Genomic DNA, 72,089 nt, shown 5'->3' on the forward strand with positions numbered 1-72,089 from the left:
TTCGGTCGCCGTAAATTTGCCCACGTCTCTGACCTGCGAAAAAAGCTCGGGTGGTTGTCCCCGCGTCATATGGCTGATTACCAAACCCTTGTTATCGCCCACAAAGCCATACAGTGCGGCGAACCCGAGGAATTGGCAACCATGTTCGTCACAAACAGCGCTGTCCGGGAGAGACACTCCAGGCAAGACCACCTCTTTCACCTTCCGCGACCACGGCTGGAAACGGGTAGGCGGCGGTTCGGCTATCGAGCCGCAGTTCTACTCAACAGTCTCCCAACTCAGCTGTCGCAGCTGTCTCCCGCCCCCTTTGCCCGATCTGTTAAAGCCGCGATAGTGGACGAGGCATCAACTGATCGTCGCTGACCAATGTATTGGTGGGTGGGTGAGTTGTACCTGTACATACCTGGGGTACTACGAAAGTGTCTCTGCCTCCGTGCTTTGACGTGAGTGAATGTGTGAATGCTGTGAATGTTTAGATTAGTAGCCGCGGATACGGATTCTGAGCAGTAATCGCCACGCACGTTCAGAATGTGGAATCGCTCATGATTGTTCAATACAATACAATACAATACAATACAATATCGAAAACTCAAAACAGCTTACCATTTTTCTAGACATTAAATAACTTCTGTGATATGAGATAGGGTTACTGGTGTAAGTTCTTAATCACGGAGCGAGCGAAGCGAGCGTAGTCTTTCCTTAGATTAACGGAAATTTCTGAGTATGAGCGGCCGGCCGTGCGGACGCTTTTGCGAGGCTTATACCTCAGCAACCACTTGACCGATTTACACGCGGTAATTTTTGTAGGGTAGTTTCATTCCTTCTACCAAGTATTGGACTATTCCCGATGCATGTGAGTGACCCCTTATGCACGTGCCACGTGCAAAAAGAAGAGGTGTCAGTTTTGTAATTGTTGCAATCAGACATGTGCTTGGATCCGGAAAAATGGATCTGAGATCCGATTCCATGGATCCCGATCCGAGATTAATTCAGATCATAGATCCAACCCCTCAATTTTGTCGAGAGATCTACTGGGATCATAGATCTGAACCTTCAATTTTGTCGCTAGATCCACTCGGATCATAGATCTGGCTCCCCAATTTTGTCGTGAGATCCATTGGGATCATAGCTCATAGGTGCTCAAAATGTTAACAACTTTCTTTCATAAGAAGTTATGAATACCAAAGTATGGTTAGAAACAAACAATCTTATACAAAGGCCATATTAGTAAAGGCATCCAGTTACATTATACAGAATACAAAATAAAGGAGGCTCATGACGGTCACAACTTGAGAGAATTGAGTGACATGAAGATTGTTCACATACCAACAGAAAAGTTTGCATTAACAATTAACATAGAGGTAAGTCAAAGTAATTGCTAATGAACAATACATTAGGTACTAGGTACCTACCACATCACAATTCATGTTAGAATCTACATAACGATATTGATAAGACAATCTTGCATTAGACAACCCATGAGGCTTTCCAGTTTCCAGCTAACACAATTGATTGATAAACAATAAAAGTTGATACTGACACATGTGACTTGGTTAGGTAAAGGTATTTTAATCTATTGAAAGAAATATTTGATAAAATAAACAGATATAAACAAAAGTATAAAAATATTCAACAGCCTGCGGAAGTGATGGGAAGCGAAATGTCAATTGTAATGGCCATGGATATTTACCGTAAAATGATTATTCAGTATCTAAATAGAATTCGTGACGTCATTTCAAATAACAAATGAGCTAAGCGTTCTACCTTCGAGTATAATGTAAATAAATAAATAAAAAATCAAACTGGAAATTCAAAAGTCTGGAGTTTTTTCAAAAGAATGTTCATTTTTCTCTGCCTCACATAATTTTACGATACGATTGTTTGTGAATATCATCTTTGTAGCGTTGAATTTAATGACGTAAACGTAAGCTGAAACGGTATTACATGACCCTGAGCCGGGTGTGCGCCTTGTATCTTTATTTTATTCACTTTCCAAAAAAATCACAATATCTTACGTCATTAGTTGGAAGGGCCTATTACGGGGAATCTTTTGGAATCATTACGGTTTTAGTCAAATTAAGATTTTTCATTGGTCAAACGATAATGACGTAACAAAACAATATTACCAAAACGTGACCTGTGAATTTCGTTTGTCTTTTTTTGGGAGGCTCTCTCATAACGAAAGCACAGCATGGCACCATACGTGGCACGATGCCAAAAGTAGGTAATCTGAAGAAGTTGATGCCATTTTTGAACTTGTAATTTTATTAGGAAAGTATTAGAGGTTGGTTACTATTCTTACTAAATCGAAATTGTGTTCCACATACTAATAGCTCATACGAACATTCTGGGTTGGGGTTTCATACCTGGGAGAAGTGGATTGCTGGATTATTTTTAACAAAACTGACCTATTTGGCTTCCAGGTTTGATTTCCTAACATCTGTCCATAGCAATAGGCGGCGGAACAGGGGGGTGGCACCAGGGTACAGTGCTCCCCATAGACTTTGGCATTTTAACATTAGCCCTACTGGCGTTGCATGGAAAGAATGGGACCAAAATGAAAATCTGCAGTGCCCCGCTGCCACTGCATCTGTCTGTACTGTTTGTTCATTGAATTAAAGTGGCTGTAGCTTGTTGATGAGATTGTCATCAGTGCTGTCATGAAAAAGTTACAATTGGTCACAAAAAGTAGCAATGTGCATGTTCTTGGTTTATTTTAAATGTAGTACAAATGTTTTTGATTTAAATTCAAATTTAATGATGATACCTAATGATTACAACTGGTCTTAACCATGTCCACAAGTGACAATTCTCAATTGTATTGCACTGTAAGGTGTACAATTATGTAGGATAAGGGTTTCATTGGCTACATGTTGTCGTGAGATCCATACAGATCATAGGTCCTCCACAAATTTTTGCCCGCTGGATCCACAGAGATCATAGATCCGACCCCTAAATTTTGTCGAGAGATCCATTCGGATCATAGATCCAACCCCTGAATTTGGTCGAGAGATCCACTCGGATCATAGATCCAACCCCTCTATTTTGTCGAGAGATCCACTGAGATCATAGATCCAGCTCTCGGATCCATGCACATGTCTGGTTGCAATATCTCGGTAACTACTTGGCCGATTGCGCTGAAAGTTGGCATGTAGGTAGGCACCCACTAGGCACTGCATATCCATGTGCCAGAGTTGGGGTGCTGCTGCACGTGCGCACGTGCAGGGGTCGTTTCCAGATCTCGAGAACGGCTGGACCGATGGCGCTCAAATTTGGTACATGGTTAGGGACCAGTTAGTAGGGTGCCGTGCACAAGTCAGTTGGGACCCATCCTGCACGTGCGCACGTGCAGAGTGCCGCTTCCAGATCTCGAGAACGGCTGGGCCGATTATGCTCAAATTTGGCAACATCGCTAGAGACCGGTTAGTAAGGTGCCGTGCACAAGTCAGTTGGAGGTACCCCCTCGAAATTTCGCAGGTGCAAGGCCCACCCTCTCGCTCGCTCCGTTAGTCGCCCCAAAAGGCGTTATACTTGTTCGATATTTGACCGAAAAACGATGCTTGGGAACGTTTGGTGTTACTTTGGCCAGACAGATAGCTGTCCCGAGAGATGCCCATTCTAATTCTTCTTTACCTGTTTACCCTCACCCCTCTACCTATTTCTCTCCCTCTCTCTCCCCTCTTCCTCTCTCTCTCTCTCTCTCTCTCTCTTTCCCTCTCTCTCTCTCTCTCTCTCTCTCTCTCTCTCTCTCTCTCTCTCTCTCTCTCTCTTGTTTTCTTTTCCTCTCTTCCCGTCCTTAACCCTTTACCACAGTCTTTCTTTTTGAGCCCCCTCTTTCTCCTCTCCCTCCATCTCTCTTTCTCTCTATCTCTCTCTCCCTCACTCAATCCCCTCCCAATATTCTCAACTGCCGCAGCGTTGTAGGTCTCGCTACCAGACAGGTCCAGCGCTCCCCACTCCGCAACCCTCAGCCCACACGGCCCAACCGCCCAAACACCCTCCGGCGGATGACCTCTGACCTCGGCGACCTGACCCCAGCCGACCGATCGCGTCCCTCGCCACGCCTCCGCCCCGCTTCCCCCAATACGGCGGCGTAGTCTTCGTAACGTGTGTAACAGTCACGTGACATTATTTACCTCGGTGGTTTGTTCGGCTGTCAAGAGGTGGCACTAGTGGTCTATGGATCAGAGGCAACGCTACTATGGACGTCAAGCCCCTTGAGACCCCACTTTTTTGCGATAATTTTTAAATGCGTGAACTCTGGTTGACGATATTCTGGCAATGTGTGTTTCAGAACCTGCCGAAACTTTTGTTACTGAGGTATTTTGACGCCAAACGATTATGAAAGGTACGTACTTCTCATTCACTCGTAATGCTAACGTCAATTCAGGCCCGGGCAGAGGATTGCGTTCGGCCACACTCGAGCCCCGCCACCAGCGCCATCTGCTCTTAATGTCATCTACTAGCGCCCGCTACCGCTACCAGCTACCGCCCACCATCAAGCCTGAATGGAGCGCGAGACGCGAGTGACCGGACGCCGGGCAAGGAGCGCCGGAGGGGTAGGGCGGAGCTTAGCGCTGACGTCATTACGTGGCTCCGCCCCATGAGCGCGTAGCCTCTACCCAAACAGCAGGTTCGTTCCGTGAAATTTAACATTACGAGTGAATGAGAAGTACCTTTCATAATCGTTTGGCGTCAAAATACCTAAGTAATTAAAGTTTCGGCAGGTTCTGAAACACACATTGCCAGAATATCGTCAACGAGAGCTAACGCATTTAAAAATTATCGCAAAAAAGTGGGGTCTCAAGGGGTTTGACGTCCATCGTAGGTTCTGCGACTTCTTGGGGCAAAGTTATGAGTGAAAAAGAGTTTTTTTTTTACCCCCACCCAAAAATGCTTTGAACATACTGAAACAAGGTAGGTATTCGAGAATCAGACGCCCCAACGGACCATTTGATGTATCTCGTGTCACTGAGATTGGATCGGTCTTCAAACAGGTGACCGAAAACGAGGTGATTAGTAGCCAGTGCTGGTGACCGTACACGGTGCTGTCTGATGGACAGCACCGTGTCAGATGGACAGTAGTCCGAGCACACAGTGCCCTCAGGGACCGGAGTTGTCTCCCGTGTCCTGCTGTCTTCGTACCGTCGCGGCCGACGACCTTGCCGGTCGATATGGCTCGGCCGGCCGGCGGCCCGCTCCCCCCCCCCGCCCTCGGCTCGCGGCCTGGTCGATGGGCAGTGGCGCGGCGCGCCGCGGCCGCACCCGGACCGCTGCACCGGTCGCCGTCGCCGAGCTGACGCTATCGACCCAACCGACCGAAGACGATGGCAATGGCGGAGCAGGTTTCCTAGATGATGATGACGATGACTGTGATGATGGGATGTAGGTTTCGGTGGCGGCTCACCTGTCGAGCACCAGCTCCTCCAAGTGGGCCAGGTCGCAGGCGATGTACTCGAGAGCGGCATCGGTGACCCGTGTGCACCAGCTCAGGTCCAGGCTGCGCAGACCTGCCGGCCGTACGGGCAGACCCCAGCCACGTCAAATAACTAGACCCCAGCTGCGTCAAATAACTACTAGGGTGAAGTCGTATAAGAGTACGCACTTAGTGGATTTCTTGCTCTCATTTGTTTAATATTTGAAAGAAAGAAATCGCAAATAGGGAATAGGTATTAAAGTTCATTGAATTAGCCATCATCTCATGGGGCAACGATCCTTCAGCGTAAATGGAAGTGGTCTAAAACTGACATTCTCTGAACCGCTGCAGTTGCGTACTCTTACCATATGGGGTGTGTAAGAGTACGCACGCCACGCGGGTGGAGTACGCAAGCATATGAACACACACCTATGCAGCTTGTACTGTCCAAATGCTTAACTTCAAACTCAGAAGGCATTTAAGTTAATTCTAGTATCCAAAAAGAAAAACATAAAATAAATCTTTCAAGTCTATAAATCAGGAAATAATCATGTCGTGTATTTCAAAAAAAAAAAAAATGCACAATCAAAAGGGAGAATAACTCGTATTTGGAAGAATTTCGGGTACGCATCTGCATCACAGTGCTCCATTGATGATATACCTACAAAACAAACGTCATTGAGCAATAGAGATTAATAATTTTATATTTCTGTATATTCGATTTAATGTATAATTCTGCGTACTCTTATATATCGAATCTGTGAATCTGCGAATCTGTGATCATTTTTAGCGAAGTTATTTACCAAAAACCGAACCTGTGCCTTGCGCCACTTGACCTGACCTCAAAAGTCATCGTCTGACCCTGGTCCTTAAAATCGGAGACCAATCGCTGAATTTCGTAACGACGCACACGATCGTTTCTTTCGTGAGGCTCTAGCAATTAGGGGCGAATCGGCGAAGGGAGTTGTTCCCTCACTTCCAACCCCCCAACGCCCCCTCGGTATTCAGAAAACCTGAAGGTCCGGTGACGGTTAAAACGTTGCTCCTGAACGAGGAAGAAATGTAAAAGTCAAAGCTCTATAGACGTCCTGTAAAAGTGGCCATAATAAATAAATTGGTTAGAGATAAGATGCTTTTTAAACGACTTCCTCATATAAAATCGGGCGCTGGGACCAATCTTATAAACGCTTTAGAATGGACAGGGCGTCACTGGCTAAAGTTTGGGTGCAGAAAACGGCTATTAAATGCAAAATGGTTTTCATGCATTTCAGTCAATTGTGTATTGACGGTCTCAATGGCCGAGCTAAAAAAGTTCGGTAGCGTTTTGCATCTTTTACGCCCTAACCCGCGCCCCGTAGGGCTACCGGCAGACCCTACCACCCGTAGGGGGGGGGGGCGTTTCGCCCCCCCCCTAAGATCTCGGAAATTTACCGGCCGATTTTCAAAATTCAAACGGCGTTCGATAGCCCCACCGGGGAACTACCTTGTGACCAGATTTCATTGACCTAGGTCAAACCGATGACGTCACAGGTTAGGTCAAAGGTCAGATTTTCACCGTTCACAGGCATTTCAAGAAATGTGTTGCGAATTCGAGTAAATTGGTAAGTTATTGAAAACCATCGATGGCACATTGTTCTTCAAACACATACTTCGCTATCTGAGGTCACTGATACCAGGTCAGGTCACAGAGGTCAGGGCATAAGGGTCACAACATGAAAGTGTCGTGTGATACATGTTTTATGGCCCATTTTACATGACAAATGCGATTATGTGGGTCAGGCAGCCTTTGGGGTCAGTTTAGATTATGTTCCGGTGAAGGTCAGGTCAAGGTCAGGTCAAGATCAGATCAAATTAGGTCAAATTTCAAAGTTGATATTTTTGCATAAAATGGGTATCCATTCGATGCAGCTCGTCACGGGGAGTCCAATGGTGGCCTTTGTTTTGCCCTACGTAGTCTAGAATTGCCAATAATTGAGTTTGAAAATTTGACGTCATCAATTTTGAACAGTTTTTTCGCTATAACTTCGCCAAAAAAGGAGATATCGATCTAAAATTTGGTATGTAGATAGAAGACGGTAGGTACTATCACATATATTCTGGTTTTGTTGAAACTAAAAAACGTTTTGGATTGTTTGACTAATATATCCAAAATTGCATTTTTGATTTTTTGGAAACTCAAAAATTTCAAAAATCCGAGATAGCAGTTGTGTAGCCCTGTCAATTCCACCTTTTATGTGATTATTTTTCTGTATCTTCAAAGCTGTAGGCCTGACAGCTCTTCTCGCGAAGGTCTTTTTTCGGTCGAAAATGGCAGAACATGACGTCATTCTGACGTCATTTGTGGCCAACCTATCATAGCCTCTGGAAAATTGTTTGGTCACAATGTGTTAAATTGATGCCCGGAGGGGTCCTGAAAGTTTGGTGGCGATATCTGCAGCCGTTTAGGAGATATCGACGGAAAAGGACAGGGGGGCCGTTTCGGCCCCCTACGGGGCGCGGGCTAAGAAACTACACCATCTATTAAAGTGGGCGGGCTTATTTGAATAGGAGGGCGCATTATGCACCAATCGTGTGCTTTCGTTTGTTTTGGACTGTATTTTACCACATCCACTGCTGGTATCACTATTAATATTATCTAATGCCGTGAATACGACATCATTCTATTTATAAGATTGGGCCAATGGAGTCGCGCCCCGCGAGCTCGGTTTTCCGCTCGGCCGCTACGGGCCGAGGAAGTCGGTCTTCGCCTGAGGGCAGGACGGAGGTCAGCGAGGGAGCGCGGGGTCAGCCAGGTATCGCCCAGTGCCGAGCGGATGCCGCTCCCTCCCCTCTCTTCCCCTCTTCTCCCCTCCCCACCTCGGTATAGATGGGGAGGGACCGAACTGCCAATGACATGCGAGCGGTCAAGGCCGCTCGCGCGCCAGCGACCCTGGCGGCAGGGTGCCGCAACTGGGATTCAGCCAAGTTACCGATTCGCCTCCTGTGGGAGACCCAAACCAGGGGACATACTTTTTAGATATACTGTACAAGTTTGGCATGTACTGTAGGTAGGCACCCACTAGGCAATGCATTTGCATGTGCCACAATTGGGGTGCTGCTGCACGTGCAGGGGTCGATTTCAGATCTCGAGAACGGGTGGACCGATTGCGCTCAAATTTGGTGCGCGGTTAGAGGCCGGTTAGTTGGGACTTGCGTGCCATGCAAAAGTCAGTTGGGACCCATTTTGCAGGTACGCACGTGCAGGGTGCCGCTTCCAGATCTCGAGAGCGGCTTGGCCGATTGTGCTCAAATTTGGCACATCGCTAGAGACCGGTTAGTAGGGTGCCGTGCACAAGTCAGTTGGAGGTACCCCCTAGCAATTTCGCACGTGCAAGGCCCACCCTCTCGCTTGCTCCGTTAGTCGCCCCAAAAGGCGTTATACTGGTAATAATATTTATAATTACATGGCTCGTATGGTAACTGGGTGTGTATTGTGTAATAATGTTGACTGTTACCGCAATTTTCACAATTAATTTCCCTCTGCAGGATGACTTATTTTTGTTAATGATACCATGACAACGGGCAACAGTATTCTGCGGGCGCTTTAAAAAAGGCTTAGGTAGAATTAAAAAAAAAACACGTTATGGGTTTCACTTAATTCGGTTGGTGGACTTCATTGCTGAAGGTTCATACGTATATCTGCAGCTAGGACAGAGTTGCTCCGTATTCATTTATTTGAACCACGTGAATTAGATGAGCTCCTCTTTTCACGCAGAACTGATGGTACGAAACAGGTGATAAAATCGTCTGGAGACATATTCCAGGAATTTTTAACAATTAAAGACCGAAAACTGGAATATCTGCAGTACAGTAATTTTGTTCTCGACGACACTGTAAAGGAGTTTTTCCTTACTGTCAAGCGCAAAAATAGGGTTGGCTACAAAACGAAAAGTCTCCACTCACTGAAGTACGGAATCAGTTTATCACCAATGAACTAGGAAGAGACATCAGTGAGGGAGGTGTTTTCCTTCGAGTACTGAGGCTTTCAAGGTTACTATGCACCTCCCCATCCCGTCCGTCAAAGAAGGCTGGGCGAGGATCAGTTGAGCACAAGAAGCCGACGAGCCGAGGTGACAGAGAAAAGCCGGCTATCAGACCTTCTACGCCTACAACTTCAGCTTCAACATCACCCACGAGTAGCTCTAGCTGTGGAACATGGAATGTGTTATGTCATGCAATACCTTCATCCAATGAGATTCAAACAAATTGTGTATTATTATGCTGACACGTTTTGTCGTATAGTTAAAAGATGATAAATAAAGTTAGCGCGAATAGGTAACCACGAGCCGGGGTGGGCCGTGTAATAAAATGAATACTGTATGGGGTAGCGGGCAATAAGCAAACACCATTGCCCTCTGTGACGTCTCTGTAGCCCTCAGGTGAAGAGTAAGCATTATTGCCATCAGCGACGCCTCGGGCAATAAAGCATTGATCGGTCTTCATTCACCCGAGGGCTACAGTGACGTCACATCGGGAAGTATTTTTTCGATTGCCCGTTACTCCAAACAGTATTCAGTATACGCATTTACGCTATTTCAAACTTACCTTTCAGGTTTTCCGCTATGACTTCGATGCCCTCATCGGTGATTTTAGAGCAGCCTGACAGGCTGAGTACACTGAGGTTCGGTAGACTATGAACTGAAACACAGACCCGAGCACATGGTCAGACCATTCTGAACTGAAACACAGACCCGAGCACATGGTCAGACCATTCTGAACTGAAACACAGACCCGAGCACATGGTCAGACCATTCTGAACTGAAACACAGACTCGAGCACATGGTCAGACCATTCTGAACTGAAACACAGACCCGAGCACATGGTCAGACCATTCTGAACTGAAACACAGACTCGAGCACATGTTCAGACCATTCTGAACTGAAACACAGACTCGAGCACATGGTGAGACCATTCTTAACTGAAACACAGACCCGAGCACATGGTCAGACCATTCTGAACTGAAACACAGACCCGAGCACATGGTGAGACCATTCTGAACTGAAACACAGACCCGAGCACATGGTGAGACCATTCTGAGCTGAAACACAGACCCGAGCACATGTTCAGACCATTCTGAACTGAAACACAGACTCGAGCACATGGTGAGACCATTCTTAACTGAAACACAGACCCGAGCACATGGTCAGACCATTCTGAACTGAAACACAGACCCGAGCACATGGTGAGACCATTCTGAACTGAAACACAGACCCGAGCACATGGTGAGACCATTCTGAGCTGAAACACAGACCCGAGCCGGCGGTTAGACTCGGTTTCTTCTCGACCCTGGACGATGGATCGGTGAACCCGGACGCAGTGCGCAGTGCGTATGTACCTAATTACTGAGCTGCTAAATGAACCCGCGCCCTGCGCGGGGGTGTTTGAACCCCCCCCCCCCCGCGTGGTTTTTCGCGAACATCCACCGCCGCCTCTGGCACAGCTCAGCATCCATCTTGTATGCACAATTATTGCACATGCTATGAAAATTTCAGACCAAGGTCACTCAAGGTCAGGTCGCTAAGTCATACAAAGTCATCTCACCTTATAAAAAAGTTTCAATGTCTGCCATAGCCACACCGAGTGCCCGAGCACTTTGAACTTTTCAGCGATTGATAAGAACAACATTATGTACAAAATGTATGTCTCGGAATTTTGATATCGGTGACCTACAGTCGGGTCACTTTTGCGACCTCTCCATTATAAGTCAATGAGAGAAAATTGAAAAGCGCCTCTTTTGGACGAACGTCATTCTTAACACTCGGGTAAAAATGACACAATGAACTGGAAAATGGCATCAATGACCCCTTTCTTGTCCCTCAGGTCACGAATGGTAGCCAACAGTTTTTCGCTAATAACTTTTCATAGATGTATGCTAGAGCGGTGAAAACATCTAAGATATGTTCAATTCGACGATACGGATCGACTGATATGCCATATGATCTTTTTCCGGTCAGGTCATGACCTTGACCTGAGTTCCAATTTTCAAGTTGATATTTCAAGATCAAATTTTATTTCATTCGATGCGTCTTGACGAGAGGAAGACGATGCCTGAGTAAAAATAAGCTCGTGCAACGTTTGAGTCAGACGTTATTGCTGAAAATACTATTCCAAAAAATCGTTACCCCCTGCAGGCAAAACCATTGACCAGGTCAAAGCTGAGAGAAATTATCAGAAACAGCGCTAATAGGGCTATGAAATGCGCTTTTCCGGGGTGCTGTAATTGTATTGGTTTCCGGGTAATGCGCCGGTTTGTTAGACATTGTCGAAATTCCACCTGAAAACCGGCGACATTTGGCATTCAATGACCTCTCGTGACCTGGCATTTGACCTGACCAAAGAAGTGATAGAAATGATTTCGTCATTATTTTTGACGCTCTTTCGAATGTCGCCTTCGTAGCGTAGCGCTATGTGGCCAGGAACCGAATTAGAGGGGAAATCAAATGCTCCCCCACCAGCAGGGCGTGGAAATCCAGGAGCCCCAGTGCACCGTGTTTTAACTCGGGCCAAAAACTGGCCAGGACGCGAAACATCAACTAACTATTTTTAAACGTTTTCATTTGGCCACTATCGTGTTCAAAAATGATCAGAGCATCTTCAGCGACGGAAACTTGTAGTCTCTTTACTTTTGAAAACGTTGAAAATGTACAACAAAGTCAAACAACTCTCACAAGCTTAACTTCGGCGCACTTTAAATGATCGTTAGTCTCCAACGTTTCGTTTGAGTCCAAAAACACGTCTGTATCTTCTGTAGTTTCTTAGTTACGACCCCTGGCCAGTTCTGGCCCCGAGTTAAAGGGACCCTCCCACCTTCAAAAAAGTTAATGAATTGGCATGAAAGTGATGTCCCTTGGTTCAGAAAGAGCGAAAACGAATATCTACCAAATTTCACCGAAAAATATTCACTGGTTTTCAAGATATTAGGCTTTTACTTTTGTTTACTTTTTGGGATCTCCCCTGTTACTAGCGACTTTATTTGGAAGCAATAATTTGGCAGCCTTAAAGTGCGGCAGACGTTGCGCGCAAAGCAGCGTATACCACCACGTGTTAACGATGGTTTTAGTCTAAGATTTAAAAATCGTTAGATCTCCGCTGACGTCACAAATTCTAAGGGGGCATTCCAATGCATTAGCCCCTTAGAATCCGAAAACTGCAAGTTTGAAATTCCATATCTTCGAATTAAAGCATTTTTCGATGTTGTGAGTGCCCAAACCGGTATTTGCAGGCCATGGCCACCAATTTGGCTATCTCAACTTAAAACTAATGTTAAGGTGGGAGTGTCCCTTTAAGATGTAGGCAGTGGAGCATGGGTCAAGCTTGATCCGCAATTCACTCCACAAGGCCTCTTCTAAGGATTTTCACTGGAGCGGAAAGGAGGGGGCAGAGGCTAAAGGGGCGAAACATAAGGTACCTCAAATCCTGTTTACTCATCGGATTTAGGCCACTTATTTTTCGTCACAGTTCCCAAATGACGATTTTTTATCGAAAAGTAAGGTAAATAAGTAGAGGTTGGTACTATTGGCGCCGAACACTGGCTTTGAGGCCCTAATTTTTCGCGATCACTTCTGAATGCGTGGACAAATTTCAATCATGTTCATGAACTAGCCGTTTCAAAACCTGCCAAAACTTTTACTTCAAGTAGAGTTTCTTGTCGCTCTAATATTTGTGGCACAGTGCCATTGACTCGTAATGTTAACCTTTTTCATCCTGGATAGCGGCTAATTCATGCGTCATGACATTAGGTCATCCGCCTACCAGGAGCGGCGGTGACCCTGCCCATCAGCGACCTCTGTACAAACGACACTCCTGCCATCTGTAATGGTCTATGAATTTCGCTGATGCTTCACAGTGTATGAATTTTCTATAAGACACGGTCACGGAATATATAAATAGTAAATTTTTGGCAACAGTTATAGGACCATCAACCCATAAACCTACTATTCGCAAATGCTTCGAACAAACGCTTCTTTTTTTCTCTCTCCTTCATTTATTTCAACATCTAGGAAGTAATACACACATAATAAGTAAGCGCACATTAGGCATGGAGCTGGCACGGTTCTTTTACTTTATACGCATCAGGAGCGCAAGCACAACATAAGTGCCGTGTGTGTCCTTTCAAAGCTGCCTAGGCGACGCAATTTTTTTAACGGGCCGCGAGCCCCCGCCCGCACCCCCGGAAAAACATCTTTCCCGGGGGTGCCCCCTAACCACCGCCCGGGCGAGTGGAGCGCCGACCCGACCCGACAGGCCGGCGCTCCGCCCGCCCGGGCGCCCACCGGTCCCTTTCAAGTGGGACCGGTACCCAGGTTGCCCGGATGGGTCATAGGGGCGGGGGCCCAATGCTCGACAAGCTTAGGGCTCCGCCACAGGCCGGCGTTCAAACACAGTAACGTTCAACAGTCTTCCGTTCAAACACAACAAACAGTAACCTAAGTGAGCAAGGAGCAACCAAACAAACAAGTTTTCAAACAGAGAACATAACCTACACTGTTAAAGAAACGGAATGATTGCATTTATGTATGTGTGGGCATTTCTGTTTGTACTGGGTTGTGTTTGTGACTGTGTGCGTATATGCATGTGTCGGTGTGCTTGTGCAATGTGTATGTATCAGTTTAGGTGCTTGTGCTTGTGCGTGTGCGTGTGGGGGTGCGTGTGCGTGTGTGTGTGTGTGTGTGCGTATGCTGATGTGTGCACCGATTGTTTATGTGTCCATATTACATGAAATCATGATCTGAGAAGCTTGTACCAAAAATGCAGCCAAAAAACTTCACGAAAAGTTAATTCAGCTTGCCTAAAACGCAATTATTTTAGATGAACTCGGTTGACCTTGACCCTGACCTTGACATCTGTACATCGTCGAACGACATGTTCCATGATAGGTGGGGGGAAGTAAGACTGGCAAAAAAGGACGAAATCAAGGTGTCAAAAGCTCACATGGCCGATAGCCAACGCAAGATGTTGAAAATTGGTAATTTGGGTCATGGCATGACCTGAAATACAAGGTCATATCTTCGAAACAAAAAACCACAGAAACTTGAAATTTCCAGTGGACATCAAGAAAGGATAGAGAAGCAGCTATACGAAAAATCAGGCTTTTAACTCTAAAAATTTTGAGTGCAGAGCAGAAAAACTACCTGGGGTGGCAACCTTTCTCCCCCCCCCCCCCCATGTGCGGGCGAGGGTTATAGAAAGAACACCTTTCTAGTTTTTTGCATGTCGATTCGCAATTGCCAGAAATTTATTTTGAAAAACTAATAACACCACAGAATTGGTCGTAACGACCGCTAAAGGCAATTAAAAAAAAGATGACGAAATTTTCTTAAAAAAAAATCTTTGAAATTTTCAAACCCCGTTAGGCTTGTTCCCCACCCCTTGTGGTTTTTCCTGAATAGCAAGAAAACAGCCGTGCGCAGCGCCACCAAATGTTCAATACCTTCCCGGGCATCAATTTGACACCTTCACACAAAATGTCAAGTCTTAGGTCACCTTAAGTCAGAAGTTATTGAGGTCAAACTGAGGTCATGTTCGAGCGAAAATGAATAACAAACATGAACTCTTGAAACGCTCACAAAAGGTACAGTTACCAAGCCATTTCAAAGTTTTTATGCATGGTCATGTAGAGAAAATAAGGCGCTACAAAACTGATATCTCGGATTTTCAAAATTTTTGAATGTTGCCCCCCCCCCCCCCCAAATTATTAAAGTTGACTTTTTTAGAAAACAAAAAATCCCAAAGTATTTCTAATTTCGAAAACATCGGAATAAATGTGATAGTCCCTGCACTCTTCTATCTACATAACAAATTTTAGATCCATACCTCCTTTTCTAGCCAAGTTATAGCGAACAGACTGTTCAAAATTGATGACGTAAAATTTCTGAACTCACTTTAGCAATTCTAGACCACGTAGCGCAACACAAAGACATCCATTTAACTCCTCGTGACGAGCTGCATCGAATCGATACCCATTGTATGTCACAATATCAACTTTGAAATTTGACCTAATTTTACCTGACCTTGACCTGACCTTCACCCGAACATAATTTAACTGGCCCCAAAGCCTGCCTGACCCACATAATCGCATTTAGCATATAAAATGGACCATAAAACATGCATCACATGATATTTTCATATTGTAACCCTCTGTGACTTGACCAGTCACATGATCAGGTCACCTGATCAGTGACCTAAAATAGCAAAATATGTGTTTGACAAACAATTCCCCATCGATAATTTTCAATGAAATGCATTTTACTTGATTTCAAAACGCATTTCTTTAAACGCCTGTAAACGGTGAATATTCGACATTTGATCTGACCTGTGACGTCATTAGTTTGACCTCGGTCAATGAAATTGGGTCACATGGCACTAGGCAGTTCCCTGTTGGGACAATCCAACACAGTTTGCTGCTTGTCGCTATGTTGCGTGATTCTCGAGATCTTGGGGGAGGCAAATTTCCCCCCCCCCCCCCAACAGGGCACGTTGCTCGGCAGACCCCGACGGGACGCGGGTTAATCTTTCATTCATCGAAAAATTAGTGCTGTTTACTGTTTGTCGCTTGCTTAACCCGCGCCCCATTGGGGGGGGGGGCTATTTATAGCCCCCCCCTCCCGTTTTTCTCCAATAGCTTCCAAACCGCTTGACGGATCGGCGCTAAACTTTCAGTACCTTCGGCTGCATCAATTTGACACCTTGTGTCAAAATTTGAACTTCGTAGCTACCATAGGTCGGCCGGAAATGACGTCAGAGTGACGTCATGTTCGTCCGATTTCGACGCAAAACATTGAACCACGGCAATCGCTCCCAAGAGCTCAGTTTTTAAGCTAGATCCAATTTCTTTGCATGAATGGACTCAGAATTGACTGCGCTATCAAACTGCTATCTCGGATTTTCAAAATTTTGAAAATTTCGAAAATTTTTTATAATAATATTCAAAATTTATACTTTTATATTTTTTTTCAAAAAGTTTTTGACTTTTCGAAAAAACCGGAATATATGTGACAGAATGCATGATTATGACTAACTCTAGCAAGTTTCAGCTAAATATCTTCAAAAATGGCCAAGTTATACGCATTATTGCAAAAAATTCACAATTATTAATTTTTCAAATCATTTTTTCAGTACGTATTTGACATCGTACACCAATATAAATGGCACCATCGTGTTCCTGAGCTCAAACTGCATCCAATAGACACCTTTTTTATTGAAAAATTTTAACTTCAAGATTTGACCTTTTTTGACCTGAAAGTGACCTGACCTGAGCTAAATTCGACTCAAAATGACCTCGAATGACACAGACGACATCAACTTCGAAGTCTATGACCCAAATGGACCATAAAACATGTGTCACGTGACCGACGCATGATATAATATTTCCGTGACCTGTGATGACCTGACCCTGACCTGAAAATCAAAGTACAAATTTGGTACCCTCAAGGTATCTAGAGCATCTGTTCACGAGTATGGAAACCAAAAATGAGCCTGATCTGACTTGTAAGACGGCGGCCAGAGCCCAAAATGTGAATAAGCCAAAATGCTAATAATTTTTACTTTGACCTGACCTGTGACGTCATCGGTGACCTCGAGGTCAATGAAATTAGGTTTCGGTCGACAGTTTTTCCGGGGCTATCAGACGCCGTTTGAATTTTGACGATCGGCCCAGTAGTTTCGGAGCTAGGAGGGGGGGCTATGAATAGCCCCCCCCCCAGTAGGGCGTGTTATACACAGACCCCAGTGGGGCGCGGGTTAACTCGTTCTTGAGTTATAGCCCTTCAAACTCATCCTTACAATCCGAAGTTAAAAAAGTGTTTTGCAATATAACTCAAAAAGTTTTCATCTGAGATGTCTGATATTTTGACAGGCATCTTTTGGGCCTATGATTACCCCTAGGACCGAATTTTATTCAAATCTGAGGGATGAGGGTGACGGGCCTGGTACGATCTATCGTGGAATGCCCCTGAGTGCAAACTGGTGTAATATTTTTGTTTTTTAATTGGGGCTTTAGGGCGCGCCGACTACTTAGGTCATTTTGCGCCCATAACGTCGTTTTAAGACTCGATATAAAAGAGCAAGGTAAGATAAGACAGCGCAAAAGTGTCGTCCTAGACAACTGACTAGATGTAAGGACTAGAAAGGACTAGTTGGATTGAGGTCAGGTCGAGTCAGGGGCGCGGGAGCTACTTTCAGACTGGGGGGCACACCATAATAGAGATAAACCTAGGGTACCCCAAATCTAGTTTTCTCACCGGTTTTAGGCCACTTATTTTCATTCCTTGGCTTTTTCAACAAAAAAGAAAACATTTGCAAATAAATGTGGTATTCCGTCTCAAAGCTGTGGGGGCACCGCCCCCACGGCCCCAGAGTTCGGGGGGGGGGGGCAAGCTGCCCTCACTTCCCCCCGGCTCCCGCGCCTATGGGTCGAGTAAATCACTTGGAAGTTGATCGAACTGATAAAGGAAACAAATATTGCCGGATAAAACCCAGAGTGACTCGTCACCCAGTAGGCGGCGTATAGTGGTACACGGAGCGATGCACCCGAGGTAGCGTGTCCGGTTCGGTTCAGCGAGAGGACAAGATAAAAGCACGTGAGAGACAGTGGGAGGCACGGTACACCTGCGACAGGTGGGCTGCTCTTCTCCGCGGAGGAGATGACCATGTGTGGCATACGTATGGCCGATGCGCAGCCTACATAGGACGACTTCGTTATGTCTGTTACTTTGCATGCATGACGACCAAGGCTCGAGAGCTGGCTTGCATGGGCGTCGAAACCGGGGGGATGGGGGGACGCGTCCCCCCAGTCGAGGAATCCGGGGGGGACGTCCCCCGTAAAAATATCCCCATGAATTATTTAAAGAGTGGCCTATGAAATTGGCCAATGAAAATTGGCCTATGGTCGTTTTGAAATGAAATAGCAGATATTCAAATTGAATCATACAAGATATCTTGGCTCGCTACGCGTCGCGTTGGCCATAAAATAATTAAGGAGAAAATTTGGGACCGATTGGTGTTCGTCCCGTGATGATCGGACGTCTAGAAGCTTCGATATTTGCGAAAAACTTGCTGAACTTGCAAAAGTACTTGGTACTTGCTTGGTACTTGCAAAAGTACTCGGTACTTGCCAAAGTACTTGGTACTTGCTTGGTATTTGCATAAGTACTTGGTACTTGCGTGGTATTTCAAAAGTACTTGGTACTTGTTTGGTACTTATAATAGTCTTGGTACTTGCTTGGTACTTGCAAAAGTAGGCGGTACTTGCAAAACTTGCCACTCTATTCCCCCCTTTGGGATAGCATCTTTTGGGCCTATGATTACCCCTAGGACCGAATTTTATTCAAATCTGAGGGATGAGGGTGACGGGCCTGGTACGATCTATCGTGGAATGCCCCTGAGTGCAAACTGGTGTAATATTTTTGTTTTTTAATTGGGGCTTTAGGGCGCGCCGACTACTTAGGTCATTTTGCGCCCATAACGTCGTTTTAAGACTCGATATAAAAGAGCAAGGTAAGATAAAACAGCGCAAAAGTGTCGTCCTAGACAACTGACTAGATGTAAGGACTAGAAAGGACTAGTTGGATTGAGGTCAGATCGAGTCAGGGGCGCGGGAACTACTTTCAGACTGGGGGGCACACCATAATAGAGATAAACCTAGGGTACCCCCAAATCTAGTTTTCTCACCGGTTTTAGGCCACTTATTTTCATTCCTTGGCTTTTTCAACAAAAAGGAAAACATTTGCAAAAAAAATGTGGTATTCCGTCTCAAAGCTGTGGGGGCACCGCCCCCACGGCCCCAGAGTTCGGGGGGGGGGGGCAAGCTGCCCTCACTTCCCCCCGGCTCCCGCGCCTATGGGTCGAGTAAATCACTTGGAAGTTGATCGAACTGATAAAGGAAACAAATATTGCCGGATAAAACCCAGGGTAACTCGTCACCCAGTAGGCGGCGTATAGTGGTACACGGAGCGATGCACCCGAGGTAGCGTGTCCGGTTCGGTTCAGCGAGAGGACAAGATAAAAGCACGTGAGAGACAGTGAGAGGCACGGTACACCTGCGACAGGTGGGCTGCTCTTCTCCGCGGAGGAGATGACCATGTGTGGCATACGTATGGCCGATGCGCAGCCTACATAGGACGACTTCGTTATGTCTGTTACTTTGCATGCATGACGACCAAGGCTCGAGAGTTGGCTTGCATGGGCAACCGTCAAGATCATGGGTATGCACAGTCTGCAAGCAAGATCAACCAACATCGTCTGGACAGATGTGCGCGATACCAAGAGATGACCGTCGATGATCGGTGGAAGATCGTCAAGAAATCAGGAGCATGTTTCAAGTATCTGGGTCGATTGAATGGTGTGAAACGTTTTTTTGAGCATGATTATGATTATAATGGAAATCAGATGGATTAGTAACCTTTTGCTCATAACTAATGTAAGCCAAAAACAAATCCAAAATATATTTTCGGTGCTGGACCTTCTTCAGTGGAATGACAAAAACACGAAAGAGTGACACATTTTAAATTTTTAAATCATGATAAGTAAGTACGCACTCGCAACGCTAATAAAGCTACTTCCGAGAAAACGCATCACATTCATATGAAACATCCAGATTTTTGAAGGCATCAAACATAAGACATTAGATACTGGAAAACTTTGGACAGCATAATATCAAATCGCTATGATATATGGTACATACATATGTATCACGTACAGATCTAAATGAGCGATATCAGTATGTAGCAGACACACGGTACCTAACAAGTAAAGATCATTCACATACGTTAGCATCAAACACTTCGTAAATGGTGTGTAGTGCATACAAAATACAGACACGTACTCTTCAATGGGCCTAATATAAAGAGTGGGCCCTGTGTGTGTGTTCAAGTGTAAATAAATATGTTCAAGTTCATGCCTGTTTGCGCAACTGAATGTGTTTGTGTGTGTGTGTGGGGGGGGGTGCAAGTGTATAGGTGGGTGTGGGTGTGGGTGTGTATGTGTGTGAAGGTGGCATTTACTATGTACTCATAGTTCAGAGTAGGGCACAGGTTTGATCAGCGTCCAAGATGATGTCATAATGTTGAGCGCCGGTTTGCGATTGCGAATTTCTAAGGATTCAGTGATCTTTAGCTCTGCCATGTCTTTGCAGACCTGGAGAATTGAAATGGAAAGGGCGCCTTCCGTCACTTGAACGTTTGGGTGCGCTCGGGTGAAATGCTCTCCAAATGGTGTGTTTTTAGTTTTGTTTTTTGCATCTCGGAGATGTTCGTTAAATCGAAGTCTCACACTACGCTTGCTTTCCCCGATGTAGAAAGTCTCTGTGTTACACAGTAGGCATGTTACCATGTACACAGCGTTCCTAGTGTGACATTTTCCCTTTACTCCTGACATACAGCATTGACACTTTTTGTTGCCTGATGGGCATGGTGGGCTCTCCAGGGCTGAGTTCGTCAACTTTTCAGCCAGGGTTGGGCCGCTTTTCCAAGCTTTGCGCACCGGGAGTTTTGAGCGCTTAACTATGCTGTTAATTTTGTTTGACAGACTGTCATCAACATAGGGGAGACTTATGTAGGTAGTGTCACTTTTGGCAGAGGGTTGTTGATTAGGGTGTGTCGATAGTCGCAGATTCGCGTTAGACAAAGATATAAATTGGCGCGAGCATGCCAAAACACTAGCCCTGCAGTTGGTTTTGCGTAAAAATGCGATTTGACGAGGCTCGGGCAGGTCGAAGTTACAGCGAAAAAGTCGCAGTCGACGGTGCTGCCACCTACATTGCCAATAACGGGCACTATCATATCGTGATAATTGGGGTAGTTTCAAATGAGAAATGACTTCTATTTTTGTTCAAACTGCTTAAGAAGAAATAAAACAATTCGGAAACATACATTTTTCCCAAGGTTTGCGTTCCATTTTTTCCTGTTGAGTTGTTAGGAAAGTGGTAAATTTCAAGGTTGACGGCTAAAAAACGAAACAGGAGGAACAGAGCAGGAATCACCAAGACGTGTGCCGCGCCGATGCTGTAGCCTGTAGATAAGGGGTGAGCAACAGAACCAGCATGCCTAATGATTTTAATAAGTGAAGGACTTTTTTCTCTAAATGAAAGACTATTAGCTCAGGCAAGCGTTCTAATATAGGTATCGACAGGGTTGCGGTAAAAGGTACAATCGATGGCACATTACAATTATTCTGAGTTGGGAAACAACGCTCGATACCTACCATCAACAACCTCACTATCTTCTATATGGGAGCTATATCATCTGATTCCAGCGCCCTGAAAACAAACAGGTTATCACCAAAAATCTCTGTATTAGCGCCTACCGACATATGCTGTGACGCTATCAATACCCGACATTTGTAAAAGGTGATTCGCCACACAGCCCGCCGGCGTCTGAGGGGTTGAATCAGTGAGCCAGATTGCCAGCGACTCACCGCTGAACTACCGGGCGTAACAAAACGGACGATGCGACATGACTCAGAGATCATCACAGACGCAACGACAAATGTAACCGAAGGCCATCTGAGCTCGTGCGGAACCCTCGTTCAGATACGTAATATCGCTATCTGCCATCTCGCGGTTCCCTTGTCAAGCCGAACTCATAGGCGGCGGAACGGGAAGGGCACCGCGGCACCGTGCCCCCTTTGATTTTGGCATTTTAACATTAGCCCTATGGGCGTTGCATGGAAAGAATGGGACCAAAAGTCGGCAGTGCCCCCCTTTTGAAGGTATTCCGCCACTACTGGCCGAACTGATGACACGCAGTGGCCAGTCAGTCACAGCTCAGCTTCCTGCGGAACAGGAAGACACATTCAGTGAGAGTCGGTGGTCATTGACTGTGTCAATATTATTGACACGGTGACTAAAGAACGGTTATAATGCGGTAATAATGTTGCCAGTAGCAGCACCACCAATCTTTTGAACTAAAATCACTTGACATCGGTGAAAATAAAATGAAACCTCCAGCTTTTTTCAAGCAATACGCGAAATAGAGGGGATTAGAAAAACCGAAAACCCAAATATTCACTAGATAACATCGATCTTAAATTTTGGCCAACATTTTTTATAGCATACATCAGAGGAGCTGTTGGCGGCTTACCGTCGCGTCTGTGATGATCTGAGTCATGTCGCATCGTCCGTTTTGTTACGCCCGGTAGTTCAGCGGTGAGTCGCTGGCAATCTGGCTCACTGATTCAACCCCTCAGACGCCGGCGGGCTGTGTGGCGAATCACCTTTGACAAATGTCGGGTATTGATAGCGTCATTCAGCATATGTCGGTAGGCGCTAATACAGAGATTTTTGGTGATAACCTGTTTGTTTTCAGGGCGCTGGAATCAGATGATATAGCTCCCATATAGAAGATAGTGAGGTTGTTGGTGGTAGGTATCAGAGTGTTGTTTCCCAACTCAGAATAGTTGTAATGTGCCATCGATTGTACCTTTTACCGCAACCCTGTCGATACCTATATTAGAACGCTTGCCTGAGCTAATAGTCTTTCATTTAGAGAAAAAAATCCTTCACTTATTAAAATCGTTAGGCATGCTGGTTCTGTTGCTCAACCCTTATCTACAGGCCAACTACAGGCTACAGCATCGGCGCGGCACACGTCTTGGTGATTCCTGCTCTGTTCTCCTGTTTCGTTTTTTAGCCGTCAACCTTGAAATTTACCACTTTCCTAACAACTCAACAGGAAAAAATGGAACGCGATACTTGGGAAAAATGTATGTTTCCGAATTGTTTTATTTCTTCTTAAGCAGTTTGAACAAAAATAGAAGTCATTTCTCATTTGAAACTACCCCAATTATCACGATATGATAGTGCCCGTTATTGGCAATGTAGGTGGCAGCACCGTCGACTGCGACTTTTTCGCTGTAACTTCGACCTGCCCGAGCCTCGTCAAATCGCATTTTTACGCAAAACCAACTGCAGGGCTAGTGTTTTGGCATGCTCCCGCCAATTTATATCTTTGTCTAACGCGAATCTGTGAGAAAAACCCCTCTGTCGACACACCCTATTGTTGATGTCCCTGATCTTCTTTTTTCCTACGGTTACGAGTTTTGACTGTGAATTTTGTCTTTCTTATCAGCTTAGTAGGATAACCGTTTGACATGAATAGGGCTTCGATTTTGTTCATTCCCCTTTCTTGAGCTGCGACGGAGCTTCCCAAGCGCTTAGCTCTCAGAAGTTGTGCGTATAGCACTGATCTTTTGGTTTGGAACGGGTGGGCTGAATCAAATGGGAGGATGATCGGAGCGGCCATGGGTTTGATGAATAGTTCTGTGGTGAGGGAGCCATTATCTTCCAAGCGGATCAAGGTGTCCAAAAATGGGATTTGACGAGTGTTTGAATGGTCGCTACGTTCTATGGAGAATTTCAAAGCGGGGTGGAAGCTGTTCAATTGCTCGAAAAACTTGTCTAGGGAGTCAGAACCGTAAGTCCAGATGCCAAAGATATCGTCAATGTATCTCAAATATAGGGTGGGTCGGAGATCAAAAGAAGAGAGCATCAAGGATTCCACTGCGTGCATGAAGATGATAGCTAATGGCGGAGCTATACGACTTCCCATGGCAATCCCGTTTGATTGTTTGTAGTAGTGTTGTCCAAATCTAACAAAATTGTTGGTAAGGCAGTGAGTGAGCAGGGATTCGATGGTCTCTAAATCTAGGCCTAGGAGGTCTATCTGGTTACGATGTTTGGCGAGAAGGTTGAGAACAGAGTCTATGGCTTCGCCGATAGGAATGTTCCCGTATAAGTTGGTGACGTCGACCGAGAAGAGAATGGCTCCTGGTGGCACCCCTTTAGGATAGGCACCTTTAAGTCGGTCTAGAAAGTCATATGTGTTTTTGAGGTGCGCGGGGACGAAGGCCAAAAGTTGGGAGATAATTCTTTCTAAGAACCACGTCAGCTTATCTAACGGGTCTCCACAGGCTGAGACAATAGGCCGAAGAGGAATATCAGGCTTATGACTTTTCGGCAGGCCATATAGCTCTGCCGTTCTACTCGAGGTCGGTTTGATAGCGCTAATGACTTTGTCTGGAATCTTGCCACCCAGATTCTGTGAGATGATCTTTTTAGTAGTGGCTTCAAGTCGCGGTGTCGGATTTTTAGGAACCTGTTCGTACTGAGATGTAATAGCATTTGCTTTGGCGATATATTCACCTTTTTTCATCAAAACAAAACCTTTACACTTATCTGATCGTTTGACTATCAAGTCTGGGTCATTCCGAATGTCTTTCAGTGCGTCTAGGTCAGCTCTAGTATGGTTTGCATGTTTGTTGGTCTGATGATTGGTGAAGCTTTTCATGATGTTTTGCTTGAGTGATCGTAGTGAGTGAGCGTCATGTTCTGGTGGGTGGTGTTCTGGTGTCTGGGTGAACATGACACCCAGATTCAATGACACCGACACCAGAATGGCACCCCCCGCAGACACACTGACAGAACAATCACTACGATCACTCAAGCAAAACATCATGAAAAGCTTCACCAATCATCAGACCAACAAACATGCAAACCATACTAGAGCTGACCTAGACGCACTGAAAGACATTCGGAATGACCCAGACTTGATAGTCAAACGATCAGATAAGTGTAAAGGTTTTGTTTTGATGAAAAAAGGTGAATATATCGCCAAAGCAAATGCTATTACATCTCAGTACGAACAGGTTCCTAAAAATCCGACACCGCGACTTGAAGCCACTACTAAAAAGATCATCTCACAGAATCTGGGTGGCAAGATTCCAGACAAAGTCATTAGCGCTATCAAACCGACCTCGAGTAGAACGGCAGAGCTATATGGCCTGCCGAAAAGTCATAAGCCTGATATTCCTCTTCGGCCTATTGTCTCAGCCTGTGGAGACCCGTTAGATAAGCTGACGTGGTTCTTAGAAAGAATTATCTCCCAACTTTTGGCCTTCGTCCCCGCGCACCTCAAAAACACATATGACTTTCTAGACCGACTTAAAGGTGCCTATCCTAAAGGGGTGCCACCAGGAGCCATTCTCTTCTCGGTCGACGTCACCAACTTATACGGGAACATTCCTATCGGCGAAGCCATAGACTCTGTTCTCAACCTTCTCGCCAAACATCGTAACCAGATAGACCTCCTAGGCCTAGATTTAGAGACCATCGAATCCCTGCTCACTCACTGCCTTACCAACAATTTTGTTAGATTTGGACAACACTACTACAAACAATCAAACGGGATTGCCATGGGAAGTCGTATAGCTCCGCCATTAGCTATCATCTTCATGCACGCAGTGGAATCCTTGATGCTCTCTTCTTTTGATCTCCGACCCACCCTATATTTGAGATACATTGACGATATCTTTGGCATCTGGACTTACGGTTCTGACTCCCTAGACAAGTTTTTCGAGCAATTGAACAGCTTCCACCCCGCTTTGAAATTCTCCATAGAACGTAGCGACCATTCAAACACTCGTCAAATCCCATTTTTGGACACCTTGATCCGCTTGGAAGATAATGGCTCCCTCACCACAGAACTATTCATCAAACCCATGGCCGCTCCGATCATCCTCCCATTTGATTCAGCCCACCCGTTCCAAACCAAAAGATCAGTGCTATACGCACAACTTCTGAGAGCTAAGCGCTTGGGAAGCTCCGTCGCAGCTCAAGAAAGGGGAATGAACAAAATCGAAGCCCTATTCATGTCAAACGGTTATCCTACTAAGCTGATAAGAAAGACAAAATTCACAGTCAAAACTCGTAACCGTAGGAAAAAAGAAGATCAGGGACATCAACAACCCTCTGCCAAAAGTGACACTACCTACATAAGTCTCCCCTATGTTGATGACAGTCTGTCAAACAAAATTAACAGCATAGTTAAGCGCTCAAAACTCCCGGTGCGCAAAGCTTGGAAAAGCGGCCCAACCCTGGCTGAAAAGTTGACGAACTCAGCCCTGGAGAGCCCACCATGCCCATCAGGCAACAAAAAGTGTCAATGCTGTATGTCAGGAGTAAAGGGAAAATGTCACACTAGGAACGCTGTGTACATGGTAACATGCCTACTGTGTAACACAGAGACTTTCTACATCGGGGAAAGCAAGCGTAGTGTGAGACTTCGATTTAACGAACATCTCCGAGATGCAAAAAACAAAACTAAAAACACACCATTTGGAGAGCATTTCACCCGAGCGCACCCAAACGTTCAAGTGACGGAAGGCGCCCTTTCCATTTCGATTCTCCAGGTCTGCAAAGACATGGCAGAGCTAAAGATCACTGAATCCTTAGAAATTCGCAATCGCAAACCGGCGCTCAACATTATGACATCATCTTGGACGCTGATCAAACCTGTGCCCTACTCTGAACTATGAGTACATAGTAAATGCCACCTTCACACACATACACACCCACACCCACACCCACCTATACACTTGCACCCCCCCCCCCCACACACACAAACACATTCAGTTGCGCAAACAGGCATGAACTTGAACATATTTATTTACACTTGAACACACACACAGGGCCCACTCTTTATGTTAGGCCCATTGAAGAGTACGTGTCTGTATTTTGTATGCACTACACACCATTTACGAAGTGTTTGATGCTAACGTATGTGAATGATCTTTACTTGTTAGGTACCGTGTGTCTGCTACATACTGATATCGCTCATTTAGATCTGTACGTGATACATATGTATGTACCATATATCATAGCGATTTGATATTATGCTGTCCAAAGTTTTCCAGTATCTAATGTCTTATGTTTGATGCCTTCAAAAATCTGGATGTTTCATATGAATGTGATGCGTTTTCTCGGAAGTAGCTTTATTAGCGTTGCGAGTGCGTACTTACTTATCATGATTTAAAATGTGTCACTCTTTCGTGTTTTTGTCATTCCACTGAAGAAGGTCCAGCACCGAAAATATATTTTGGATTTGTTTTTGGCTTACATTAGTAATGAGCAAAAGGTTACTAATCTATCTGGGTCGACATTACGTCCAAGACTGTAGGAGCGGCACGTGCATACTGTGTTACGGCCCTCATCACACATCACTTCATCGCGACCAGACACCAGCAGTGGCTCCAGAGCCCACCCCAACATCGGGCACCGCCCATCATCAGACTGGAGGACAGCCTGTCGCAGCACCGCCTGCTGGACAGCTGGGCCAGGATCCGGGTCAACAGGACGGCAACCGCTTCACTGACACAGAGGTCAGGAACGGTCTACAACATCAGCCAAAGCATCGCTACAGCATCCAGAGCATCAAACAACCCTATCTACAGGCAGAACTTGCCGAAGGACACGGTCCAAATAATGATCGGACGATGAGAGTGCCGCTGGATGGATGATCCAACGCGACATACACCAGCAGCTCAGTGGCCGAGGAACCGGATCTCCCGGTAATCGGCTCCGGTACATTCGAGTGTGCCGGATTCCAAGAGCAAGCCAAAGAACCACAGCGTCCATCACAGCAAGGTCTCCAGCAGAAGCAAAAGTGTGATCTGGACACACTCCGAAGCCCGCCAACTGATGAGGCCCCTTCTCAGGAACCACAACCGGTGATGCAGCCACCGGAACTGGAGCTGCCACCGTCCGAAGGGCCGACAATCTCTTCCAGGTCGTGGAAACGGCGTCGCAAGGCCCTCCACAGAGCGGCAGCCACGAATGACGGGCCACCGGCAAAGGCATCACGTCTGCATGGTGGGGAGGTCATCAGGCCGCAGCCTGCCGGTAACCTGATGGCGGTCAGTGAAGCTGTGCGGCCACCGAAGCGCCAGTGCCGTCTACAGCCTCCCCAGCCTCCACCGCCGCCGATGACTCTGCAACGAACGTCATCCCAGCCAAGGAGAATGACGTGCTGCTCGACAAGCTGGCCGTGGAGTCTCGAGGGTGTGCAGTACCCAAAGAGGAGATTCTGCCACTGCTCTACAGGCCCTTCAGATGGCATGTGCCACGAGTGCTGAACCCCATGATATCCCCTACATTGGTTTGCTCATCACCAAGTGAAACACTAAAGTAATTATTGCGAACCATCCGTGAACCAGTTCATTGTTTATGTGTCCCCATTTGTTGCCCTTGTTGCAACCAGTTTATGCATTGGTATATCGCTCACATTTTGTCAAATTTTGTCGACAGAGTTGCCTCATTTCCTTTCCCGGTCGGAGCATGAGGAGGTCGCTCGCTGGCTCCGGTGCCGGGCTGCTGAGATGGTGAGGCCTGAGCTAAGTGATTCGGCCGCCATCTGCACCGCTCGCCGGCCATCCGTCGTCCACTAGACGCCTCCATCGGTGCAGCTCGAGGCTCCCACCGAGGCTGAGTGGTGGCACGATCACCAGCCGGCACTGGTGCTGCGCGACTGCTTGCGTTTGGTCATTCTGAGACCTAATCAGGCACAGTCGAGTGAGCGTCGCGAGAGATCGACTGGTACCGGACAATGGTGCGCGAGGTGTGTTCGAATGTTCTCCGCTTTGAGCGAAGTGCCTTTATGTTATTTTTAGGAAGTTCGAAAATCGCAGGAAATCTGCGATTTTCGGGTGGGGAGAATGTTGCGGTTATGTAACGCTGTCCGTCCGGCGGTCGTGGCTTCGCTCAGCGCTATGGTGGGTGCACCGGTACTTTGAGCACGGCTCGCGCGGCCGCTCCACGCGGCCACCGGTGCGGGTGCCCGCGTATGTGAAACGAGTGTGCTGTCACGTGATGACCGAGCCGAGGTCAGGGTCTCCCGCCGGACGGTGCGTCAGTTAGTTTTCAGTACTGACTCAGACACCACCTCCCGCCGATCCCCGACCGCTACCCACCTGATAGGTTACGGCTGAATTGGTGTTTTGTACCATGAAGGCTGCTATCCTCTGCCTTTAAAAACCTGGGATATCGCTCCAGGTTTTTAAGCATCTGTCGTTATTTTACCGTTAATTACGAGCGAGCGAGCGCAGCGAGCGAAGTGAGTCTTTTCAATATAACGGAAAAATCTCAGTATGAGCGGCCCGGCCCGGCCCGGCCTGTAACGCTTTTGAGAGGCTTATATCTCAGCAACCGCTGGACCGATTGGCCTGCGGTCTTTTTTGTTGGGTAGCCCCATCCCTTCTACCCCGTAATTGACTACTTTTGATACATCTCAGTGACCGTCGTGGCACGTGCCACGTGAAAAGTCAAGGGTGTTCAAGCTGTTTTGCAAAAGTAGTGATTTTGAGAGGCTCATATCTCAGCAGCCGCTTGGGCGATTGACTTGCGGTAATTTTTGTAGGGCAGCAGCATCCCTTCTACCCAAAATGGGATACTCTCGATGCATGTGGGTCACCCCCAGTGCACGTGCAAAATACAACAATAAGAGGTGCCAAATTTGTTCCCATTTCAGTAACTCGGTAATTACTGGGGCGATTTCGCTGAAACTTGGCATACAGGTAGGCACCCACCAGGCAATGCATTCCCATGTGTTACGGTTAGGGTGCTACTGCACGTGCGCACGTGCAGGGGGCGTTTCCAGATCTCGAGAACGGCTGGGCCGATTGCGCTCAAATTTGGTACACGGTTGGGGACCAGTTAGTAGGGTGCCGTGCAAAAGTAACTTTGGACCCCGTTTGCACGTGCGCACGTGCAGAATGCCGCTTCCAGATCTTGGGAACGGCTGGGCCGATTGCGTTCAAATTTGGCACACCGCTAGCGACCAGTTAGAAGGGTGCTTTGCGCAAGCCCGTTGGAAGCACCCTCTCGCCCTTCCGCACGTGCAGGGCTCACTATCTCGCTCGCTCGTTCTTCGCCCAAAAGGCGTTTTACTGGTTTTATTATTGCTCGCTCGCTTTGCCCGCATGTTTGTTTGCCCGCAATTGAGCTTATTGCACTTTGGAATGCCCGAGGTCAAAGGCAATACAGACCTATTTTGTATACATTCTTTCCGTTAAGGGATATAACAAGGAGAACCGACACACGGGTATTTTTTACCTTCTTTGGCTGACGTTTAAAATACAGTCCACTTTCTCACACATACCGAGCCGCCGGCAACATTTGCGGCGGAAATCCTCGGAAACTGTTAAATCTTCTACATCGACATCCACGTGTGCCGTGTAACATGCGACTGGACGCAAACGGGCTTGAGATATTTCGACTAACCAGCAAAGAGCATGACTTAAAACCAGAGTACGTTGACTCCGACTTCAGAGTCGAGGTCCGTTACGATTTCAGTGACTCCAACTCCGACCCCGACCAAAACGGTCGACTACGACCGAAGTCGAATCCGACCCCGCAGTCCTGCAGCTAGGTACACTGCACAAAGTTTCCAACTTCTTGGAAATAAGCTGTACGGTTGACAGAGGATCACACGATTTTTTTAGAGGCAGGGCTGCTTGACTTGGTGACAAGACCTTAGCTATCCTGCCTCCTGGTATCAAACTTATTATACAAGATGCAAAATTGATCTGTTTTTGGTGCTGTTTTGCCAAGCGTTTTTGCTAATTTTAGCGGCGCTTCGCGCCGCCAATTCATACAAGTAAAAAAGAGATATTGTGACGCCTCCACGCGGGAAGAACATGTGTATGCGTTACAAGTAGTACATACTGCATAAGCCTAAAAACGTACGGTAACCAGTTTTTTGGTTTTTAGCCAGCCAATCCGTCCCCGCCCCCCAGTCAAAAATCCGTGGCCACGCCCCTGTTGGCTTGATATCCCTCAGCTTATCAAGACCTGGTGTAATATTTTTGCCACCGTGTTCAATTTGTTTACACCAAACACCGCACCTCTCCGGCTAATGTATTTGCTTAGGCCAGACTGACAGTAATTGAATTAATTTTGAGTTCCCCGTAGCATGGCTTCAGAGCGCAAAGAAGAACATGTGCCTCAAAATACACCGTCTTCCCCTACACCAGTGGTTGGGCTGGCATGGAATAGCCCAGCTATTGAAAGACGGGAGGGAGCAGACTCTACCCCTCCACCCCCCCTCCCCCCAGCGGGGCATGGGGTTATTTGGAAACAATAATGCATATATGCTATATTGGGAAGGTTGGTACTGATTTACCGGGCAAGTGCTAGCCCATGAGCTGCTCACTGTATTGGCGGGCCATTCAATTCTGGCGTGGCCCGGCGCAGTATTCTGAAGCCGCGCTGGTCAGCTGGCGGAAACATATGGCCTCGGCGGCGCATCGATCCGTCCGTCGGCTCAGCGGCGCGCGAGCAGGCTCGGCCACCCGGCGCACAGCGCTGAACAGAGCTGGAACAGAGCTGGAACAGTTCTGAACAGCGCTGAACAGAGCTGGCGGCATTGGGACACGGCCGACGGCGCACAATTCTGAACAGAGCTGGAACAGTTCTGAACAGAGCTGAACAGAGCTGGCGGCATTGGGACACGGCCACCCGGCGCACAGCGCTGAACAGAGCTGGCGGCATTGGGACACGGCCGACGGCTCACAATTCTGAACAGAGCTGGAACAGTTCTGAACAGAGCTGAACAGAGCTGGCGGCATTGGGACACGGCCGATGGCTCAAAGTTCTGAACATAGCTGGAACAGTTCTGAACAGCGCTGAACAGAGCTGGCGGCATTAGGACACGGCCGACGGCTCACAGTTCTGAACAGAGCTGAACAGAGCTGGCGGCATTGGGACACGGCCGACGGCTCACAGTTCTGAACAGAGCTGGAACAGTTCTGAACAGCGCTGAACAGAGCTGGCGGCATTGGGACACGGCCGACGGCTCACAGTTCTGAACAGAGCTGGAACAGTTCTGTACAGGGCTGGACAGAGCTGGCGGCATTGGGATTTGGGACACGGCCGACGGCTCACAGTTCTGAACAGAGCTGGAACAATTCTGAACAGAGCTGAACAGAGCTGGCGGCATTGGGATTTGGGACACGGCCGACGGCTCACAGTTCTGAACAGAGCTGGAACAGTTCTGAACAGCGCTGAACAGAGCTGGCGGCATTGGGACACGGCCGACGGCTCACAGTTCTGAACAGAGCTGGAACAGTTCTGTACAGGGCTGGACAGAGCTGGCGGCATTGGGACACGCATTGGGACACGGCCGACGGCTCACAGTTCTGAACAGAGCTGGAACAATTCTGAACAGAGCTGAACAGAGCTGGCGGCATTGGGACACGGCCGATGGCTCAAAGTTCTGAACATAGCTGGAACAGTTCTGAACAGCGCTGAACAGAGCTGGCGGCATTAGGACACGGCCGACGGCTCACAGTTCTGAACAGAGCTGAACAGAGCTGGCGGCATTGGGACACGGCCGACGGCTCACAGTTCTGAACAGAGCTGGAACAGTTCTGAACAGCGCTGAACAGAGCTGGCGGCATTGGGACACGGCCGACGGCTCACAGTTCTGAACAGAGCTGGAACAGTTCTGAACAGAGCTGAACAGAGCTGGCGGCATTGGGACACGGCCGATGGCTCAAAGTTCTGAACATAGCTGGAACAGTTCTGAACAGCGCTGAACAGAGCTGGCGGCATTAGGACACGGCCGACGGCTCACAGTTCTGAACAGAGCTGAACAGAGCTGGCGGCATTGGGACACGGCCGACGGCTCACAGTTCTGAACAGAGCTGGAACAGTTCTGAACAGCGCTGAACAGAGCTGGCGGCATTGGGACACGGCCGACGGCTCACAGTTCTGAACAGAGCTGGAACAGTTCTGTACAGGGCTGGACAGAGCTGGCGGCATTGGGATTTGGGACACGGCCGACGGCTCACAGTTCTGAACAGAGCTGGAACAGTTCTGAACAGAGCTGAACAGAGCTGGCGGCATTAGGACACGGCCGACGGCTCACAGTTCTCAACATGGCGAACAAATTTTATATTCAAGAAATTTTGAGATAGCTATTTGGTTTGTCATGTCTCTTTGTACCTAACAGTGAAAAACGAAGTTTCACCCAAATTCGTTGACACTTTGTCCCATCGTACTGATATTTGGGTGCCTGCTGCCACCAGTAACGTCATGTTCATTTTTAAGACACAATGTCCAGGTACCCAGGTACCTACTTATCGTGCATAATTTGAAATCAATTATTTTTCGGTAAGAAATTCTTGGCCAGACACTGAAGCTGTTTAAGCTCACGTGATGACGTGAGAGCTTTGATAATGAACTTGGAAACAGCGTTCTTTTGAAAAAAGGAAGCATAATGTGGTTGAATTTAGCTTGTCAGGATACTTCAGGTAAAAAAGGTCAAATTTTAAAGTTGATTTTTTTTTAACCCGCGCCCCGTTGGGCTCTGCCGAGCAACGCGCCGTTGGGGGCAATTTGCCCCCCCCCTAAGATCTCGAGAACCACGCAACCTAGCGACAAGCGGCAAACGGTGTTGGATAGCCCTATCAGTGAACTACGTTGTGACCCAATTTTATTGACCTAGGTCAAACCGATGACGTCACAGGTCAGGTCAAAGGTCGAATTTTCACCGTTTACAGGCATTTCAAGAAATGCGTTGTAAAATCGAATAAAATGTATTTCATTGAAAATCATCCATGTCCAATCATTTGATGTTTTTCAAAAACATATTATGCTATTTGAGGTCACTGATACCAGGTCAGGTCACAGAGGTCAGGTCACTGGGGGGTCACAATATGAAAGTGTCGTGTGATACATGTTTTATGGTCAATTTTACATGACAAATGTGATTATGTGGAACAGGCAGCCTTTGGGGCCAGCTTAGGTCACGTTTTGGTCAAGGTCAGGTCAAGGTCAGGTCATATTAGGTCAAATTTCAAAGTTGATATTTTTGCATAAAAGGGGTATCGATTCGATGCAGCTCGTCACGGGGAGTTCAATGGCAATGGGGGTCTTTGTTTTGCCCTACGTGGTCTAGAATCGCTAAAAATTGAGTTCAAAAATTTGACGTCATCATTTTGGAACATTTTTTTCGCTATAACTTGGCCAAAAAACGAGATATCAATCTGAAATTTGGTATGTGTATAGAAAAGTGTAGGGACTATCACATATATTCCGTTTTTTTCGAAATTCGGATTTTTTTTATTTTTTTTTTGTTTTTCTAAAAAAATCACTTTTTTTGCATTTTTGGGATCAAAAACCCAAAATTTTGAAAATCCGAGATAGCAGTTTTGTAGCGCCGCTTTTTTGTCTACTAGACCATATAAAGAACTTTGAAATTGCTTGGTAACTGTAGATTTGGTGAGCGTTTCAAGGTTGCATGTTTTTTGCTCGTTTTTGCTGGAACATGACCTCAGTTTGATCTCAATAACTCCTGACCTAAGGTGACCTAAGACTTGAAAGTTGGTGTTAATGTGTCAAATTGATGCCCGGGAAGGCACTGAAAATTTGGCGGCGCTGCGCGCCGCCGTTTTCTTGCTATTCAGGAAAAACCACAGGGGGGCCAAATTGGCCCCCCAACGGGGCGAGGGTTCACAAAAAAGGTATCTTTCGGGTGCAGTTTGAGCTCAGAAACACGATGGTGATATTTATATTGATGCACCATATCAAACACGTACTGAAAAAATTATTTGGAAAAAAATTAATAGAGAAAATTTTACTTTCATGCGTATAACTGCTACTTTTGAAGATGTCCGGCTAAAACTTGCTAGGATATATCATGGTTTTGTGTTCTATCACATACATATATTCCATTTTTTTAATAAGTCCCTTTTGGAAAAGGATACAAATATAAATTGTGAAATTTAAAATAAATTATTTTCAAAAATTTCAAAATTTTGACAACATGAGACAGCAGTTTGATAGCACAGTGTATTTAAAGTCATCTCATGCAAGGAAATTGGGTCTAGCTTAAAAACTGAGCTTTTGATAGCGATTGCCGTAGTTGAATGTTTTGCGTCGAAATCGGCCGACATGACGTCATTCTGAGTTCATTTCCGGCCGAACTACGGTAGCTAAGAAGTTCAAATTTTGACACAAGGTGGCAAATTGATGCATCAAAAGGTACGGAAGTTTCGCGTCGATACCTCCAGTGGTTTAGAAGTTATTGCGGAAAAACGAGAGGGGGCTAGGAATAGCCCCCCTCCCCCAGTGGGGCGCAGGTTCAATTTTTGAGCCCCTAGGCTGGTCTGATTTTTGACGATTCTTTCCCCGTGAACAACACTTTGGACCAAGCATAGCCGAACATTTCCTCAGTTTGACCGCTAATTTATTAATTTATTTTGACCTAATTTATTCCAGAACTTGTGTAAAATTGATGTCCGGAGAAGTACTGAAAATTGCAAGTCGAAATTCGCAGCCGTTTCTGAGTTACCTGCGACATAACACAGGGAGGGGTCCCTTTGCCCCCTCCCCAACAGGTCGCGGGGAAAATAAAATCAAAATAGAAAATACGTTTTCAATTCCATTTCACAACAAACTAACTAGGCAGGAAAACTTAAAACCAGCGCTGTCTGACGCGCTGTTATGGCCTTAGCGCACTGTTTCCGTCGCATTGGGCTGGAATGGTTTACTCTCAGGTGTGAAAAATATATTTGTGTGTCATGTCATGTGTGGTAATTTCAGGCGAATAGTGGTTGTGTGCAATTTTTCTCCTTTTTTAATTATAGTTTCATTTTGATATCCAACCAAAAGCTGAGATACTTCTACATACCATTTTCTTCAAGGCCATCTTCCTTCAAGACCATCTTCCTCTGGTGGATTTTTTGTGATGCTTTCAGGCGGTAACAATACCGTAAAGAGGGGCTATTTGAAACGGATTTTACAGCTTTTGGCCTCTCCCTTCAAAACGTTTGATATTTCCTATAGCATGTGAATTGAAAAACGTAGTTCTCTGTAGCCGCTCTTAGATAGGTAAATTTTGATTCAGCTGGTAACCATAAATAAAGTTATTTTTCTAATTGAAGCCTGTCTCAAATAGCCCCATAGTGTGGGGTTATTTGAGACAGTTTTGGTTGCAAGGAAGTTGAAGAAATTCAGTCAAGCTAGGGATAATTCTTTTAATGCAATGCAATTGGAAATCTAATTTTGATACTTCTGGCACAAAGTATTTCTTTCAAATACAGTTATATAACCGTTATAATCAAACTTTTCGTTTTTCGTTGGACATAGCACTTCGGTCTGTTAAAAATTGCATTACTTTAAGCAGTAGCGGCGGAACACCTTCAATTAAGGGGGGAAGGGTACCACCGACTTTTGGTCCCATTCTTTCCATGCAACGCCCATAGGGCTAATGTTAAAATGCCAAAATCAAAGGGGGGCACGGTGCCCCGGTGCCCTCCCCGTTCCGCCGCCTATGACTTTATGCTAGGGCTGTGATAATATGATGTGACCCTAAGCTTTGAAAATCACAGGATGATTATCTAGGACTATTTCTAAGTCAACGACAGTCAAATTTTCAAATAAAGTTGTTGTGTTCATCTCTGGCGGCGTAAAACATATAGACCGAAACTTGGTGGGGCTATTTGAGACAGGCTCCCTACTGCATTAAACACACTGTAATGCATTAAAAAAGGGAAAACAGTTTTCAAAATGGTTGAATGAATGGCATGCGTGATCGATTGTTCCATTACTCATCAACCTGTGAAGAAATAGCAACAAAAAGGTCAAACGGTTTTGATTTTATACCGATTTTCCTCGATCACTGCATGTTGTATCAAAGGGCCGGTTACCGCACTGCATCAAGAACGTATACTGAAGGCTCTGATAAATAACCTTCAATGGTGCCTTCTGGTCAACCAGTGTAGACATGGGTGGATTACTGACCACGTCAGTGACTGATGAAAGTTGAAACACATTTTATGCACATATTCTTAAAGGTAACTAATATCGTCACAAACTTGATGGTCATATTTAGTTACAATGTGTAAATATTGCTTGCTGCTAAAAGTACCACGAACCCATGGCCGATTCACCGGTGTTACTAATGTCGAACGTTTGATACACTTTAGGCAGAAGATGGCAGTAAGTCTTTTCGGATGCATCATATCACCTGTTTTTAGGGCCTTGGCATCACAATCATCAGCTGTATTTGGTATCCGTTGACGTTTGACGAGTAGGTATCATCGGGATTCTGAGACATTGGGTTACACAATCGTCACTACCGTCTTCATGAAAAAAATGTGCTTAGCCCATAATGAAAACGATAGTTACGATAAATTCGATTGCAGAGTTTTTAAAGCTTCAACCATGTTAAGCTTCAGGTAGGTGTGCTTTTCGTATGACTTAAATGTGTTTTTTTTCTGTATTTCTCATTTTATGCCAAATTTCTTTCAAAAATTTTCAAATTTTTTAAAAACCCTATTCATGGAATTCGTCGTTAAATTCCACATCAGCCTGGGAAAAATTTATTAAAAATCAACCAGTTTTATTTTTTGAGCAATTTTACAAAACCACTATCGTACTGTCTCAAATAGCCCCAGTGTCTCAAATAGTCCCATTTTACGGTGCCACTGGTTATGTGCATTTTTTTCTCCTTTTCAGCTCATACCTTCACTTTGGCTAAAAATGCCCGCCCCTATTTGGACAGAGGCTTGGCTCCAATATATATGTGATTGGCGGATCGGTACGTTTTACCAGCCCTGTCTGCGGCCGGCGCGTCCTGCCGGGCCGGGACTGTAACGGACTGACCGATATCGATACTATAACAAGTGGCAGCTGTAGGGAGACTGACTGACCACTCACTATAGCACAGTGAGTGTGACTGACCGATGTTGAGGACGGCGTGGTTGGTGAGCTCCCAGCAGGAGTGCAGCCGCAGCACGGTGAGCGCGGCGCTCTGCTGGCTGCTGAAGTAGGAGAGCGCCGCGTCGCTGACGTGGTAGGCCTGCAGGCTGAACTCGCAGAGGGACGGCAGCAGCTGCGCCACCGCCGCCACGCTCTCGTCGGCCACGTTGATGCAGTCGGAGACGGAGAGCGAGACGATGCGCGCGCTGAGGCAGGCCCACAGGCCGGCGTCCGTCACCTCGTTGCAGCCGGACAGCTCGAGCTGCTGCAGCCCGTGCAGCTGGTCCAACGTCTGCTCCAGGCCCTTGTCGGAGACCCGGCAGCACTGCAGCGACAGCGAGCGCACACACTTGGCCGCCGCCGGGAAGCCGTGCGTCAGATCGCACAGGTCCTCGTCCGAGGCGTGTAGCAGCGCCAGCGAGTCACAGGCGCGCACCTGCAGTGAGTGCAGGTAGCGGCGCCGCGCCGCGCCCGGCTCGCCCGCGCTCGACTCGCGGATGTCGCGGCAATTGAGCACCGGCCGAATGGCGCGCCAAAAGCGCGGCTGGTACAGCACGTCGCGCCACACGCGGCACACCTGCGCCAGCGCGCACACCTCGGCGCCAGAGAACAGTTGGAAGAACCGCTCCAGAAACGGCTCGTGCTGCCACAGCGCCGTCCAGCTCATGACTGGCGCGCGCAGCTGGCGGCGCCGGCCGCTGCTCGCCGGCGGCCGCGGGCTCCTCCGGCCGCCGGCTCCGTGCAGAGACGGGTACATCCCGTTCCGCATTTTCTGAAAAGAAAACCGCGACGGCTTCTCCGGCGGCGTGGGCTTGTCTCGCGGCGGCGGCGGCGGAGGGGGCGGCGGCGGGACGCCGGCGCGCGCCTGCCGCGCCGCGCCGCTGCCGCAGAACACGGTGGCCACCTTCTCCATGACACTGCCGCGCTTCACACCGGCCGCCGACATGTGCCGCTCCAGGCTGGCCTGTGTGGCGGCGCGGTCGTCGCGCGACTCCTTGGCCTTGGAGCGCAACCCCAGGCCGTTGATGCAGCGGGATATTTCCACCCGAGCCGTCTCCATCGCCGCGTCACAGGAGATCATACGGCGCACTGACGGCCGTCACACGGCCCCGCGCGGCCGCTCACACCACACGGCACTCGAGAGCGAGTGACGCCGCCGCCGCCGCGCCGTCAATACTCGGCCACCGCAGGGCGGCGCATGCGCGCGGCGCCGCGGCCCGGTACGGTCCACCGCGGACACGACTCGGCGGGCCGCTGCTGCCGGCCGGCGCGGCGGTGTGGGTGCCGCGTCACGGCCGCGCCGCCGCCGGGACGGGCGGCTGTTCCGCCTCACAGCACACGCCGGCGGCTCAGCCTACCTGGTCAGGGAACACACTGCCCGCCATCTGCCGGCGCCGAGATGAACTGACACCGCCGGCCGGTGGCAGCAGGTGGCAGCCTTCGAAAGAACGAGCTGCCGCAGGTGCGGATGGCAAACTCAAATAGGGGATGGTGCCTAAGTAGTGACCCCCTTAAAGGGACCCTCCCACCTTCAAAAACGGTAATCAATTGGCATAAAAGTGATGTCGTTCGGTTCAGAAAGAGCAAAAACGAACATGTAACAAATTTCGTCGAGAAATATTCACGGGTTTTTGAGATATTAGACTTTCATTTTTGTTTACTTTTTGGGACATCCGCTGTTCTAATGATGTAATTTGGAAGCAATACTTTGGCATCCTTAACCCTCGCCCGCACATGCCATTTTCCCATCCTAGAACGCACATGGGGGGGGGGGGGTGGTTGCCACCCCCCGCGCCATTTCGTTCCTGTTGGAGATAGAGCTTAGCGGTAAAGACCACAAAGATTCTTTGGGAAGAGACAAATCCAATGATACCCAGTTTTACCTTCTCAGGTCAGTCATTGATCTTCCAGGTCAGGTCAAACTAAAAAATGTTGCTGTTTTGGGTCACCGTTGGATATCAAGTGCGCTGCTTATCATATACCGATAACGATGCCGTTTTCTGGTGCCAAGCCAGCTAGAACCTCTTTCTCACACTACCCGACCAGGTTTTTGCTGCTGAGGTCATTTCAGGTCAAGTTAGGTCAAGGTCAATTATATGTGTTTGTATGTCTGTGTGTGTCTGTGTGTATACTGATGTGTGCACCGATTGTTTATGTGTCCATATTACATGAAATCATGATCTGAGAAGCTTTTACCAAAAATGCAGTCAAAAAACTTCACAAAAAGTAAATTCCGCTTGCCTAAAACGCAATTATCTTAGATGACCTAGGTTGACCTTGACCTTGACCTTGACATCTGTACATCGTCGAACAACATGTTCCATGATGGGTGGGAGGTAAGACTAGTAAAAAAGGCCGAAATCAAGGTGTCAAAAGCTCACAAGGCCCATAGCCAACGCAAGATGTCGAGAATTGGCCATTTGGGTCATGACATGACCTAAAAAACAAGGTCATATCTCCAAAACCAAAGGTCACAGAAACTTGAAATTTTCAGTGGACATCAAGAAAGGATAGAGGAGCAGCTATACGAAAAATCAGCCTTCTAGCTTTAAAAATGTGGAGTGCAGAGCAGAAAGACTACCTGGGGGGGGGGGGTGGCAACCACCCCCCCCCCCCATGTGCGGGCGAGGGTTAAAGTGAGGCAGATATTGCGTGCAAAGCAGCATATAGGTACCTACCACTACGTTTAACCAAAGGTTTTAGGATAAGACTGTGGATAGGATTTAAAAATCGGTAAATCTGCCAGAGATGAAAAAATGTCTACGCTGTCTCCAACTGTATAAGGCAGCATACTGACTCTGCCTCCATACAAATTGTAAAATTTTATTGGCTGAGCAGTGAGCATTAGGGGAGAGTAACAGAGTTACCATTATGCGCCCGGAAACTCTTCCTGTGTCTGGTGAATGCGGTCTCTGCTTAATAACGATCAATGAACATTTTTCTAGTTAAATCTACCTCCACTCTTATAATTAAAGTTCATTTTATTGGAACAAATTACGGTTTTCCCATTGACCTATAATTAGTATAGACGAACTACTCGCGTTTTTGCGGCGTTCCTCGTCGACCAAAGAAGCAAATTATTTTCTGAAATAACAGCGCAGGATAAGGGCAATCCTAACCTCTAAGCACGGACGTAGAAATAAAAGTTTATTAAATATTTAACGTTAATTTATTTTAAAATGTGTAACAGAACGCTAACATTTACTACAAAACATTTATTTAAACGTTTAAGGTTTGAAGTCAAGCCTCACGAAATCGTCTCCAGACTCCATGGTAACGGAATAAACAAAGTCCTCGGCATTATTTATTGTTGCCGCATTGCAAATTGCAAATTGCGTAAGGTGTGGTGGCAGTTCTGTGCATATTAAACAAGAAAAGATAGTTTGTCACCAATAAAGAGCACAAACAAATATCAAGCACATATTGTACGTGATAAGTGAATCATTTCAAGGCGATAAAATTGACTTACGCTATTACAGCAAGCATTTCAAGCAGTGTGATCTGAGATATTTGGCATTTATGTAATTAAAACATTTTTTATTTCATTTTCTTTAAATTTATCCTGTTTATCTGCTAGAGCAGTCAGACACTGATAATTTTATCATAATGGCTAGAGTCAAGTCAAGAGAAGAAAAACTGAGAGACACTTGCAATCTTCACAAATGTTATAAGAAACGGTTTGGAAGAGGTCTACCCAAGGTTTACCTAAGAAGGCACAGGCCTATGTTCCTGTTGCTGGAAAGCTTCTGATGTGTGCTGAAATTCATCTGCCAACTGAACCAGACATAGCCCGACTTATGGCCAACATATAAAGTAAATAAGATTGACGAACTTCAGTTGTAAGCTGCTACTGCAATTAACACCGATGGGGGCTGGAGCCGTCAAGAAAACTGAATGGAATCTCAGCAAGACTGCAACAGTCGAAATGCCTACATACCAGTACCAAGTGTGACCTGCTAATGACTGGCTAAATTATTTCTTGCGTGGCTCAACATAAGTGCTCAAGAGCAGAAGGTCCCTCATTTACTTGTGTGTGCGCTAATTTGTGGAACGTTGTTAAAATCGAAAACCAGCATTCGTGAACTTTTGGTGATCACCAGACACCAGTGACCTTTAGCGATGACCTGATCGAAAATTGTCTAGATGATTCTCAAAGTTCTTATAGCGAGCTACCTACTGCCTTTTCCGCATCTTTCTACCTTTCTTCCTTTGCGAGATAATATGGCGTGGACAAATACGTCCCCCCTCCTCCCATCACTATGGCGAAGTTGGCTGAAAGGCGGCCACCCGGGCGCGGGTTAAAGAGGCTCATGGGTGAATGAAATGATGCATCATTATGTGCACTCAGATGAGTATTTCGCCACTCATCCCACAGTCTCTACTACCATGATTATTGTTTTCATGTATTTCATAGTTCATATGCTTTGACGATGCTTTGATGATGTCATGAATGTTACTGCTGAGCTTCATCTTAAATACACAATACATAATGTTATATCAACTAACAAACTGTATTAATCGAATTCGCAATCATGAAGAGAAACGCGCATGAGACCTGCAAAACTACGTGATAGTGAAGCTGAATGCTCCTTTAACGGATCAAGAAATGATGATTCTGAGCGCAACGGCAAAGCCGCTCATTCGAGATGTGAAAGTGGCCCCGCTCGTATGCACGTGCAAACTAGACCCAAATGGACTTGAGCATGGCACCCTCTTAACCCGCGACCGCCTGGGGGGGGGGGTCGGATCCGACCCCCCCCCTCCGTTTTTCTTGAATAACTCATGAACCGCTTGCGCTATCAACTTGAAACTTCGCATACCTTCTCCCCCATCAATTTGACGTCTCCTGTTCAATTTAAAAAAATCAAATATTTCTGAGATATATCGAATTTAGTGATGTAACTACATGGCGTTTTCAGTCAAAAAAATGGTAAATGTTTAAAAAATCGCCAAAAATCGAGGTTTTAAGCAAATTGCAAATTAAGGACATGAAAAGACGCAGCTCAACGAGTTCTTTAAAATGGCTATCTCGGATTTTCCATAAAATGCGTTTTTCACCCCTAAAAATTCAAAAAACAGTATTTTTTTTAACAGCTAATAAAATTCAAAATTTTGGATTTTAAATTTTGGATTTTAAAATCCCAAATTACAACTTTCTATCTTGATTTTTGACCCCCAAATTGTAAAAAATAGCTCCAACATGCATAGGGCATGGTGACGTCATAAGCATTTTCGCAAATTAGAGGCACTTCTGAACATCGCATGTGAAAACAAATGGCACCACTAGATTCCTGCGACAAAGCTCGTCTAGAAAAGTGCATTTTTATGTCAAAAATAAAAAGTTGAAAAATTGACTTTTTTTCTTAGCCCTCGTTTAGTTATGTATGGTATAAACGATTTTTTATGCTTTCAATGCACACTTATCACCAGCACAGTGACTTGGGGTCACATATAACCATTACCATCGGATTTGGCGTGAAAAATAAGCCATAAAACATGTGTCGCACGCCCATGTAGCAGAAAGTGAAAACCGTGACCTTTCGTGACCTGACCTGACCTTGACCCGTACTTAGTATGACCCCTATACGCACATGGTACTTTCACTAGGTCTTTGAGGTCATTTGTGGTGAGTTTCGAGCAGCAGCTATCGATTCCGCTGTCCGTAAGCCTAATCATGCAAAACCCCTGAATTTGACCTTTGACCTGACCTTGACCCGAAAGTTGACCTCAATCTTACAATCTTAAGAGTGCTTTGGGAAGGTCTCGTAGAGACCTTTCGAACGCCGCCTCGCGGGGCTCGATACGACCATTGGTTCTCGAGATAACAGGGGGGGGGGGTCGGATCCGACCCCCCACCCCCAGGCTGATGTGGGTACGGAAATAGCCCAGGCGGTGCCGGGTTAAACGGTCACTACCGGTGTACCAAATTTGAGCGCAATCTCCCCAGCCGTTCTCGAGATGTGGAAGCGACCCCTCGCGCGTGCGCACGTGCAAGCTGGACCCAAACTGACTTGTGCACGGCACCCTGCCAAACGGTCCCTAACGGTGTACCAAATTTGAGCACAATCTGCCCAGCCACTCTCGAGATGTGGAAGCGACCCCTGCACGTGCGCACGTGCAAGCTGGACCCAAACTGACTTGTGCACGGCACCCTGTCAAACGGTCCTTAACGACGTACCAAATTTGAGCGCCATCGGCCCAGCCGTTCTCGAGATCTGGAAGCGTACCCTGCGCGTGCGCACGTGCAGCAGCACCCAAACCATGACACGTGGAAATGCATTATCATTTGCATGTCCACCGACATGCCAAGTTTCAGCTCAATCAACCCAGTCGTTGTAAAGTTATTGTTGATCGAACAAATTTGTCACCACTTAGTTGGCACGTGGCGCGTGCCGTGCCCCTCACCCTATGACTTTGTGCTATGTTCAAGTGATTAAGCTTGGACGCATCTACATTGTAGACTCAGTCTCGTTCCGTTCCGTCGTGTGATTTACGAGAAAGAAGTTGATACACTTTGGCGTTTTTCCCATAGACAAAGCATTGTGTCATTAGTTCGTGCCCTTACACGTACGGTGGCGCTAGTGTCGCTCAGCGGGAACGGCCTTCAGGTGCTGATTAAGCCAGTGTAGTCTGTCTATTATCGGGGTTACATGAGCACAGTAAATACGTATTTAGCCGCTAATTCGAATTAGGAACGCATTACCGACTCATGTAGCCACCTGCTAGTACGAATCGGCGATCCGATCCGCGGTTACATGAGCAAAGCAAATACGTATCACGATCGGATTCACCGCTAATGCGAATCAGGAGCGTACTACCGACTCATGTATCCACCTGCTAATACGAATCGGCGGTCCGAACAAAATCCGCTGGGAAAGAGGCTTAGAAGCGAATAGGACCAAGATACGTATTACAGGAACTATTTCTTCGCAAAAAGAAACATTAAAATGCAAAATAATAGGTATTTTTTTCATTTTCTTCTTTTAAAATAATATAAAAAAATATATCGGTATTTTGTCAAGTTCTCAACAATAAATATAGTGAAAACCAAATAGTAAATATCCACATAATTTCAGTTGAAACATTTTTCTGACAGCACTACAGAAGAATCAAGAGAGTCAATTGCCCAATGAGTCAAAGCAAGACAACTTCATGTTCAACTTTTTTTGTGAAGTTAATTGAGAATGTTTTGAGCAGATTAAATGCAAAAAAGACATAAGATAATAAATTTTTAATTTAGTCACCTCTATTGCTACGGAAGTGCGCCACATTTCTATGCTATTCCGTTTGTAATGCGCATCGGGCCGAGAGCCAAACTAGATCCGTTTGACGTCACTGATACGAATTTGCTCATGTAGTCGGTGCACTGAATGCGTTCTTGGGGAGCTGATGCGAATTAGCGTATTGCGTATTTGGAACGGATCGCTCATGTAACCGAAACGTCCGAGGCACACGATTCGGGCCGTATTTCACAAGAACTATTCTTTGTTGACTGGAAGCGTCAAAATGCAAAATACTAAGCATTTTTTTATTGGCTGCCTCGTAGAAAATAGCAAAAAAAAAAAATGTTGGTATTTTGGTTTAGTCTTTGCATGTGAAATAAAATGATTGAAATATTTTGATAGATTTTTTCTGACCACCCTGCTGTCGCTGCATGGCGAATCAGTGCCCACTGACTTAAAACAAGAAAACTTTGTTTTCATTTTTTGATTTCATGTTAATTTCAAATGTTTTTGAGCCTATCAAATGATAAAAGTATTTAAAATTTAGCTCAGTCGTCCCGGTAAATGCCGCAACTGCGCCATGACTGTACGCTAATCCTATTCCGTTTGTGATGCGAATTACCGGCCGTCGAGGAGTCAGCCCGGGTGAGCCAAACAAGATCCGTTTGACGTAGATAAAACGAATTAGTCTCATGTAACCTGTGCCGTAGATCCGTTTGTGGGGAGCTGATGCGCATTAGCGTAGTGCGTATTTGGAACGGATCGCTCATGTAACCCCGGTATATACTTATTATAGGTCAATGGGTTTTCCTGACCCCTGCAAAATGCGCATTTAGGCACAGCATGTCCTAATTGCGCCACGTGAAATTATGCATCAAAGAACCATGCAAAGTTAGCCCTTTTACTGGCAAGGGCGATAATGTTCCCCTGAATGTCTTTATTGGTCAGTACGGGCCCCTCAACCTTCTGGGGTCAAAGTTCGGCTTCTAACACCAATTATTGAAAGACGACTTTTATAACATTATACGATAACATTGAAAGCCTCGACGTCTTGACATAGCCCGAAATGCGCCCTTGCCATCAGCCATGGCGCATTTTGTGTGGGCGCAATTCGGAATGTGTCATATGGCAGCATAATATTGATAATGCTGCACAATAGGCATGTACTGTCCTGTTTTTTGTCTCTCCATACCCGGCACATATACCTACCATAATACTACTAAAATCACTTTCTAACCACCCTTCCTCACGAACAGCAGTAATAGTTCAATAAGTAAGCAGGCTCTGAGGAAAAGAAAACACTACATTTTACAAAACCACTCCAAGTACCTACGCGGCTTACAACTTTACGCTGGTAGCGGTAGGTAGTTCGAAAAATATTGTTTTGATGATTGTTATTAATGAATTGTTTTCTAAACACCAATCGACCTATTGGGTTCACAGAAAATGACGAGGGCGCAATTAGGAGACCGAGCGCAGATTGGGCACCCTCCCCTACAACAAGCCCTTATCTACATAGGTATACAGCCTTTACAGTTTTCTTGTTTTGGCAGACAATCAAATTTTGGTGGATGAAAGCTGAAGTATTTGCAAAAGCTAAAAAAGAATGAAAAAGTGGAAACAAAAGATTTTGTATTTTTGAGTTGCGTATGGGGGAGTGTGTCCATTTTGTACCTTCCAAAACTCTTAGCCATCTAGATCCAACAATACCCGTTGTTGGTAAGAAGACAATACCCGTTGGAAGACAGGCTGTATTTATACTGTGTTCCCAGCCTTTTAACCGCAGCTATCACGAATGTCGCGAACAAATGTGAAGGGTATATGAGTTATTTCTGCATCTGGGATTTGGCTAATCTAATCGCTATACTTCAACCTTAGTGGCAGGGGGTCTTTTCTTCCACTCCTCAGGGTTTTCGTGAATATCTTCGAAACGGCTGGAGCTAGGATGCTTAAATATTCTGATTTTTCTAAGAACGAAACTGGACACATTTTCTGAAATTTCCAAGTTGATTTCTTTATCAGGGACCAAGGCTGCCGTGGTATCAGGTAGAACGCTCCCGACGAAAAACTGGGGAAAAAATGAATTTAGTAACCGCGACTCCGGGGACCAAACAAACTCAGGCTGCCGTGGTAACGGGGCAAATTTGGTATGAGTACGCATCTAATAACTCATTTTTCAACGATTTTTTTTTCCAGAAAAAAGCAAAAAGAATTGTCGAACCACTACTAGAATGAATTGCGGTTTTTATAACCGACCCGAATTTTATCAGACTGGCCTAAGTAATATCAAAATCAAGTACTAAAGTCTAAACTGAACGTCCCGTGCTGCTATAGGTTACCTCTAACGCTCTGGCCCCCAAAATCGTCACTGGTTTATCAGCCAATGAGCGTCGAGTATTGGCGTACGCAGATTGGTGGGATTACTGCAGTTGTTGTTTATGTAGAACGCTTACGGTGCTGACAGCGCTAGCGAAGGTGTCTCCACTTTTCGTGCCGCTTGGAGTAGCTTTCTGTGCATCAATTTTGGACAATGTGTGCAATTTTTGACCCCAGGTCATGTCAGGTTAGGTCATCAGGTCAAGTTAACAGTTCTGTACAGGGCTGGACAGAGCTGGCGGCATTGGGATTTGGGACACGGCCGACGGCTCACAGTTCTGAACAGAGCTGGAACAATTCTGAACAGAGCTGAACAGAGCTGGCGGCATTGGGACACGGCCGATGGCTCAAAGTTCTGAACAGAGCTGGAACAGTTCTGAACAGAACTGAACAGAGCTGGCGGCATTAGGACACGGCCGACGGCTCACAGTTCTCAACATGGCGAACAAATTTTATATTTAAGAAATTTTGAGATAGCTATTTGGTTTGTCATGTCTCTTTGTACCTAACAGTGAAAAACGAAGTTTCACCCAAATTCGTTGACACTTTGTCCCATCGTACTGATATTTGGGTGCCTGCTGCCACCAGTAACGTCATGTTCATTTTTAAGACACAATGTCCAGGTACCCAGGTACCTACTTATCGTGCATAATTTGAAATCAATTATTTTTCGGTAAGAAATTCTTGGCCAGACACTGAAGCTGTTTAAGCTCACGTGATGACGTGAGAGCTTTGATAATGAACTTGGAAACAGCGTTCTTTTGAAAAAAGGAAGCATAATGTGGTTGAATTTAGCTTGTCAGGATACTTCAGGTAAAAAAGGTCAAATTTTAAAGTTGATTTTTTTTTTAACCCGCGCCCCGTTGGGCTCTGCCGAGCAACGCGCCGTTGGGGGCAATTTGCCCCCCCCCCCCCCTAAGATCTCGAGAACCACGCAACCTAGCGACAAGCGGCAAACGGTGTTGGATAGCCCTATCAGTGAACTACGTTGTGACCCAATTTTATTGACCTAGGTCAAACCGATGACGTCACAGGTCAGGTCAAAGCTCGAATTTTCAATATCTTCGAAACGGCTGGAGCTAGGATGCTTAAATATTCTGATTTTTCTAAGAACGAAACTGGACACATTTTCTGAAATTTCCAAGTTGATTTCTTTATCAGGGACCAAGGCTGCCGTGGTATCAGGTAGAACGCTCCCGACGAAAAACTGGGGAAAAAATGAATTTAGTAACCGCGACTCCGGGGACCAAACAAACTCAGGCTGCCGTGGTAACGGGGCAAATTTGGTATGAGTACGCATCTAATAACTCATTTTTCAACGATTTTTTTTTTCCAGAAAAAAGCAAAAAGAATTGTCGAACCACTACTAGAATGAATTGCGGTTTTTATAACCGACCCGAATTTTATCAGACTGGCCTAAGTAATATCAAAATCAAGTACTAAAGTCTAAACTGAACGTCCCGTGCTGCTATAGGTTACCTCTAACGCTCTGGCCCCCAAAATCGTCACTGGTTTATCAGCCAATGAGCGTCGAGTATTGGCGTACGCAGATTGGTGGGATTACTGCAGTTGTTGTTTATGTAGAACGCTTACGGTGCTGACAGCGCTAGCGAAGGTGTCTCCACTTTTCGTGCCGCTTGGAGTAGCTTTCTGTGCATCAATTTTGGACAATGTGTGAAATTTTTGACCCCAGGTCATGTCAGGTTAGGTCATCAGGTCAAGTTAACTGACCAAGCCTAAAGAAGTTTGCAATCATGTCCAGCCTGCAGTGTTTGTCAGAAAGGTTTTAAACTTGGTGGATTGTATGATGTTATGGGCGCCTATAATTTGTATATCTCTGATTTTTTATTTCCGTGACCTAAGGTCAGGGCAGTGGCGTGACCTTACCATTTTTAGTCAATGGAGAAAAATGAAAATGCCTCTATATCCGTGTGTACGCATAGGAACAGTCTAAATATTTCAGAATCACAATGATTTGGACCATCCGTGACGACTGACGACCGTGGTATCTTTTTTGCTGATAGTGTTACGGGCGGCTGTGACCGCCCGTTGTGGCGTGCCTGGCGCCGCCCGCGGCGCTGTGACCGCCCGTTGTGGCGTGCCTGGCGCCGCCGGCGGTGCCTCCCCGACTGGCCGCGCATTTAAAGTGGCCATCCCACCTTATTAGTTTTGAGTTGAGATAGCCAAATTGGTGGCCATGGCCTGCAAATACCGGTTTGGGCACTGACAACATCGAAAAATGCTTTAATTCGGAGATATGGAATTTCAAACTTGCAGTTTTCGGATTCTAAAGGGGCTAATGCATTGAGATGCCCCCTTAGAATTTGTGACGTCAGCGGTGATCTAACGATTTTAAAACTTTATACTAACATCTTTGTAAAGCAGTGGTGGTATATGCTATTTGCGCGCAACATCTGCCGCGAACGCTGCACTTCCAAAATGAAGTCGCTAGGAACAGCGGAGATTCCAAAAAGGTAAACAAAAGTAAAAGTCTAATATCTTGAAAACCGGTGAATATTTTTCGGTGAAATTTGGTAGATATTCGTTTTTGCTCTTTCTGCATCGAGCGACATCACTTTCATGCCAATTCATTAACTTTTTTGAAGGTGGGAGGGTCCCTTTAAATGACGAGAATATTTTTACCCCCACCGCCTCAGGCGATCACGTGCCGTCACCCACCTGCTAGGGGCCCCACATCAGCCGCAGGGCAGTCCGTGCCATGACAGCACGTCTTTTCAGTTTTCGGCCAATATTACATCGGTAATCTTTATTATTTTATGGTGCCATTATGTAGCTAACAATCATAAGAAATATATTTCAACTAGAAAACAACTCGAAACAGCATATAATCTTAACCCTCGCCGGCACAGGGGGTTGATGCAACCCCCTAAGGTTTTTCGCGAATAACTCGCGTAAAAAGCGGCTAATCGCGACGAAACTTTTAGTACCCTCGCATTGATCAATTCTACACCTACCCTGAAAATTTCATGACCCTGACCCAAATGACCTTTGACCTGTGACCTCTTTTCCGAGACCATGTTTGGCCGGAATCGCGATTCGGCGTATGTCGGCTCGCATTAGGTACCAGCGCGTTTGCAAGCTTTTCGTGGTTTCAAACGTTCAAACATGTGAGTTGATGTTGCTCCCATACATTAGGGTGGGTGTCAAGGTCACCTGAAGGTCAGGTCAGGTCATTGACCTTTGGTGACCTCGGGTGACCTCGGCTCACTTTTTCGAGTTTTACATGTTTCTAGGGGGTAGGTTTTGGAGCTGAATTCGAATTTAGCAACCATTTGAACATTTTTACGAAGTAGTTTTGGTGCCTTCGTAATATGTTACGAAGCTGTCAGAGGCGGTTGACACGTATTACGAATACCCGTCACAACCCCTACCGGTTGACCTGACCTGACCTGACCCGACCTGGTCTAAATGCTTAAAGACATTATCTCTGATCAAAACTAACACGATATTCGTGATCAGCACCCCGGAAAACCACATAGTAGCCACACTTTACGACTTTCTAACAGGTCCCGATTTTCCCTTCCCGGTTTTCGGGTCATTGACCTGACCTGGAAGGTCACCCGATGACCTAGGACCTTAAATTGGGTATTATCGGCTTCCTCTCGTGACGGGCAACACGCCCGTTTTTTCCGCGAAGCTCTAGCTCGATCAGGGGCCAAACGCGAGGAGGAGGTGGTCGTACCAACCCCTCCCCCCCTTGTGCCGTCGAAGAACGCAAAATGGCCTCTGCCGGCGAGGGTTAAAGGGACCCTCCCACCTTAACATTAGATTTGAGTTGAGATAGCCAAAATGGGGTCCCTGGCTCACAATTACCAGTTTCGGCACTCACAACATCGAGAAATGCCTTAACCCTCGCCCATGTAGGGGGGGTTGGTGCAACCCCCCCCCCCTGAGGTTTTTCGGAAATAGTGCAAAAACGGCGGCGCGCAGCGCCGCCAAATTTTGGGTACCTTATGGGGCAAACCTTGCGCATCTTGTGATGAAAAAAAATTTGACCGGGTCATGTCAGGTCACGGAGTTATGACGTCACAAAGGGAACAGCCTCCGGCCGGATTTTCACAAACTGAGTGCCAACGCCCGAGGTTTCCTGCCGGTGGTACGGACATCGGTTGATGGATCGTGATGAAACTTCCCATGCATGTTGGGGCAAGTATTGGCTATCATATGGTATAAGAAACTTGACCGGGTCAGGTCAGGTCACGGAGCTATGACGTCACAAGAGGAACAGCGTCCGGTACTATTTTTGAAAAGCGCCCGAACCACTATTTTGCTAATTCTTGTCACCTCAATGGGAATATGCAGCAATATTAGCTTCTATAGGGAGCAAATGGACCTTCCAAATCCAAAAATACAATCAGATTTCAAAAATTTAAATTTTGATTTTTCGAATTTCTGACGCCGACTGTGACCTTGCCGACTTCCGGCGCTCCCAACGCGCCATTTTTAGAGCTAGGGAAACGAAATACATACCAAACGATAGAAAATTGATCAAGGAACACGATAGTGAAGGTTTCAAGTCGATATCTCCCACCGTTTTGCCGCAATCGCCGCGGAAAGTTGAAAAAAGTCTATTTTTCCGAAAATTTGACCTTTGACCGGTCAAAAGTAGGTCAAATGTTGACCTAGGACCAAAAAATATACCACCAATCGCGAGATCTCGGCGAGAGCAATCCGTTGGTCTTTTCCGCTAAGCTCTACGACGCTCCGTTTTCAAACGCCAGGGGGGGGGTCGCACCCCCCCCCCCTGCATGGGCGAAGGTGGCAGATCGCCGTTTACGGGCGAGGGTTAAATCGGAAATATTGAATTTCAAAATTGCAGCATTTTGATTCAGAGGGGCTAATGCTTAGAAATACCCCTCTGAATGTGTGACGTCAGCGCAAATATCTAACGATTTTTAAATGTTTGACTAAAACGTTTTGTAGCACGCGGTGGCATATGCTATTTGCGCGCAACATCTGCCGCAAACGCCGCACTTCCAAAATAAAGTCGCTAGAAACAGCGGAGATCCCAAAAAAAGTAAACAAAAGTAAAAGTCGCTAGAAACGCGAATATCTTGAAAACCGGTTAATATTTTTCGGTGAAATTTGGTAGATATTCGTTTTCGCTCTCTCTGAACTGAGCAACATCACTTTCATGCCAATTCATAAACTTTTTTGAAGGTGAGAGGGTCCCTTTAAAGAAATCCGTCCCCTTCGAAATCCAAAAACCTATTCGGATCACAGGGGAGCAATGCCGCTTCAACCCTATTGGCCGTAGTGTCTAACGGTGGCGGCCATATTGCGCAGACCAGAAACCGGCTGCCGCCTGTGTTGAGGAATAGGGAATTCGGGACCTCGATTTACGTTTGCGGCCGCCGTATCCGTTACGTTCAAGTTACGTAGATACGGAACCCGGCATCTTACGCAGAATTGAGTGGGGAACACGATCGTATCTTCAGAATTCCTCAAATTCACTCGCCTGACCTACATTTGCCCCGGCCGAGGGGGTTGATTGAACCCACCTCGCTAATGCACCGCTTATTAAACTAGAATTAAGCGGTAAAGTGGTCGTATGCGGCAAAGTAGAATGCAGAGTGACTGGTAGGAACCCACTGTAAGGGTCTCAGGTCAACCGGTGACCTCTGAGGTCAGGTCAAGTGATCTAAGGCACGGGTTCGGTTTTTGGTAAATAACTTCGCCAAAAATGGCCGTAGAGCCGCGATTTTGGTATCATCGTGTTCAGCTAGCTCTGGTGCATCGAGTGATATACTTTTTGTTCGGGTCAGGTCAACTTAGGGTGTTGACCTCAGGTCAAGGTCAGGTCAGCACCCCCAGGTCACGAAGTTGGTCGAAAGAGGTCATGTCGCATATCATTCGATTCGGCAGGTCTTCCCTGAGTCCATTGGTGGCTTTCCCGACTCGCTAGCTCAATTTGATCGGGAGTTATTGAAGAAAAATGGTGACCCTTGTGACGTAACAAATGACGTCACGCAAGGGCAACAATGCAAATATGAAGCATAGAACCTTGCAAAGAGTGCATGAAATCATGATTTTATATGCTTGAGATAGTTTCAGATCATTCTCGGCGCCTAAGTAACAATTTTCATATTTCCCCATTGACTTATAAGGGTTTAACGTATTAGTTCCTTATAGCTGATGATTTTTTAGGATTTCATCTTGTTCTCCACTCAATTCTGCGTAAGATGCCGGGTTCCATGTCCACATAGCTTGAGCGTAACGGATGCAGCGACCGCAAACGTAAATCGAGGTCCCGAATTCCCTATTCCCCAGCACAGGCGGCGGCCGCTTTCTGGTCTGCGCAACATGGCGGCACCGTTGGACACCATTTGGCGGCCGATGCGCATTCCACATTATATACCGGGGTTACATGAGCCATCCGTTCCAAATACGCACTACGCTAATGCGCAACAGCTCCCCACAAACGGATCTACGGCACCGGTTACATGAGACTAATTCGTTTTATCTACGTCAAACGGATCTTGTTTGGCTCACCCGGGCTGACTCCTCGCTCGACGGCCGGTAATTCGCATCACAAACGGAATAGGATTAGCGTACAGTCATGGCGCAGTTGCGGCATTTACCGGGACGACTGAGCTAAATTTTAAATACTTATATCATTTGATAGGCTCAAAAACATTTAGAATTAACATGAAATCAAAAAATGAAAACAAAGTTTTCTTGTTTTAAGTCAGTGGGCACTGATTCGCCATGCAGCGACAGCAGGGTGGTCAGAAAAAAATTATCTATCAAAATATTTCATTCATTTTATTTCACATGCAAAGACTAAACCAAAATACCAACATTCTTTTGCTATTTTCTACGAGGCAGCCAATAAAAAAAAAAATGCTTAGTATTTTGCATTTTGACACTTTCAGTCAGCAAAGAATAGTTCTTGTGAAATACGGCCCGAATCGTGTGCCTCGGACGTTTCGGTTACATGAGCGATCCGTTCCAAATACGCACTACGCTAATTCGTATCAGCTCCCCAAGAACGCATTCAGTGCACCGACTACATGAGCAAATTCGTATCAGTGACGTCAAACGGATCTAGTTTGGCTCTCGGCCCGATGCGCATTACAAACGGAATAGGATACAAATGTGGCGCACTTCCGTAGCAATAGAGGTGACTAAATTAAAAATTTATTATCTTATGTGTTTTTTGCATTTAATCTGCTAAAAACATCCTCAATTAACTTAACAAAAAAAAGTTGAACATAAAGTTGTCTTGCTTTGACTCATTGGGCAATTGCCTCTCTTGATTCGTCTGTAGTGCTGTCAGAAAAATGTTTCAACTGAAATTATGTGGATATTTACTATTTGGTTTTCACTATTTTTTTTTTGTTGAAAACTTGACAAAATACCGACATATTTTTTAATATTATTTCAAAAGAAGAAAATGAAAAAAATACCTATTATTTTGCATTTTAATGTTTCTTTTTGCGAAGAAATAGTTCCTGTAATACGTATCTTGGTCCTATTCGCTTCTAAGCCTCTTTCCCAGCGGATTTTGTTCGGACCGCCGATTCGTATTAGCAGGTGGATACATGAGTCGGTAGTACGCTCCTGATTCGCATTAGCGGTGAATCCGATCGTGATACGTATTTGCTTTGCTCATGTAACCGCGGATCGGATCGCCGATTCGCACTAGCAGGTGGCTACATGAGTCGGTAATGCGTTCCTAATTCATGTAACGGAAGTTGGCACAGATTCAGCACAGGTTCAGCACAGCACAGATTCGGTAGGGGGAAAAAAGGCCCCGGTAGAGGGAAACCTTTATGACCCGTTTTTCCCTAGAAATGACGTCACAAACGGGTAAAAAACCACACCAATCGAAAGCTCTCGTTTACCCAGACACAGTCCTGCAGGAAAATTTCATTTTTTCCCCATAGGAAAGTTTTTACGGGAAAATCAAAATTTTGGGTCAATGGGGGGTCCCCTCCGATTTCGTTCAAAATCGGCACACGGGTGCCCCACCACCAGACGAGAAACTTTCCCCAAAACGGTCCCCGTTGCATTGACGTTTAAGGCCCGTAAAGCCCCCTAGACTCGTAAAATATCCGTAAAATCGCCTTTGTACGGACCAAAAAGTGGTGCTATGGTAAAAATGGGAATCAATCGAAAGCTCTCGTTTACCAAGACACAGTCCTGCAGGAAAATTTCACTTTTTCCCCATAGGAAAGTTTTTACGAAAAAATCAAAATTTTGGGTCAATGGGGGGTCCCCTCCGATTTCGTTCAAAATCGGCACACGGGTGCCCCACCACCAGACGAGAAACTTTCCCCAAAACGGTCCCCGTTGCATTGACGTTTAAGGCCCGTAAAGCCCCCTAGACTCGTAAAATATCCGTAAAATCGCCTTTGTACGGACCAAAAAGTGGTGCTATGGTAAAAATGGGTATCAATCGAAAGCTCTCGTTTACCCAGACACAGTCCTGCAGGAAAATTTCACTTTTTCCCCATGGGAAAGTTTTTACGGGAAAATCAAAATTTTGGGTCAATGGGGGGTCCTTTCCGATTTCGTTCAAAATCGGCACACGGGTGCCCCACCACCAGACGAGAAACTTTCCCCAAAACGGTCCCCGTTGCATTGACGTTTCAGGCCCGTAAAGCCCCCTAGACTCGTAAAATATCCGTAAAATCGCCTTTGTACGGACCAAAAAGTGGTGCTATGGTAAAAATGGGTATCAATCGAAAGATCTCGTTTACCCAGACACAGTCCTGCAGGAAAATTTCACTTTTTTCCCATAGGAAAGTTTTTACGGGAAAATCAAAATTTTGGGTCAATGGGGATTGGGGGGTCCCCTCCGATTTCGTTCAAAATCGGCACACGGGTGCCCCACCACCAGACGAGAAACTTTCCCCAAAACGGTCCCCGTTGCATTGACGTTTAAGGCCCGTAAAGCCCCCTAGACTCGTAAAATATCCGTAAAATCGCCTTTATACGGACCAAAAAGTGGTGCTATGGTAAAAATGGGTATCAATCGAAAGATCTCGTTTACCCAGACACAGTCCTGCAGGAAAATTTCACTTTTTCCCCATAGGAAAGTTTTTACGGGAAAATCAAAATTGTGGGTCAATGGGGGGTCCCCTCCGATTTCGTTCAAAATCGGCACACGGGTGCCCCACCATCAGACGAGAAACTTTCCCCAAAACGGTCCCCGTTGCATTGACGTTTAAGGCCCGTAAAGCCCCCTAGACTCGTAAAATATCCGTAAAATCGCCTTTGTACGGACCAAAAAGTGGTGCTATGGTAAAAATGGGTATCAATCGAAAGCTCTCATTTACCCAGACACAGTCCTGCAGGAAATATTCACTTTTTCCCCATGGGAAAGTTTTTACGGGAAAATCAAAATTTTGGGTCAATGGGGGGTCCCCTCCGATTTCGTTCAAAATCGGCACACGGGTGCCCCACCACCAGACGAGAAACTTTCCCCAAAACGGTCCCCGTTGCATTGACGTTTAAGGCCCGTAAAGCCCCCTAGACTCGTAAAATATCCGTAAAATCGCCTTTGTACGGACCAAAAAGTGGTGCTATGGTAAAAATGGGTATCAATCGAAAGCTCTCATTTACCCAGACACAGTCCTGCAGGAAAATTTCACTTTTTCCCCATAGGAAAGTTTTACGGGAAAATCAAAATTTTGGGTCAATAGGGGATCCCCTCCGATTTCGTTCAAAATCGGCACACGGGTGCCCCACCACCAGACGAGAAACTTTCCCCAAAACGGTCCCCGTTGCATTGACGTTTAAAGCCCGTAAAGCCCCCTAGACTCGTAAAATATCCGTAAAATCGCCTTTGTACGGACCAAAAAGTGGTGCTATGGTAAAAATGGGTATCAATCGAAAGCTCTCGTTTACCCAGACACAGTCCTGCAGGAAAATTTCACTTTTTCCCCATAGGAAAGTTTTTACGGGAAAATCAAAATTTTGGGTCAATGGGGGGTCCCCTCCGATTTCGTTCAAAATCGGCACACGGGTGCCCCACCACCAGACGAGAAACTTTCCCCAAAACGGTCCCCGTTGCATTGACGTTTAAGGCCCGTAAAGCCCCCTAGACTCGTAAAATATCCGTAAAATCGCCTTTGTACGGACCAAAAAGTGGTGCTATGGTAAAAATGGGTATCAATCGAAAGCTCTCGTTTACCCAGACACAGTCCTGCAGGAAAATTTCACTTTTTCCCCATGGGAAAGTTTTTACGGGAAAATCAAAATTTTGGGTCAATGGGGGGTCCCCTCCGACTTCGTTCAAAATCGGCACACGGGTGCCCCACCACCAGACGAGAAACTTTCCCCAAAACGGTCCCCGTTGCATTGACGTTTCAGGCCCGTAAAGCCCCCTAGACTCGTAAAATATCCGTAAAATCGCCTTTGTACGGACCAAAAAGTGGTGCTATGGTAAAAATGGGTATCAATCGAAAGATCTCGTTTACCCAGACGCAGTCCTGCAGGAAAAATTCACTTTTTTCCCATAGGAAAGTTTTTACGGGAAAATCAAAATTTTGGGTCAATGGGGGGTCCAATCCGATTTCGTTCAAAATCGGCACACGGGTGCCCCACCACCAGACGAGAAACTTTCCCCAAAACGGTCCCCGTTGCATTGACGTTTAAGGCCCGTAAAGCCCCCTAGACTCGTAAAATATCCGTAAAATCGCCTTTATACGGACCAAAAAGTGGTGCTATGGTAAAACTGGGTATCAATCGAAAGATCTCGTTTACCCAGACACAGTCCTGCAGGAAAAATTCACTTTTTCCCCATAGGAAAGTTTTTACGGGAAAATCAAAATGGTGGGTCAATGGGGGGTCCCCTCCGATTTCGTTCAAAATCGGCACACGGGTGCCCCACCATCAGACGAGCAACTTTCCCCAAAACGGTCCCCGTTGCATTGACGTTTAAGGCCCGTAAAGCCCCCTAGACTCGTAAAATATCCGTAAAATCGCCTTTGTACGGACCAAAAAGTGGTGCTATGGTAAAAATGGGTATCAATCGAAAGCTCTCATTTACCCAGACACAGTCCTGCAGGAAAATTTCACTTTTTCCCCATGGGAAAGTTTTTACGGGAAAATCAAAATTTTGGGTCAATGGGGGGTCCCCTCCAATTTCGTTCAAAATCGGCACACGGGTGCCCCACCACCAGACGAGAAACTTTCCCCAAAACGGTCCCCGTTGCATTGACGTTTAAGGCCCGTAAAGCCCCCTAGACTCGTAAAATATCCGTAAAATCGCCTTTGTACGGACCAAAAAGTGGTGCTATGGTAAAAATGGGTATCAATCGAAAGCTCTCATTTACCCAGACACAGTCCTGCAGGAAAATTTCACTTTTTTCCCATAGGAAAGTTTTACGGGAAAATCAAAATTTTGGGTCAATAGGGGGTCCCCTCCGATTTCGTTCAAAATCGGCACACGGGTGCCCCACCACCAGACGAGAAACTGTCCCCAAAACGGTCCCCGTTGCATTGACGTTTAAAGCCCGTAAAGCCCCCTAGACTCGTAAAATATCCGTAAAATCCCCTTTGTACGGACCAAAAAGTGGTGCTATGGTAAAAATGGGTATCAATCGAAAGCTCTCGTTTACCCAGAAACAGTCCTGCTGGAAAATTTCACTTTTTCCCCATAGGAAAGTTTTTACGGGAAAATCAAAATTTTGGGTCAATGGGGGGTCCCCTCCGATTTCGTTCAAAATCGGCACACGGGTGCCCCACCACCAGACGAGAAACTTTCCCCAAAACGGTCCCCGTTGCATTAACGTTTAAGGCCCGTAAAGCCCCCTAGACGCGTAAAATATCCGTAAAATCGACTTTGTACGGACCAAAAAGTGGTGCTATGGTAAAAATGGGTATCAATCGAAAGCTCTCGTTTACCCAGACACAGTCCTGCAGGAAAATTTCACTTTTTCCCCATGGGAAAGTTTTTACGGGAAAATCAAAATTTTGGGTCAATGGGGGGTCCCCTCCGATTTCGTTCAAAATCGGCACACGGGTGCCCCACCACCAGACGAGAAACTTTCCCGAAAACGGTCCCCGTTGCATTGACGTTTCAGTCCCGTAAAACCCCTAGACTCGTAAAATATCCGTAAAATCGCCTTTGTACGGACCAAAAAGTGGTGCTATGGTAAAAATGAATATCAATCGAAAGATCTCGTTTACCCAGACACAGTCCTGCAGGAAAATTTCACTTTTTTCCCATAGGAAAGTTTTTACGGGAAAATCAAAATTTTGGGTCAATGGGGGGGGCCCCTCCGATTTCGTTCAAAATCGGCACACGGGTGCCCCACCACCAGACGAGAAACTTTCCCCAAAACGGTCCCCGTTGCATTGACGTTTAACCCTCGCCCGCACATGGGGGGGGGGGGGTGGTTGCCACCCCCCCCCCAGGCAGTCTTTCTGCCCTGCACTCAACATTTTTAGCGCTAGAAGGCTGATTTTTCGTATAGCTGCTCTTCTATCCTTTCTTGATGTCCACTGAAAATTTCAAGTTTCTGTGATTTTTGGTTTCGGAGATATGACCTTGTTTTTCAGGTCATGTCATGACCCAAATGGCCAATTCTCAACATCTTGCGTTTGCCATGGGCCTTGCGAGCTTTTGACACCCTGATTTCGGCCTTTTTTGCCAGTATTACCTCCCACCTATCATGGAACATGTTGTTCGACGATGTACAGGGGTCAAGGTCAGGGTCAAGGTCAACCTAGGTCATCTAAGATAATTGTGTTTTAGGCAAGCTGAATTTACTTTTTTTGAATTTTTTTGACTGCATTTTTGGTAGAAGCTTCTCAGAGCATGATTTCATGTAATATGGACCCAAAAACAATCGGTGCACACATCAGCATACACACAGACACACACAGACATACAAACACATATAATTGACCTTGACCTAACTTGACCTGAAATGACCTCAGCCGCAAAATTCTGATCGGGTAGTGTGACAAAGAGGTTCTAGCTGGCCTGGCACCAGAAAACAGCATCGTCATCGGTATTTGATAAGCAGCGCACTTGATATCCAACGGTGACCCAAAACAGCAACATTTTTTAGTTTGACCTGACCTGGAAGGTCAATGACTGACCTGAGAAGGTAAAACTGGGTATCATTGGATTTGTCTCTTCCCAAAGAATCTTTTTGGTCTTTACAGCTAAGCTCTATCTCCAACAGGAACGAAATGGCGCGGGGGGGGGGGGTGGCAACCACCCCCCCATGTGCGTTCTAGGATGGGAAAATGGCATGTGCGGGCGAGGGTTAAGGCCCGTAAAGCCCCTAGACACGTAAAATATCCGTAAAATCGCCTTTGTACGGACCAAAAAGTTATGCTATGGTAAAAATGGGTATCAATCGAAAGATCTCGTTTACCCAGACACAGTCCTGCAGGAAAATTTCACTTTTTCCCCATGGGAAAGTTTTTACGGGAAAATCAAAATTTTGGGTCAATGGGGGGTCCCCTCCGATTTCGTTCAAAATCGGCACACGGGTGCCCCACCACCAGACGAGAAACTTTCCCCAAAACGGTCCCCGTTGCATTGACGTTTAAGGCCCGTAAAGCCCCCTAGACTCGTAAAATATCCGTAAAATCGCCTTTGTACGGACCAAAAAGTGGTGCTATGGTAAAAATGGGTATCAATCGAAAGCTCTCGTTTACCCAGACACAGTCCTGCAGGAAAATTCCACTTTTTCCCCATAGGAAAGTTTGTACGGGAAAATCAAAATTTTGGGTCAATGGGGGGTCCCCCCCCGATTTCGTTCAAAATCGGCACACAGGTGCCCCACCACCAGCCGAGAAACTTTCCCCAAAACGGTCTCCGTTGCATTGACGTTTAAGGCCCGTAAAGCCCCCTAGACTCGTAAAATATCCGTAAAATCGCCTTTGTACGGACCAAAAAGTGGTGCTATGGTAAAAATGGGTATCAATCGAAAGCTCTCGTTTACCCAGACACAGTCCTGCAGAAAAATTCCACTTTTTCCCCATAGGAAAGTTTGTACGGGAAAATCAAAATTTTGGGTCAATGGGGGGTCCCCCGATTTCGTTCAAAATCGGCACACAGGTGCCCCACCACCAGCCGAGAAACTTTCCCCAAAACGGTCCCCGTTGCATTGACGTTTCAGTCCCGTAAAGCCCCCTAGACTCGTAAAATATCCGTAAAATCGCCTTTGTACGGACAAAAAAGTGGTGCTATGGTAAAAATGGGTATCAATCAAAAGCTCTCGTTTACCCAGACACAGTCCTGCAGGAAAATTCCACTTTTTCCCCATAGGAAAGTTTGTACGGGAAAATCAAAATTTTGGGTCAATGGGGGTCCCCCCCGATTTCGTTCAAAATCGGCACACAGGTGCCCCACCACCAGCCGAGAAACTTTCCCCAAAACGGTCCCCGTTGCATTGACGTTTAAGGCCCGTAAAGCCCCCTAGACTCGTAAAATATCCGTAAAATAGACTTTGTACGGACAAAAAAGTGGTGCTATGGTAAAAATGGGTATCAATCGAAAGCTCTTGTTTACCCAGACACAGTCCTGCAGGAAAATTTCACTTTTTCCCCATAGGAAAGTTTGTACGGGAAAATCAAAATTTTGGGTCAATGGGGGTCCTCCCCGATTTCGTTCAAAATCGGCACACAGGTGCCCCACCACCAGCCGAGAAACTTTCCCCAAAACGGTCCCCGTTGCATTGACGTTTAAGGCCCGTAAAGCCCTCTAGACTCGTAAAATATCCGTAAAATCGCCTTTGTACGGACAAAAAAGTGGTGCTATGGTAAAAATGGGTATCAATCGAAAGCTCTCGCTTACCCAGACACAGTCCTGCAGAAAAATTTCACTTTTTCTCCATAGGAAAGTTTGTACGGGAAAATCAAAATTTTGGGTCAATGGGGGGTCCCCCCCGATTTCGTTCAAAATCGGCCCACAGGTGCCCCACCACCAGCCGAGAAACTTTCCCCAAAACGGTCCCCGTTGCATTGACGTTTAAGGCCCGTAAAGCCCCCTAGACTCGTAAAATATCCGTAAAGTCGCCTTTGTACGGACAAAAAAGTGGTGCTATGGTAAAAATGGGTATCAATCGAAAGCTCTCGTTTAACCAGACACAGTTCTGCAGGAAAATTTCACTTTTTTCCCCATTACCCATTGACCCAAAATTTTGATTTTCCCGTACAAACTTTCCTATGGGGAAAAAGTGAAATTTTCCTGCCAGACTGTGTCTGGGTAAACGAGAGCTTTCGATTGATACCCATTTTGACCATAGCACCACTTTTTTGTCCGTACAAAGGTGATTTTACGGATATTTTACGAGTCTAGGGGGCTTTACGGGCCTTAAACGTCAATGCAACGGGGACCGTTTTGGGGAAAGTTTCTCGGCTGGTGGTGGGGCACCTGTGTGCCGATTTTGAACGAAATCGGGGGGGACCCCCCCATTGACCCAAAATTTTGATTTTCCCGTACAAACTTTCCTATGGGGAAAAAGTGGAATTTTCCTGCAGGAATGTGTCTGGGTAAACGAGAGCTTTCGATTGATACCCATTTTTACCATAGCACCACTTTTTTGTCCGTACAAAGGCGATTTTACAGATATTTTACGAGTCTAGGGGGCTTTACGGGCCTTAAACGTCAATGCAACGGGGACCGTTTTGGGGAAAGTTTCTCGGCTGGTGGTGGGGCACCTGTGTGCCGATTTTGAACGAAATCGGGGGGACCCCCCATTGACCCAAAATTTTGATTTTCCCGTACAAACTTTCCTATGGGGAAAAAGTGGAATTTTCCTGCAGGACTGTGTCTGGGTAAACGAGAGCTTTCGATTGATACCCATTTTCACCATAGCACCACTTTTTTGTCCGTACAAAGGCGATTTTACGGATATTTTACGAGTCTAGGGGGCTTTACGGGCCTTAAACGTCAATGCAACGGGGACCGTTTTGGGGAAAGTTTCTCGGCTGGTGGTGGGGCACCTGTGGGCCGATTTTGAACGAAATCGGGGGGGGACCCCCCATTGACCCAAAATTTTGATTTTCCCGTACAAACTTTCCTATGGGGAAAAAGTGGAATTTTCCTGCAGGACTGTGTCTGGGTAAACGAGAGCTTTCGATTGATACCCATTTTTACCATAGCACCACTTTTTTGTCCGTACAAAGGCGATTTTACGGATATTTTACGAGTCTAGGGGGCTTTACGGGCCTTAAACGCCAATGCAACGGGGACCGTTTTGGGGAAAGTTTCTCGGCTGGTGGTGGGGCACCTGTGTGCCGATTTTGAACGAAACCGGGGGGAACCCCCTATTGACCCAAAATTTTGATTTTCCCGTACAAACTTTCCTATGGGGAAAAAGTGGAATTTTCCTGCAGGACTGTGTCTGGGTAAACGAGAGCTTTCGATTGATACCCATTTTTACCATAACACCACTTTTTTTGTCCGTACAAAGGCGATTTTACGGATATTTTACGAGTCTAGGGGGCTTTACGGGCCTTAAACGTCAATGCAACGGGGACCGTTTTGGGGAAAGTTTCTCGGCTGGTGGTGGGGCACCTGTGTGCTGCTTTTGAACGAAATCGGGGGGGACCCCCCATTGGCCCAAAATTTTGATTTTCCCGTACAAACTTTCCTATGGGAAAAAAGTGGAATTTTCCTGCAGGACTGTGTCTGGGTAAACGAGAGCTTTCGATTGATACCCATTTTTACCATAGCACCACTTTTTTGTCCGTACAAAGGCGATTTTACGGATATTTTACGAGTCTAGGGGGCTTTACAGGCCTTGAACGTCAATGCAACGGGGACCGTTTTGGGGAAAGTTTCTCGGCTGGTGGTGGGGCACCTGTGTGCCGATTTTGAACGAAATCGGGGGGACCCCCCATTGACCCAAAATTTTGATTTTCCCGTACAAACTTTCCTATGGGGAAAAAGTGGAATTTTCCTGCAGGACTGTGTCTGGGTAAACGAGAGCTTTCGATTGATACCCATTTTTACCATAGCACCACTTTTTTGTCCGTACACAGGCGATTTTACGGATATTTTACGAGTCTAGGGGGCTTTACGGGCCTTAAACGTCAATGCAACGGGGACCGTTTTGGGGAAAGTTTCTCGGCTGGTGGTGGGGCACCTGTGTGCCGATTTTGAACGAAATCGGGGGGGACCCCCCATTGACCCAAAATTTTGATTTTCCCGTACAAACTTTCCTATGGGGAAAAAGTGGAATTTTCCTGCAGGACTGTGTCTGGGTAAACGAGAGCTTTCGATTGATACCCATTTTTACCATAGCACCACTTTTTTGTCCGTACAAAGGCGATTTTACGGATATTTTACGAGTCTAGGGGGCTTTACGGGCCTTAAACGTCAATGCAACGGGACCGTTTTGGGGAAAGTTTCTCGGCTGGTAGTGGGGCACCTGTGTGCCGATTTTGAACGAAATCGGGGGGGGGGGGACCCCCCATTGACCCAAAATTTTGATTTTCCCGTACAAACTTTCCTATGGGGAAAAAAGTGGAATTTTCCTGCAGGACTGTGTCTGGGTAAACGAGAGCTTTCGATTGATACCCATTTTTACCATAGCACCACTTTTTTGTCCGTACAAAGGCGATTTTACGGATATTTTACGAGTCTAGGGGGCTTTACGGGCCTTAAACGTCAATGCAACGGGGACCGTTTTGGGGAAAGTTTCTCGGCTGGTGGTGGGGCACCTGTGTGCCGATTTTGAACGAAATCGGGGGGGACCCCCCATTGACCCAAAATTTCGATTTTCCCGTACAAACTTTCCTATGGGGAAAAAGTGGAATTTTCCTGCAGGACTGTGTCTGGGTAAACGAGAGCTTTCGATTGATACCCATTTTTACCATAGCACCACTTTTTTGTCCGTACAAAGGCGATTTTACGGATATTTTACGAGTCTAGGGGGCTTTACGGGCCTTAAACGTCAATGCAACGGGACCGTTTTGGGGAAAGTTTCTCGGCTGGTGGTGGGGCACCTGTGTGCCGATTTTGAACGAAATCGGGGGGGGGGACCCCCCATTGACCCAAAATTTTGATTTTCCCGTACAAACTTTCCTATGGGGAAAAAGTGGAATTTTCCTGCAGGACTGTGTCTGGGTAAACGAGAGCTTTCGATTGATACCCATTTTTACCATAGCACCACTTTTTTGTCCGTACAAAGGCGATTTTACGGATATTTTACGAGTCTAGGGGGCTTTACGGGCCTTAAACGTCAATGCAACGGGGACCGTTTTGGGGAAAGTTTCTCGGCTGGTGGTGGGGCACCTGTGTGCCGATTTTGAACGAAATCGGGGGGGGGACCCCCCATTGACCCAAAATTTCGATTTTCCCGTACAAACTTTCCTATGGGGAAAAAGTGGAATTTTCCTGCAGGACTGTGTCTGGGTAAACGAGAGCTTTCGATTGATACCCATTTTTACCATAGCACCACTTTTTTGTCCGTACAAAGGCGATTTTACGGATATTTTACGAGTCTAGGGGGCTTTACGGGCCTTAAACGTCAATGCAACGGGGACTGTTTTGGGGAAAGTTTCTCGGCTGGTGGTGGGGCACCTGTGTGCCGATTTTGAACGAAATCGGGGGGGACCCCCCATTGACCCAAAATTTCGATTTTCCCGTACAAACTTTCCTATGGGGAAAAAGTGAAATTTTCCTGCAGGACTGTGTCTGGGTAAACGAGAGCTTTCGATTGATACCCATTTTTACCTCTTTGTGACGTCATTTCTAGGGGAAAACGGGTCATAAAGGTTTCCCTCTACCGGGGCCTTTTTTCCCCCTACCGAATCTGTGCTGTGCTGAACCTGTGCTGAATCTGTGCCAACTTCCGTTACATTCCTAATATGTAACGGAAGTTGGCACAGATTCAGCACAGATTCAGCACAGCACAGATTCGGTAGGGGGAAAAAAGGCCCCGGTAGAGGGAAACCTTTATGACCCGTTTTCCCCTAGAAATGACGTCACAAAGAGGTAAAAATGGGTATCAATCGAAAGCTCTCGTTTACCCAGACACAGTCCTGCAGGAAAATTCCACTTTTTCCCCATAGGAAAGTTTGTACGGGAAAATCAAAATTTTGGGTCAATGGGGGGTCCCCCCCGATTTCGTTCAAAATCGGCACACAGGTGCCCCAGCACCACCCGAGAAACTTTTCCCAAAACGGTCCCCGTTGCATTGACGTTTAAGGCCCGTAAAGCCCCCTAGACTCGTAAAATATCCGTAAAATCGCCTTTGTACGGACAAAAAAGTGGTGCTATGGTAAAAATGGGTATCAATCGAAAGCTCTCGTCTACCCAGACACAGTCCTGCAGGAAAATTCCACTTTTTCCCCATAGGAAAGTTTGTACGGGAAAATCAAAATTTTGGGTCAATGGGGGGTCCCCCCCGATTTCGTTCAAAATCGGCACACAGGTGCCCCAGCACCACCCGAGAAACTTTTCCCAAAACGGTCCCCGTTGCATTGACGTTTAAGGCCCGTAAAGCCCCCTAGACTCGTAAAATATCCGTAAAATCGCCTTTGTACTGACAAAAAAGTGGTGCTATGGTAAAAATGGGTATCAATCGAAAGCTCTCGTTTACCCAGACATAGTCCTGCAGGAAAATTCCACTTTTTCCCCATAGGAAAGTTTGTACGGGAAAATCAAAATTTTGGGTCAATGGGGGGTCCCCCCCGATTTCGTTCAAAATCGGCACACAGGTGCCCCACCACCAGCCGAGAAACTTTCCCCAAAACGGTCCCCGTTGCATTGACGTTTAAGGCCCGTAAAGCCCCCTAGACTCGAAAAATATCCGTAAAATCGCCTTTGTACGGACAAAAAAGTGGTGCTATGGTAAAAATGGGTATCAATCGAAAGCTCTCGTTTACCCAGACACAGTCCTGCAGGAAAATTCCACTTTTTCCCCATAGGAAAGTTTTTACGGGAAAATCAAAATTTTGGGTCAATGGGGGGTCCCCCCCGATTTCGTTCAAAATCGGCACACAGGTGCCCCACCACCAGCCGAGAAACTTTCCCCAAAACGGTCCCCGTTGCATTGACGTTTAAGGCCCGTAAAGCCCCCTAGACTCGTAAAATATCCGTAAAATCGCCTTTGTACGGACAAAAAAGTGGTGCTATGGTAAAAATGGGTATCAATCGAAAGCTCTCGTTTACCCAGACACAGTCCTGCAGGAAAATTCCACTTTTTCCCCATAGGAAAGTTTGTACGGGAAAATCAAAATTTTGGGTCAATGGGGGGTCCCCCCCGATTTCGTTCAAAATCGGCACACAGGTGCCCCACCACCAGCCGAGAAACTTTCCCCAAAACGGTCCCCGTTGCATTGACGTTTAAGGCCCGTAAAGCCCCCTAGACTCGTAAAATATCCGTAAAATCGCCTTTGTACGGACAAAAAAGTGGTGCTATGGTAAAAATGGGTATCAATCGAAAGCCCTCGTTTACCCAGACACAGTCCTGCAGGAAAATTTCACTTTTTCCCCATAGGAAAGTTTGTACGGGAAAATCAAAATTTTGGGTCAATGGGGGTCCCCCCCGATTTCGTTCAAAATCGGCACACAGGTGCCCCACCACCAGCCGAAAAACTTTCCCCAAAACGGTCCCCGTTGCATTGACGTTTAAGGCCCGTAAAGCCCCCTAGACTCGTAAAATATCCGTAAAATCGCCTTTGTACGGACAAAAAAGTGGTGCTATGGTAAAAATGGGTATCAATCGAAAGCTCTCGTTTACCCAGACACAGTCCTGCAGGAAAATTTCACTTTTTCCCCATAGGAAAGTTTGTACGGGAAAATCAAAATTTTGGGTCAATGGGGGGTCCCCCCCGATTTCGTTCAAAATCGGCACACAGGTGCCCCACCACCAGCCGAGAAACTTTCCCCAAAACGGTCCCCGTTGCATTGACGTTTAAGGCCCGTAAAGCCCCCTAGACTCGTAAAATATCCGTAAAATCGCCTTTGTACGGACAAAAAAGTGGTGCTATGGTAAAAATGGGTATCAATCGAAAGCTCTCGTTTACCCAGACACAGTCCTGCAGGAAAATTCCACTTTTTCCCCATAGGAAAGTTTGTACGGGAAAATCAAAATTTTGGGTCAATGGGGGTCCCCCCCGATTTCGTTCAAATTCGGCACACAGGTGCCCCACCACCAGCCGAGAAACTTTCCCCAAAACGGTCCCCGTTGCATTGACGTTTAAGGCCCGTAAAGCCCCCTAGACTCGTAAAATATCCGTAAAATCGCCTTTGTACGGACAAAAAAGTGGTGCTATTGTAAAAATGGGTATCAATCGAAAGCCCTCGTTTACCCAGACACAGTCCTGCAGGAAAATTTCACTTTTTCCCCATAGGAAAGTTTTTACGGGAAAATCAAAATTTTGGGACAATGAGGTCAATTTGATTTTCCCGTACAAACTTTCCTATGGGAAAAAAGTGAAATTTTCCTGCAGGACTGTGTCTGGGTAAACGAGAGCTTTCGATTGATAGCCATTTTTACCATAGCACCACTTTTTTGTCCGTACAAAGGCGATTTTACGGATATTTTACGAGTCTAGGGGGCTTTACGGGCCTTAAACGTCAATGCAACGGGGACCGTTTTGGGGAAAGTTTCTCGGCTGGTGGTGGGGCACCCGTGTGCCGATTTTGAACGAAATCGGAGGGGACCCCCCATTGACCCAAAATTTTGATTTTCCCGTACAAACTTTCCTATGGGGAAAAAGTGGAATTTTCCTGCAGGACTGTGTCTGGGTAAACGAGAGCTTTCGATTGATACCCATTTTTACCATAGCACCACTTTTTTGTCCGTACAAAGGCGATTTTACGGATATTTTACGAGTCTAGGGGGCTTTACGGGCCTTAAACGTCAATGCAACGGGGACCGTTTTGGGGAAAGTTTCTCGGCTGGTGGTGGGGCACCTGTGTGCCGATTTTGAACGAAATCGGAGGGGACCCCCCATTGACCCAAAATTTTGATTTTCCGGTAAAAACTTTCCTATGGGGAAAAAGTGAAATTTTCCTGCAGGACTGTGTCTGGGTAAACAGGAGCTTTCGATTGATACCCATTTTTACCCTAGCACCACTTTTTGGTCCGTACAAAGGCGATTTTACGGATATTTTACGAGTCTAGGGGGCTTTACGGGCCTGAAACGTCAATGCAACGGGGACCGTTTTGGGGAAAGTTTCTCGTCTGGTGGTGGGGCACCCGTGTGCCGATTTTGAACGAAATCGGAGGGGACCCCCATTGACCCAAAATTTTGATTTTTCCGTAAAAACTTTCCTATGGGGAAAAAGTGAAATTTTCCTGCAGGACTGTGTCTGGGTAAACGAGAGCTTTCGATTGATACCCATTTTTACCATAGCACCACTTTTTTGTCCGTACAAAGGCGATTTTACGGATATTTTACGAGTCTAGGGGGCTTTACGGGCCTTAAACGTCAATGCAACGGGGACCGTTTTGGGGAAAGTTTCTCGGCTGGTGGTGGGGCACCTGTGTGCCGATTTTGAACGAAATCGGGGGGGACCCCCCATTGACTCAAAATTTTGATTTTCCCGTACAAACTTTCCTATGGGGAAAAAGTGAAATTTTCCTGCAGGACTGTGTCTGGGTAAACGAGAGCTTTCGATTGATACCCATTTTTACCTCTTTGTGACGTCATTTCTAGGAGAAAACGGGTCATAAAGGTTTCCCTCTACCGGTGCCTTTTTTCCCCCTACCGAATCTGTGCTGTGCTGAACCTGTGCTGAATCTGTGCCAACTTCCGTTACATAGTTCCGGCGCACGATTGCCGCGACCTTGGCGGCGGCATTAAGTGACGTATGAGCCTAAAAGTAAGAGTTTACGCAGTCATGATAGTAAATATATTTTTGATATATATTTTTTCAATATGATGTATTTAAAAGAAGTTGGGTTTAGGAAAAATTTTGACATTAATTTCGAACATTTAGCTGATGACGTAAAAAAATATTGCGGCAATCGTGCGCCAGAATTGCCCCTTACGTCAGCAGTATGACGTCATCACATTACGTCAGCTCGCGCAATTTGATAGTAGCTTGCTGCTATCACCGGTGAAACAGGGCCCTGGACGACGGTGAAACCGGTGAAACAGGGCGCCTGGGGCGATTTGATCAAGGTTCGTGAAATTCACACGTGACGTTTAGCATGTAGAAGGCCGACGGAGGGGGAGAAGTTCCAAATGTCACGTGACTAATATGCCCTCCGGCGCCCTGTTTTCACCGGCGTCCGTAAACCTGCGTGAAACACGTAAACCGGTCCGTAAAGACTCTTTCGTGTATATGGCTGGGCCCTGTTTCACCGGTGATAGCAGCACGCCGATTTTACGACTTGTCAAATTGGGTTTCCATGGAGACATCAACAGGCCCATTGCTCCAAAGTCCAACACTACCACAAGTGTGACGTCAGCTCGCGCAATTTGATAGCAGCGTGGTAGCAGCAGCCCGTGAAACACCGCCCTGAAGTTGGGCTGGAGTGGGCTGGACTGGAGGTAGTGTGCGACCCCCACCAAACACGATTTGGCAGCACTGTAATGATGTCTGCTGGGCGTGAAGTTTTCCCTTCACCATAGGGTTTACACACAAACTGGTCAAAGTTTGAGCCAGGATATACTAGTCTAAAAATGCAAAAAACGAACAAATTTTGGCATCAATAGATTCAGCATTTCATCGTGTGCCTCAAACCGTCCATCATTTGGCCTCAAAGGAGGTAAAAATTGTTCAAAATCGAAGTTGAAAAGATGCTTTCTGAGCACATAATCTAGTAGCAATCACGTGACCTGCTATAAGCAGCTTATCGATAATTTACAAACATAATTATTAATATACTGCTTTAAACAACATTAATCATACATTTTCAGCTTTCAGTACATTAAATAAGGTCAAAACATCGCAAAACACAAAAGTTAATACAATAGTCACGTGGGTGTCAGGAAATGTCACAGGTGCGTCAAATTTGTGACTGGGGCTTTACTTTCAAACATCGGACCTACCTGTTTCTTATAGGTATCTTGGTAGTGTGACGGGCTGTGACCTTGAGACTGGCGCTAGTGTCGCAATATATTACGTCACGGACGTAATATCGATGCGTTTTCTATCGATGAGGGCTACCGGACGCGAGGACGGTGGTTGCGGGTTCAAATCCCGCGACCACACGGCCAGGCGCGGCGCCACGGATTTTGTCCAGGGGGCAGAGCTTCCGGGGGGCCTCACATCAAGCAGTGGGGCCTTTTTACCCATCACGAACAAATCATGCATCCTTTTATCCCGGTTGCCTACTTTTCTCTCCAAAAAGGTCACATGTTTTGCGGTATGGACGCCAGTAGGTAGGTATAAGTTGCCCATCTGCTATCAAAACCTACCGTTACGTCTTGGGGTACCTAAGTTTGGGAAAAATGGATTTGTGTGGTAGGTAGTAGGTACTAGCCTAGGTAGGCATACCTACTGAATATACCCAATATAATTTTTACTTCAGATAATTCAAATGCAACTAGTTAAAATATGACGGCGGGCTGCTTTTTAGCAGTGCTTTCCGCGATAGCTAAT

At 46.3% G+C, this 72,089-nt stretch overlaps 1 protein-coding gene across 2 annotated transcripts; it reads right to left on the minus strand.

Moving 5' to 3' along the window:
• Positions 1-5,403: 5,403 nt before the first annotated feature.
• Positions 5,404-39,099, minus strand: LOC122371547 (F-box/LRR-repeat protein 16-like). Of its 2 annotated transcripts, XM_043347940.1 has the most exons (4): positions 39,072-39,099; positions 37,968-39,014; positions 10,001-10,093; positions 5,404-5,510 (listed from the first exon to the last, which is right to left on the minus strand). In XM_043347940.1, the coding sequence occupies exons 2-4, from the start codon at positions 38,929-38,931 to the stop codon at positions 5,404-5,406; spliced, it is 1,164 nt and encodes a 387-aa protein (XP_043203875.1). In that variant the 5' UTR covers positions 38,932-39,014; positions 39,072-39,099. The 2 variants fall into 2 exon arrangements, with proteins under 2 accessions (XP_043203875.1, XP_043203874.1); XM_043347939.1 differs by lacking the exon at positions 39,072-39,099 and having other exon boundaries at positions 37,968-39,055.
• Positions 39,100-72,089: the final 32,990 nt, after the last annotated feature.

This window comes from Amphibalanus amphitrite, unplaced genomic scaffold (genome assembly GCF_019059575.1).
Source record: "Amphibalanus amphitrite isolate SeventyFive unplaced genomic scaffold, NRLGWU_Aamphi_draft 001257F_arrow, whole genome shotgun sequence".
Taxonomy (NCBI): domain Eukaryota; kingdom Metazoa; phylum Arthropoda; class Thecostraca; order Balanomorpha; family Balanidae; genus Amphibalanus; species Amphibalanus amphitrite.

Bases quoted from the DNA above. Each gene is read 5' to 3' on its own strand.
- LOC122371547 (XM_043347939.1), bottom strand. From the start codon at position 39,045: ATGGAGACGGCTCGGGTGGAAATATCCCGCTGCATCAACGGCCTGGGG. The intron at 10,094-37,967 runs GTCAGTCACACT...TCTGTGTTTCAG, and splicing joins CCACGCCGTCCTCAACATCG to TTCATAGTCTACCGAACCTC. The intron at 5,511-10,000 runs GTAAGTTTGAAA...TACGGCCGGCAG, and splicing joins CATAGCGGAAAACCTGAAAG to GTCTGCGCAGCCTGGACCTG.